The sequence below is a fragment of the Dipodomys spectabilis genome, unplaced genomic scaffold (genome assembly GCF_019054845.1).
Source record: "Dipodomys spectabilis isolate Male_0828 unplaced genomic scaffold, ASM1905484v1 ptg000247l, whole genome shotgun sequence".
Taxonomy (NCBI): domain Eukaryota; kingdom Metazoa; phylum Chordata; class Mammalia; order Rodentia; family Heteromyidae; genus Dipodomys; species Dipodomys spectabilis.
The window spans coordinates 916,323-988,411 of record NW_024870924.1 but is presented as its reverse complement, the minus strand read 5'-3'; the positions used below and the strand labels follow the sequence as shown (position 1 = coordinate 988,411).

Genomic DNA, 72,089 nt, shown 5'->3' with positions numbered 1-72,089 from the left:
GAGCTTATATTCACCTCTTGCATCTACCTCTAGGCATGAGCAGAGCCTGGGTCAATTCTACCTTTAATGCAAGAGGTTAGCCAAAGAATAGCATGCAGTATTCCTGCCTAGGAGTCAGGACAAGTAGTTGAGTACCTGAAAGAAGCAATGCATTCCTGACATGAGAAGGGGTAAGAGAGACAACAGCCTAGAGAGCAAACTGGCAGTCACAATATTTAGCAACTTCTCCTTTGGAGAAACTGACCTCCTGCAAAGTGGCAGTGAGATAACTTACCTAGTGAATTTTCTTATATGAAGGAAGTTGTCATGTCTCACTACACAACTCCCTTGTAGTCAAAGAGAGGGTCATTCTTTTGTTTCCTCCTTAGGCCTAGACTCAGTTTATCTCCATCTTAGACTTTGCTCAGACTCTATTCCTACCAGAAGATCCCTGATGAGGAGGAAAGTGTGATCTCTTGGCTTCTGACTGGCCCTTTGCGAACTGAGGCCACTTTTAGTTTTCAACCTGTTCCTTCTGACAATGGAAAAGCTCATTCTCGGAATTGTGCCCTAGTATCAAATCTGTTCAGAGAAAGTCAAGGAATGACAGATTCTGCCTGAGGGAGTGAGTTTCTCCATTTCCAAAGAGGTCAATTAATATCTGATTCGAGGCCCAGGTGCAAGTCCTTCACCAGATCCTCCAAGCTGGAGTGGATGTTAGCTGATACTCCAGGCCATCCTCATATTTCTCCAGCTCTTTCTCATGAACCAAAAGGTTACAGGAGTTTAGTTCAGAATCAAGGAGAAATGAGAGTAGCAGAAGGACCATTGGTAGGGTGAGGAATTAGAAACTTTGGGTGAAAAATGGGCTCAGAAAATCTAGGATCACTCACATCATTTGGGAATCACATCGTAAGATTAGAGAATAAACATAATAAATTACTACCTAAATTAGTAACTCCACTACTCTACATTACATGTGTTCTGTCAAACGTTAGCTGTCCTAGCTCTATTTTGATCAGGAAAATGGAACACATTCTTTCCTCACTAAATTCTACTGAGTAACTTTATCCATAGCCCAGGTTGTTCTTACTCTCTAATTCTCTGTTACTTTCCTTTGCTGGATTCAATCAATGACACTTGAAAGTGTTAGCATCTTCGGACATGTAATTACACTTTCTTCTAATACATTTGTTATAAAGTAAAACAAATTATGGGGAAACGTATATCTATGATACATTATCTTCCAAGGCATATTTATTTGATGTTATTAAGTATTATTTTAATAGTTTCATCGTTAAAAACTTGAGGAAAATGTTTTACTATTAGCAGTAATTAGTTGCACATTTTTTGTATTTTTCCATGTCTGTGTATTTGTTAAGCTTCTAACATCGTCTTTTCCCCCAACTGTTGCCTTCTTAAAATTGCTTCAAATTATAAACTACATATGATGGTATTCTATGTGTTCATTGATATATTTAAATTTTGATCTAATATCCACATAATTTAGGATATCTTCAACCTATTGTAACTGGTCTGAAAATCGATATGGACATTCCTCATTAAAGCAAAAATACAATGCCACAAAACCCAGTGAAATTAGGATTAGTTATATATTCAAAATATTTAGCAATTATACAGTAGAAACATTCACCTCTCATATACCAGAACATATTTATAGCTATTAATAGCACATTTTCTTCATTCCCTCTTTCTGTTGCATCTAAGTTGATTACACAGCTTGGTTGCTATAGAATATTCCTTCAATATGTATCCAGTTGCTGTAAAGGTCATCAACATATCTGTCTTTTTGGTGTTGTGTAAACTTCCATTAAGATATCCCTATGGGTTGCACTAGTTTACAATGCCACAAAATCAAATATAGTTCCTGATTTATTTCAACCTATCCAGCAGTTTATTTATTTGAGTGGTAATAGCTATTCTGGTGTGTAAGATAGGATCTCAGTGACTTTCCTCTTTATTTTCCTTCGTATTTGCTATGTGGATATGAATCTCAAACATTTCATTTATTTATTAAATATTTACATTTGTACTTCATTCCTGATCAGTGTCTTTTTTTTTTTTGGTATTTGATCAATTTTTAAGATTTATAATATTTTATTTTTTCCCATTACAAATACTCACTTTAGTTAGTAAAAAGATTTTTTTTTCATTACAGGGGTGCACAATTAACTAAAAACAACAGATTGTACATTTATATCACTGGATGTTTTTGTTTTATTTACAACCAGGAAATTGTTTTAATAAAGATGTTGAACTTCTTTCACTGATATTCTGAAAGTATAGTATCACATATTGGCCTAAACTAATCTCTGAATTACCAGTCACAGCATGGGCCACCACAGTCTGGGCTAAGTAAAACCACTATCACAGCACAAACTGGATTTAAAGAGAGGAAAAGGCTTCATAAAAGTTAGAAGAAAGGCATCACCTTCATGAAGCAAATGTTGAAGTTCACAAGCAGACCTTAGGAATCTGAATATCAAGAACATCAAAGGATAAAAATATTTAGAAGGACAACTTTAGAACTCCAGATTGTGGAGGTGGAACAAACAATAGATACCAAAACTCAATGCTGAAGGGTAGGATTGTTTTACTCAAAAGATCAAAGGATAAAAGTATTTAGAAGGACAACTTTAGAACTCCAAATTGGGGAGGTGGGACAAACAATAGATACCCAAACTCAATGCTGAAGGGAAGGAGTGTTTTACTCCAAACCTCATCTGTGTCTGACTCTCTCACACAACACACACACACACACACACACACACACACACACACACACACACACACACACACACACACCTAGTGAGAGGTCTTTGCCAAAGTACAGGCATTCTGGACATAGACTCCGAATAATCAGAAAGTATCCATTGTGAAGACCTTTACTGAAAGTACCCATTGTAAGTAGACTTTTACTGAAAGTTAGAACTCAGGTTCCTGCACATAATGTTCTGCACATAACTCCCCTAGAAATAGCCATCACCGAATGAAAGAATGTACATAAAGCTGCAGATTTTTAAAATTTTTTTTTACTTTTTATTGTGAAAATAATGTACAGAGGGGTTACAATTATATGGGCAAGATAATGAGTACATTTCTTATCAAGCATTGTAGCCTCCTCCTTTGTTTCCCACTCCTGTCCCTTCCCATCCTCCCCTCGTTCCCCCATCGAATTCTCCTCCCCCTCCCCCAGCAAAGTTGTAAATTTTGTTTTTCTCCATAAGAACTTGTACATCTCATTGTTGCAATGGGTCCACCTGTATCCCTATTTAAACGATTTGTGTTTTTTTTTTTCCCTTCTCCTCCACAAATTATTGCTTATTGCTTAGCCTGCACTCGTTAGCCAATAAGATTGTTATAAGATTACCCAGTTAACTGAAGGGTCGGGGCTCTCAACTCTGACCCACTGCAATGGTGACAATTGTGAGTCCAGGCTCGAGCTTGCCATAAATGACTCTAATGTGCTCACATGAGAACTGGCTCCATGGTGGTCTTTGGGGATCCTTATCTAAGCGCAAGACTAGTGTACACAGAGAACCCCAGGGGCAGCTGTATGTGGGACAATGATGCTTTTTTCCTCTTCTTTTTAGATAATCAAACATTATGTTGTAGTTAGCTCCACAGCTGCTCTACACCTGAGCAGGAGGCAGGAAAGGATGCCTTAGACTGCAGGGTGGCCTTGTGTACCCCTGGCTTTCTGTGTAAGAATGCAGTTTGTGGTCCCCTAGGGAGGGGTGGCCAAGCTGAAATGGGGGTATGCTTTGCCTGGAGGATGGCACCCTGTGAGCCCTGCATGCATGGTGAAGCAGCCTGGAAAGACCTGTGAGCATCTCCAGGATAACCTCTCAGTGGCTTGGAGAAGTTGACTCCTGTACTTGGACATGGCAGCAGGCAGGAGGAGAGCAGGAATCCAGAAGATGGGAGAAGCACAGAAGCAAATGCACCTCTCCATTGAGACTCCTCAGCCATTCTAAGGAGGTTCACAACCCACACGTGGCGGCCACTGCACAGGTCTCCAGAGGTCTTACTTCTCTGGGGAGCAGTGCCTGAGCCTGATCCAGTGCAGGAACTTCCCCAGTGGTCCTGAGCTTGGCTGGGCTGGAGCAGAGCCTACCAGCCATGCTTCCTCTGCCTTGCTGTGTATAGCCTTCCAGCAGCTGCCCAGGTTCCAGCACCCACAACAGGCCAGCTCCTTGGGGCAGGGTGAGGCTGTGCTGACAATTCCAGGTGCCGGCGTCAAGGCAAGAGTGAGGCCTAGCCCACAGGAGAGCTGGCCCTCAATTCCAAGGGCATCGAGAGAGGCATGACAACCACAGGCCCATCCTTGCTGCCCTCACTGGCCCTAGAGTTTACCTATAAGTCCCTGCCTTTGTTCTTGAAATTCTTCAGCCACTGGTTGTCTCATTTTTCATTATCTGTTTGGGTGGGACTCGAGACTTCTTCCTCTCCTCACCAAGCAAACAGTCCCTAGCAAATCCACACCAAATTGCACACCTCACAGAAACTCCCCAGAAACCAGCTGCCTTTAGGGCTGCTGCTGCATGAGCTGTTGGCCAACTGCCTCTTCCTCCCTTCACAGCCTCCTTCAGAGCCTGCCCACCATTCTCTCCCCACCGCCCGCAGCCCCAACCAAAGCTCGGCCTCCCCTGTGGCCTCCTCCCTCTCCACACAGCCCCCATCCCCAACCCCAGCAGGGCCAGTGATCTAGGGAAATAAACTGGCGCAGCAGAATCAAAGGTGTCACAGTGTGCAGCCTGCTGAGAATTGGAGGCAGCATAAGTCTCTGATCACTGTCTTTCACATCACTTACACATGCATTCATTGTATTAATTTGGTATTTAATATTGGATCTCATAAATTTTTTTAAGCCTTTGCAGAATAGCTGGTAGAAATATAGTCCCAAATTCGTATTGTCTCTTGTTTAATTCTTTCGAGATTCAGAGATATTTAAGTAGATATAACCATCATAAATTCTCAATTACATAACATAGTGTTATTCAGAAAACATTTGCTTATGCATCTGTCATCAATTATTTACAAAACTAGAAACTTTTAAAGTTTCAACTATTATAGGAAGATCTTTGATTCATGTTGAATGGATATGAGTAGGTTGAGCTGTTGCATACATTCGTGTGTGTGTGTGTGTGTGTGTGTGTGTGTGTGTGTGTGCATGTGCGTGTGAGTGTGTAGGGATTATATGTATCATTGAAATCAAGGACAGGAACTTTTTTCCTTTTTCTGAGATATGCATTATGGTGTTTCTTTGTTGGTGGTAGGCTCTGATTTCTTGTTTTTACCTGATGTGCACATTCCAGCTCAATTTTTCAATTAAACCTTCTTACTTAATATTGAGCATATAGTACTCTGATATTGCTTTGTCTTTAGTTTGCCATCTAGGATCTCTTTTTCCTCTTTAACTATTAACATTCAATATACATTTTACCTCCTGACTGATATTCCCCTTTAATTTGCATCTTGAAATAAGTATTATAAGACCTTTGATCTCTGTATTCATGAAGAAAAACCATTTTGAATTTTCTGTTTAATGTAATAACACCTGGACACATTTATTAGCAACAAGATCTTAAAATTTCTTATGTAGTTTTAGTTTAAAATACCCTCCTCCATGTTTTTAGTATGGGGAGACAAACACTTCCTAGTATCAATGATAACAGTTTTCTTCATTAAAATATCAGATAATTCATAATTTTGAATATGTCTAGTGGCAAATAAATACATTTGCTCAATAGATTTGCTTGATAGACCCATGCACAAACATACCACTCATAGGGGCTCAGAAGGAGGATCAGTTGTAGACAGCTTACCTTGAATGCGTGAGACCCTAGGTTTGATTCCTCAGCACCACCTAAGCAGAAAATGGTAGAAGTGGTACTGTGGCTCAAGTGGTAGAGCACTAGTCTTGAGCTGAAGAGCTGAAGGATGGCAACCATGCCCAGAGTTCATCACCACCGACAAATTAAGTCAATAAATAAAACTCATACTCAAGTACATAAATTTCAAAGGTTAATTAACATTTTAGTTAGTGGCAGGGTGCCAAGATATAGCAGACCTTTGTCACAAAGCTTTAAGAAGGATTCAACACCTGACAAGTACTAAAAACAAAAAGTAAAATTTTTCTGTGACAACATATAGAATCGCCACTCAAAGAGAAAAAGGTACTAAGATTGAAATACTTTTTATAATATTTCTTAAGAGATCCTTGCTCTACATTAATTATCATATAATATGACCTTCAAAAACTCCAGGTGGGCCTGAGTCTTAAGAGCCTCTACAAAAATTGGAGGAGAGAATCATCAACCTGGAGTTTTCAAATTGTTTTTGATAAGGTAGTATACCTAAAGATCACCATTTTATAAACCGCTAATGAGGTCACTTCTTGTTTGACAATCTCATCACTTTGCTCTCTCTCTGATTTTCCCTCCTGTCCCTGTCCACAAGAGGCATAGCTCATTGTGAATATAATCTCTACAGAGTACAACTGCTGCATTTGTTTCCCTGTTCTCCTTGAATTTCTGTGGCTCCTTCAATATCCATAAAAGTATAAACAAGAACAAAAAAATCCCTCGTGTTTAGAATTCCTGGAATTCATTTCAATATAAATACCAGTAGCTTTATAACAGTGTCAGACTCTATCCACAAATCCTGAACACTTACACTTCTTGTACCCAGTCTTAACTCCCACTGGATTCTAAGGTCCACAACGTAATTCTTTTCACTTACCACACAGGAAGAACGAGTGTCAGAAAGTTTAAGTAACTTACTGGAAATACTGGGCTGAGCATAGTGGCTCAGATCTGAAGATCATAGTTTGAAACTAACTCAGATTGACATATCCATTACATGTTTATCTCAAGTTTGAGGCCACCTGGACATCAAAGTAACTCATCTTAGGTACAAGAGTCTGGCTATCCAGAGCCACAGACAGAAGTTGGAAGAGCATCAGCAAATGCTCTTGCCCAATTCTAGGTAGTGGCTTGGTGCCAGCTAAGTAAGGTATTGCTGCACCAGGGAAGGGGTGTAAAACAGGAGTGGTTATAATAAAAGCACTGGTCTGAAGCCTCAAAATAAGGACCCCAGTCTGTATGGACCAAAAAGTCTCTAGCATGAGGTTCTTTTTAAATTAACAAGCACGATTTTAGGTTTTTGCAGAGTGGGATGGTGTATAGTTACAGGCAATGTCTGCTATGTCAGGTAATCCATTCTGCTCTTTCACATGTTACCCAGTAGCCAGGTTTTAACACAAATGACTTCAATGAGATTGTTCAAATTATACTGTGACTTTTACCTCTCATGACTCAAAATTCTGTCAAATGATTTCTGACTTCCAGATGTTTACACAACATTTCTCATGATCTTTTCTACTATTTTGTCTTTATTATTGATGTTCATACTACTTTTTTGTTGTTGTCTTTTGTGTATGCCATTTTTAGGGCTTGAACTCAATGTTGAATGGCCTCTTTTGTACTTTTTGCTCATGGCTGATGACACACTATTCCTTGAGTCACATCCTCACCTTCTGCTTCCTGCTATATAATTGGAGATAAGTTTTCACATTTTTGTCTGTTTGGACTGGTATTGAACTACAATATTCAGGTCTTAGCCTCCTGAGTTTCTATGATTCTACACATGAACAGCTAACACCAAACTTTCCTATTCTGTTATTTTAATTATGTGTTAGATGAAAGTGGAAGTATATTTGTGCTAAGTGTGCAATTTTCAAATACAAGTTTGAATCTACTTGATATAATGGAATTGTTATCAATTTTAAGTTAAATCAATGAATATTACACATTCCAAAGAAATATAATTGAAAAATGCATAATTATTTTCTTTAAATAAGTAATAGAACTATGAATTTCTTTCACGTTACAATTCATGTTTTATATTACTTTAATTAGCAGACTTCCATAACTAAAAGTAAATATATTAATTTTGTACTAAAAGAAGCAAAGTGATTTTAGTTAAGAATATATATTTCATCATAGCCAGAGATAAGTTTTTGAGCATTCTCACTATAAAGAAATGTCACATGCAGAAATTAACAGATATGACATAACTTGATCATTAAAGAACATATAAATGAATGGGATTACCACTCCATACTTCATTTCAAATCCAGCCTAGGCAGGAAAGTCCGTGAGACTCTTATCTCCAATGACCCACCAGAAAAGTGGCTGTGGCTCAAGTGGTAGATCACTAGTCTTGATCTGAAGACCTGACAGACTGTCCAGGTCAATATTTCAAGCTTCATGATCGACAAAAACTAAAAATAAACAGTTACAAATAAACAAATATTTTGGCATAAATGCTAAAATATGTGTTATAAAAATGTTTAAACCCTCACTAGATATAATAGTTTATATAAATGTAGAGAATTGTTTTCTGATATTAGTAGTCATTGAATCAATTGTGTATATCTCACATTTCTCACTCAATTCATATTTGTGTGTTTATATGCTTATGTGCCATAAGTATAATTAACTGATATGTGATAGGCAGTGCTGTTTTAGGAATCTCCCCTTGCTTTCTATCATTAATTCTTCTACCCTAAAATAAATATTCCCTCCAACCTTGTCAGAGGTTTCATCTCATTAAAGCAGAAAAGAATAAACCATAATCATTTTTTGGAACAAGTGTAACATTGTACATGCATTTCACTAAGTTTAAGAAACAAAATGTTCAAGTCATCTTAACCATACCACTAATAACAAAATGTCTTCTGAGCTTTTCAGTCTCTTAAGAGATGAAAACCTTTAATTATACATCTATTTTTTCTGCCTAACATCCTATTCCTTAGTAAGATCTTTTGTGTAACCTTGTGTTCCTGATTAAAAGACAGGAACAAAGGCAATAATGAAAATAGCCTAGGAAATATTTGAAAACCATTATAAAACAATTGCAGACACTCCTGTAATCAACAGTTTCAATGAGAATATATGTTAATTATCACATTTTTGTTATCATTTAAGGAGCAATAATTACACTTTAATTAGCAGTGAAGAAGGAAACAGAAAACTGAAGACAGCTTGACTTTGAACAATCCAGATTAAGCAAAATGGATTTATCTTGTTTTTCTATGTAGTTTCCAAAATAATAGAGAACAACACCCAAAGGCAAGAAAACACCTAAGCCAAAGCAGTAAAAATTTGTCTATAAAATAATGGTTATGGTGAACAATGAGAAATATAAAAATCCTTTATTAAAATTTTACATATCTAGACTAGGACTTCTCATGTGAAGAAGAGGAAAGGTATGAAATATTTCAAGATTGTTTGACTGTTCCCCAAGATTATTCTTCTGTATCAGCTACAGCAATGCAAGTAGCCTTGGTTACTCTTAGTATCATGCATGTTTATATTTAGAAGCATTATTTGTTGCTGTGTTATAAGCTGCAAACACTTGAGTATTAATAAAGAGTCATTTCCTAAGAGAGGAAAGTTGCTGTGTAAACAAACCTAAAATATCAAAGACTTAGCATAGTGGAAATTGTTTTCTAGCTATATCACAATCTGTAGGTATAGATTTTGTTTCACATTGTTCCAGGGGATCCATTTTTGTTAACTTCTTTTTCACAATCAAGTGATCCTATAACATCCTATAGCATCCTTGGATTGTTGTATCTTTCCTGGATTGTCTAATTTCTGTTGGAAAGTTAGGAAAGATAGAAAATTGACTTACTGTTTCTGTTTTACCTTACTTTTTATTACCTTACCAACTGTAAATCAAAGTGACATAAATCATCTTTATAATATTAGAAGACATATTTCATTTCTATATTCTTACCCTAGCCTTCTACATAACTTTGGTACTTAATGATCCCCAAATGTGAAAATGTAGATAGGGAACATCTTATTTAAATATTATTTAGAATTTCAAGACTTCATTAATGCAAGACCCTTAGTAGTATATAGATTATACATGTGCACAAAGCTGGTGGCAAGTTTTTCTCATTCTCAGAAACTAGGACATGTGGTATCCTTGTAGTTGCATCAGAAAAAGGCTGTAGTTGAGTTAGTTTACTAAACCAAATCTGCTGTAAAATATTTCTACAAATTAATTGGCTTGAATAATCCGTATTTATCATTTTACAGTTCTAAAGGAGAGAAATCTAAAATAAGTCTCACTAGATTGAAATTGAGCCACCTACAGAGCTAAAATATTTTTCAGATGATTCTAGTGGAAAAAGGCATTTACTTCCTCTTCCGCTTTCCAGAAACTTCAGAATCTGGATTGTTGTCTTTTCCTTTATCTTCTAATGTAGCATATTTACATCTTTCTGATGGTTCTTACTAATGATGTCACTCTCAAACTACAGCTGGGACTTTTCAGTATACTTTTCCCATCTGATAATTATTCAGATTTGTATTCCTTAGGTAATGAAAGGTGATTATTTTACAAACTTTATAAAATGTAAATCTACATTTGATGGATTAGATATTTCGGGACTATAGATATTTTGGGAAGGTATTTTACTGCCTACCACAATGAGTGTGTAAGCATTCTTTCTACTATAACCTGTTATCCATTCATTAATTTTGAACAACATATTTCTTCAATGAAATATAACTAGAAAAAAGTTAGTTCCTGAAAGCATTTAATCCTGATTAAAACATTGTCATGTACTAGAAATCTTAAATGTCAGAGAGCAGCTCCTGAAGCAGTTTTGGCATTATCACTTTTTGTATATTCTGCTTACAATATTCTCTTTTCAAGAGCATTTGATTGTTATTATTTTAGAATTATGGTTAATAGTTATTTGACTGCTATTTTTAAAGAATGCACCACCAATCCTGGTTCTCTTCTTCTAACTTTTTTATGTCTAATCTATTTCTGAAAGAAACACAGCTATTTGAATTACATGAACTGCTTATTGAAGTGTGGAGAGGAAAAGAAGAAAAAAGATGTCCCTGTGTGTATGTCACGTTGAAAATGTAACTTAAAGCTATTTATCTTAACATCATGTATTTTTTCATTTTGTTTAGATTCAAATAAAATTTATACTCTCAACTCACACAATGTTAATGCAGTCATTTCATGCCTCCCAAAAGCAAACAACAAATTACAACATATTTTAAATTTTTTAATTTTAAAATTATTATTTATTTTATAACATTATATTTTTTAAAAAATTAGCCAAAGCAAATGGTATTAAACATTTAGAGTTGTGTTCAGACTCTATTGTTGAAGCCAGAAAAGGAAAGAAATCATTTTTTTCTTCTTCCTTGAGTCACTCTGATTTACTTCATCTATTTCTGAAAGAATAAAGTTATGGCTTTGAAGCCTTTTGCTTGATATCCACAATGTCTCATTCTCCCTTTATTAATAGGAGAATTTGGAGAAAGGATGAGAATTCTAACTAGAAAAAGAGAAGAGGAAAAGAGAAGTGAGAAATCTACATATTTTGTTGTTGCTCATCTCAATCACAAGGTCTGGATAATGATTGTGGATGTTAGATACAGTGCTCTTGAGTGATTGAACACATTTATAGAGAATGCTTATTTATTAAAAAAAGTAATAGCATCAAACAGGAAGTGTTATCTATTTGTTTAGTACTTGTTTAGTATTTCTTAAATTCTGATGTACTGTAGTCAACTATCATAAAAGTATACAAGAATAGTAAGAAACTAATATCTTAATATCATATCCTAATATTAGCTTAATTCTTGCTGTGTTTGAGTTTTGCCTCAATTTCACATGCTATATTCTTCCAGTATATAAGTTGAAAGAAGATTCCCTCTGGAGATATGCTATTTTTATAGCTAAGGGAAAAGAAGTTAGCTCTTAGACACAGACAATGAGATAGAAATCTTCCCCTAGAAATAACCTTTCACCACTTCTGGTTTTTGTAAGCTGAAGTAAGTCACATGACCCATCTTTACATTGCAGAGTAGAGGTAAATCTCACCTACAGGAAGCTGATGCAGTACAGAATAATATGCCAAGATATGAAACATGAGAAGAAGAGGAAAAAGAAGATAACTACAATACAATCAGTCATACATGCCATCTATTATCTACCTTTGTTTCTAAAACTACTGAGATCTTCAAATCCTGTCTTATGCTTGTATATTATTGGAATTAGAGAACATCTTGATGCTGAGACAGCATAAAATCTCAAAGAAAGCTGGAGAAATCATTTCAATACTGCAATTTGTTCTGTTAGGTCATGAAACAATTTTATACACAACACTTTATACTAGTAACATTTTTTCCAGAACTGGATTCTGTTAATATATATGACTATCCACCAGAATAAATATCTTCATTTATCTGCATCTTGTGCAGACAGCATAGTCAAGTAGATGTGGGCGTTCATCAGTAGCACTTTTTAAAAATGTAAAAAATGTGGACTGGGAGCCAATATACGTATTTTTCCAACATCACCTTCCACATTCTCTTTCTTCCTTCCTAGGAAACACACCCAATCAATAAAAAGACTTAGATTTTTGGCTCTTGAAGTTGAAAGTGGAAGGAGAATGTTATGGATGTCAGAGATGACTGTTAATGCTTTTTTACATAATAATGTAAAATATTATATAATAATGTAAAATAATAATGTCAGATGCAACAGCCCTATGATTCCTGAGGGTCTTAACACTGTACTTCTCTAGTGATGTGATAGGAATGTCAGCCTTACTGGTCTTCGTATTGCTTTCCACTTCCTTTTCTACCACTTAGCCTAAATTATAATACATAGTAATGTAATGAAAAAGTAATGTCATCTTAAGAAAGTCATTTAGGGCTCTGGTAATGTGGCTTCATGGTACAGTGATTGCTTAGAATGCATGAAACCCTGGGTTCAGTTGCTCAGTACCACGTAAACAGAAAAACAAGTGGTGCTATGCCTCAAGTGGTAGAGTGCTAGCCTCAAGCAAAAAAAAAAAAAAAGAAAAATCTCAGGAAGAGTTCCCTGGCCCTGAGTTCAAGCTCCAGGAATGGCAAAAAATTCATTTAACTAGTAAATGCCAAATAAAGAACCTATACTTGGAATATAAAATTGCTCCTACCAAATATGACCTAATAATAGTTCTTAATTCATGTACTTTACCTATATTAGAAGACAGTGTTGAGAAAAATAAACAAAACGTTTTGCTAGTAGGTCACAGAAATTAATGTCAAGAATGTGCTTAGATATCAAGTGAAGATTAATCTAAGTCTAAGTGAGATTTGGAAATCTTTTTGGTCAGTTTTGACACCAAAAAGGCACCAGCTAATTAATAATTGTGATAGAAGTGAAGGAATAAATCCAGATGGAAGAAATATATGATAATAATAACTAAATTATACCAGAAACTGTTCTAGGGAACCATAGATGGTTACTAAAGAACTAGTTATTATTATTCCTCATTGCCTTTAGCATTCTTTTTTTTTTTTGGGTCCGGTTGTGGGGCCTGAACTCTGGGCCTTGGCACTTTCCCACAGTTCTTCAGCTCAAAGCTAGCGCTCTACCACTTGAGCCACAGCGCCACTTCCGGCTTTTTTCTTTTTGCTTATGTGTTACTGAGGAATCGAACCCAGGGCCTTGAGCATGCAAGGCAAGTGCTCTACCACTGAGCCACCTTCCCAGCCCTGCCTTTGCATTCTAAATCACTTAGGCTAGTTCTTAATCTCTGTGAGATAAGTTTTATCTCATTCTGTGTTGTTCTTTCATATCTGATCTTCTTTACTTTCTAAAAATCTCAGTCTTTCACTATTTCTCTACTAACAATTATTTATATTAAGTCCACCGATGCAGACCTCAGAGGATGCTAAGAGTCCAATAGCTCATGAGTCATTAATGTAACAACATGGAAAAGAATGACATATTTATTGCTACCTCAAATTTTCTGAAAATCTGCAAAGTCATCATTTGATTCAAATTTCCATTATTTGTCTATAGTGTCATTAAGTGCACATAAATGCAAATATGAGCCGGGTACTGGTAGCTCATGTCTTTCATCCTAGCTACTCAGGAGGTTGAGACCAGAGGACTGTGGTGCAAAGCTAGCCTGGTCAGGAAGGTACATGAGACACTGATCTTCAATTAGCTACCAGAAACCCGGAAGTGGTGCTGTAACTAAAGTGGCCGAGCACCCAACTTGATCTGAAGAGCTGAGGGACAGTGCCCAGGATCAGAGTTCAATCCCCACGACCAACAAAAATGTGAAATATACTTTAAGTTTCCCCAAAAGGAGCTACGAAGTCAATAGTAATCTTCCCAAGCAGAAAAATTTTTCCAATATGACTCAGTGCACATACTTTTGTTGAGTTATTTAAGTTATGGCTTTTTTGCTGCACATATTCTCTTCTTTTAAAAATTGTCAAATATTGCCTTTTTAATAAACTTCATCTAATATTTCTTGGTTCAAAAGAGAAGTCCATACAGTTGATCTGACTTGACTTTCTTACTGTCTTAGTTCAAAGCCAACTAAGGAAGGAGAGTCTTTCAAACTCTTATCTTTAACTAAACACCAAAAAAGCCAGAAGTGGAGTTTTGGCTCAAGCAGTAGAGTACTACTTTGGGGGCAGTTGGAAGGAAAGACAACCGTTCAGGGACAGGGTCCAGCCTCTGAGTTCAAGCCCCAGAAACAGAACAAACTAAACAAACAAACAAGCAAACAAAAAACCCCACATATTTTTTGGGCCTATCCTTAAAGCACTGCTTGGAAAAGAGGCTCCTTTTGCTGATCATACTCACTGGATCCTGCTTTTTGGAATCCTTATTGATATGGCGAACTCAGGACCAGAATAAAGGAATGGATATGTGGCTTTTGCATCAAGACAATCATCTCAGGGGTTAAATATCCATGCATAAGACATTTTAAAACCTCCATGTCTTTGTTTCTATGTAGTAGTACATTGTAAAACAATGTTATTTCCTTTTTTTTCTATGCTGGCCTTCAAATGGCATATTGTTTCCTTTCGTAATACTCTCAACTAGAAGTTTACAGAAAAATTTTATGACTAAAGTGCACACTCGAAAAAGTTGGGGACAGACTTTGCTTCAAGCCTTGGATTATTTCTTGTACAGTAAAAATGAGAGCACAAATTAACTTGAACTTTGTCATTTCTCTATGTTCAATTTCTCTCCTGGATTGTTTCTACTTCCCGTAAAGGTTCCTTCCACTTACTTCCAGTAACAATCTATGGTATTGCTCCTGGCAAAATGAAGGTTTTCTGGCTTCATTGAAATAACACAAAGACATCTTTGGACACTAGGTAGCACGTGTTTCAGAGACAACTTAGTAATGAGAAAATGTGGAATTTACATGGCTTATAAAATATTATCCACTTACATATGGCGGTATAAGACAATGTGAAATGTAATGAACCCCCAAATACGGACACAACTTGTTTTTTTCTTTCTTAGTATTGTTTCTAATGTATCTACCATGTATTATGTGATTTTTTTGTTTCTCTTCTATTTTCTTCCTCCATGGTATAACCCATTTCCACTGTATTTGAGGTCGGTGAACTGCAACTTGCATATACATTTTTCTAATGTGGGGAGGGGAAGGGAAATAAAATGCTGAAAGAAGTATAGAGTATGACCTGTTGTTACAATGAGATGAACAAGACACTATGTTGAAAATGAACATACAAGTTGGGGATTGGAGGGGAGAGTTGGGTCGGTGGGTAGAAAAGGGATGACAGGGGAAAAACAAAAGAGGAGATAACAATGTTCATTAAATAATGTACTCATTAACTTACTTATGTAACTCTAGCACCTCTGTCCACCATTTTCAAAATAACATAAAAATCATTATCCTGGAGTACATTAAGTTGAAATTTCCTAAGTGCTCTGTAAATTAAGACCAATTTTAAGTGGGAAGAAGGTTCTCAGAATCATTTTTTTGTCAGTGTTTGTGTTGTGCATTATTACCCAAGTGTACATAAGTTAACAGAAGGAGAAACAACAGTAATAGGAGAAAGAGAAGTTCTGTGTTTAAGTATAATGGTTCAATGCACTATAGAAGACTCTGCAAATGAGACAACTTTGAAACAATAAAGCCAAGGCCAGTATGTAGACCTATAGGAGTGATATGGGAGTGATATAGAAAAAGCATTATTCCTAAGTAGAACATGAAGAATGAGGCCACTCTCTTTCTTCTACTAGCTCTAAATCATGGTAGCTAATCATGCAAATTTGTAAAAAGTAGAATGGAAGAATAATTCTGGTTCCAAGCCAGTCAGATATAAGACCATGGACTTAACTGATAAAAAAAAAAGGCCATGTTGAGAGAACAGGAATTATACTAGCAATGAACTGGTGGCTAAGATCACATTTCTTTTTCTTTTTCTTTTTCTTTTTCATTTTTTTTTTTTTTTTTTTTTGATGGTAGTGGGGCCTGAACTCCGGGCCCGGGCACTGTCCCTCTACTCTTCAGCTCAAATCTTGTGCTCTACCTGTTGAGCCACAGCACCACTTCCGGTTTTCTGGTGGGTAATTAGAGATTAGTGCCTCAGAAACTGTACTACTCATGCTGGATTTGAACTGCAATCCTCAGATCTCAGCCTCCTGATTAGCTAGGATTACAGGTGTGAGCCACTGGCACCCTGCTTAGGATCACATTTCAAAGAGTGTACACTCACATATGTAATGTGTATGTTCATCTATCTTTATATGAAATCGAGTCAAAAATCTGGGCCACAGCTACAAAAATGTTTGTAGTTCAAAAGTTTATACTCCTGGAGAAATAAAACTTAAGAATGTAAAGGAGTCTGGGAAGTTCAGTTTGCATCCCGCCTGGGCTGAACAGTCTTGAGACACTATCTATAATTAACCAGCCAAAAGATGCACTGGAAGAATGGCACAAGTGTTGGAATACTAGTTATGAGCAAGACTGCTGAGTAAGAGCTTGAGGTTTTTGCATACATATATACATACAAACACGAACATACACACAGAGGCACTTATGTATTCAAACACACATATGAAAAAATTCTCAGATTGTGTAGTAATGTTAGAAAATAATAGAAAGTATAGATAAGACTACAATCAAGTGATAATTTTAATATTAGAAAGTACTCAAGTGAAATTTCCCCAAAAAAGCTTGAGAATATTACATAGGTGGGAACAGAGATAATAAGAAAGTCAAGTGATCATTAACAAAGGGATTAGATCCAGGGAGGAATAAATCAGAGACCCCTTCAGGTGCATCTGAAAATGTTCATATCCTGTGTCAAATGTTAGAACATCTTTGAAAATGGTACAGGAACAGTCTGAGCCATCAGTCTAGTGGAAAATATTATTGGAGAAGTTTAGAATTACTAGTCTGTATCTAGATTAATTAAAAAACAAACTATATTGGGCTGGGAAGATCGCTCAATGGTAGAGCGCTTTCCTTGCATGCATGAAGCCCTGGGTTCCATTCCCTAGCACCACATAAGCAAAAAGGAAAAAAGCCAGAATTGGCACTGTGGCTCAAATGGTAGAGTGCTAGCCTTGAGCTGAAGAGCTGAGGGACAGCGCCCAGGCCCAGATTTCAGGCCCACGACCGGACAAAAAAAAAAAAAAAAACTATTGTAGGACAGTGTGATACAAACCAGGAATTCTAGCCCTCAGACTAAGACACGTGATTAGAGAGTGCAATTACATAGTGATACATTCACTGGACTAGGTAGTATAATTTTGTCTCAATAAAACAAACCAAGAAAGGAATAAAAAATAAACAAGAAAGGAATACACAGTTGGAAGTTTGGGCTAATTTTGTCATTATGGTTTGAGAAGTCAAGTTTCCTATTGAAGTGCAACTCATATATAATCCTCAGTTGTGTTTTAAATGTTCTCTTCAAAACCGAAGATTACTAGATGCAAAAGAGCTCATGATTCTCAACCAAAATTTTGAAAAAGTATGCATCATTCTGTTAGAGTCCAAGGAAATGATCAAGGATTACAAAAGCTTAAGCCTAGAGAAATAAGAAAGTTCATTTAATGTAGGAATTTGTAGACCTGGCTAAATTAGAATTTAGATTTAAAATATTTGTTTGTATTTTAATATTCTATAGGTTACTACAAAATTCTTTTTAAGTAGAAGATTTAATTTACAAATTCACAAATGAATCTGGCATTCTATTTGCCTAAAATATTCTTTCAAGTGAGGTATAATTAGAACTTAGTTAATAGTTAATTCCAACACTTCATGATAATATGAATAACCTAGACAAAGTTGCCAACAAAGTTACCCCTTTTTTGCCCCTGACACGAGCCTGTTTCAAATACTCATCACTGGTCACCTAGTCCTCAAACAACCATTTACAAAATATGCTTTTTCCCCATAGTCTTTTCATATTGGTCCTCTCCATCACCAAATTATTCTCCTTGTAAGCACACGGAGTGACGTGCTCAGACACAAATTATATCATTATTTACTCACTCTATTGATTGTTGGCCTTACATTTTTCATCTGTAAATGGATGTAACTTACCAGAAATATGGAAGAATATATTTGTTGACTTCTAGAGCAGGAAAAAGGAAAAGTGAAGAGTCCTCACGTTTTCCAAGTTAGCTTTCAAATAAGGAAAGAGTGAATTTCAGTTTGTTGGTATAAAGTTACAAATTGTTTCATGCAGAAATAAAAATAATTATTACCTCCTGGCCCTAAAGCCTGTGTCCTTTTAAGACAACTACAAGTAAGTAAGTGTTATTGTGTAAATTGTGTCATGTGTTCACAGATGTATTGAAGAACATAGTCTTAATATGTCATTGGAAAACATTGGTTATTGAATAGTATCTATATGAGAATGTTATTTGAACTAATCACCATAAGTTGAAAACTATATCTTAGTCCATCAAAATGTGGAAATAAATGATTTTATTTATTAAAAAACAATACCAACAAGCCAGGTGCTGCTGGCTCACACTGAAGTGTCCATCTTTCAGATGCCCCCTCTCAGACACCAAGGTCCATGATCAAAGAAAACAGCAAACAGTTGTCTATTGCAAGTTTGAGCTTGGTTTTCTGTGCACTCAGTAACCGGTGATATTAAGAGGCCCCGAGCTCAAAATTAGCACAGATTTTATAGTTTCAAACAAACAAGTGTAAGGGGTTTCCACACAAGCGAGTTCACAAGTTCAGGGGGTTTCCACACAAGCAAGTTCTCAAGTTCAGGGGTTTTAAGTTTTCCCTGATCACACTTCTCTTTTTCTGCTGGAACACCTGTGCAACTGTTCTCTTCCTTAAGGGTGAACAGGGTTGGTGGAAACCAGTGATTTCTCTGAGAACTATTTTTCTCTTTGTCAGCACAGCTCTTTTTGGGGGTTACTCTGAGGGCAGCACAGCTCAGGGGGATTGATCTTAAAATGGAGTTAGCTCTTCACACACCTGTAATCCTAGCTACTCAGGAAGCTGAGATCTGAGGATTATGGTTCAAATCCAGGCTGGGCAGGAAAGACCATGACAATCCTATCTCCAATCAACCACCAGAAAACAGGAAGTGACGCGAAAGCTCAAGTGGTTGAGCGCTCCCCTTCAGCTGAAGTGCTCAGGGAGAGCACCTAGGCCCAGAGCTCAAGCCCCATGGCAGACTGAAAAAATACCCAAAAAACAACAATAAAAAATACCACCAAGAAAAGTGAGTATACATTAGAGAGACTGCAGGAATAACATTAGGGTTTTTACTGTCTCTACCTGTTTATGTGATTGTATTTCTTGATCTTGAATCTCTCCTCTTGTTATTCTTATTGTGCCACATCTACTCCGGTGGAGTCTGCTTAGCATGGGAAACCTGCTTTCAGACCTGAGAATGGGGCTTCACAGAGACCTATCTCTGAGAATGGGACTTCACCGAAGTCTACCTCAGAGAATGGGGCTTCAAAGAGGCCTACCTCCTGAAAAGGCTGGCAAACCCCTGGGAAAGATGGGTTTCTGTCCCTGCTTTTCTTTTCTTCATTGTATAAGAGTGCCTATTAATCTTTTACTGTTTCTGCTGCTCATTGTACTTTCTCATGCTCAACGTTCCCTTATTCAAAGCTCTTTCTTAAGAGTGTTGATGACTCCAACATCTGATGAGTGTCTTAAAAATATGACTAACTCACCAGAGTTAAGTGCTACCCTGAAAGCCCCTCTTATGGAGGCTAGTAGAAAAGTCATAAGTAAATATAAAAGTATTGGGGATTTCACAACATCACTTCAGCAGAAGGAATTGTTTGTAAGAGATTTACAAGAAGCTGTAGGCCGGCTAGAACAGAAAGAATGTATGGCAATTGCTGGGAGAACTACTTAGGAGAAAGTACTTCCTATTACTCTCTTTTGTTTACTAAGAGACTTGCTAGATCTAAGCCTCCTTGGTGCTTACTATTAAAGAAGGAACAGGAAAGATCTTATGGGACAGTTAAGGCCTCTATAAAAAAAGGTAATGGTTAATTGGTGATAAACATCGAAACCCATTGTATTTCTTAAAAATAGAGATAAGCCGGAAACAAGTGCCTATCAGGTGACCAACTGGTGACTACCCAAGAATGAAGCCCTGCAACAAGATTGTGTAACCTTTTGCCCTTTCTCCTGGAGACTTTTGCCATAAAAGTTTTTTATCCTCTGCATTAAATCACACTCAGCATCCACTCCTCTTGTGTGTGAGTTGTCTGTTTGCCATCTCCCCACCTATTCCAGTTCCTCCACTAGGTGTCCACCGTTGTCCCGACAGAGCCGGTCCGCGGCATTATGGTATGTAATCCAATACCATTTATTACTATGATTTCACTGTGGGAATCTAGCTGCAAAGATGTCTGAAGTTTTTTCCTTTCAATCACAACATTGTCATTATGCTACACTCTGGTCATCATCATCTTCATCAAAATTATTATTAGCATCATATGTGCTAATTATTGAAAGTCTGTTTTGTATCTACGATTTTGTTATTCTTTGTCATTATATTAATAATTTTAATGTTACCACGGTGCATGCATCAATATTAAAATTTTGAATGAAGAAAAACAAAACTAAACCATATCAGATAGCTTGACTATGTGCTTATAACAAATTATGGAATGGATTTTTGAAGCATTGCAAATTCCTAACCAATATGAATTAACTTCCTCTCTCCCTGTCACTACATAGAAATATTTAAGAGTTTGAACAGAACTTTTTCAAGTGATATACTATAAATGTAACTACAATATCATATGCATATCTAAAATTTCCTTGAAAGTAATAAACTCTACTTTCTATTGAAATATTCATTATTTTATTCTAGGAAACTTTTAGAAAAATAGACTATATATCTTTGAAATCAAAAAAGTCAAAAATAGTAGCATAAAAGTCTGTCCTCTCTCTCTCTCTCTCTCTCTCTCTCTCTTTCTCTCTCTCTCTCTCTGTATATATATATATATATATATATATATATATATATATATAGTATAGAAAGATACATTTTTAGGGATTGTCATCAGAAATATATACATATATCAATCTAAATTTATGTGGAGAATGGTATACATTATAGTGAAACAAACATCTTAGAACATAATTACAATTTTTTCAAATTCATCAAACCAAGTGTCAGTAACTCACACTTATAATTCGAGCTATTCTGGGTGCTGATATCTTCGAATTGTGTTTGAAACTGGCGCAGACAGAAAAGTACTTGTTAGGTTCTTATCTCCAATTAATCACTAAAAACAGGAGTTAGCTCTGTGCCTCAAGTTGTAGAGTGCTTTCCTTGAGCATAAAAAGGGATAGGGACAACGCCCAGGCCTTGAAAACAACATCCACAACAACAAAATATATCACATTAATTTCACAAAAGCATCTTTTAACTGCTATGAACATTTCTTAGAAACATGAATACATGCCCTTGGAAAATCTTAGGTAAAAAGTATAGAATATTTACATCTATGTTAAAGAGATGACTGTTTAGATTAAGATATTTAGGTAATGATTAGGAATTAAGAATAATGATAGGTAGGTAAAATATTGGGACTGTGTGGATTATAATGTGACGGTGGGATGTCCTATTCTGGTCTGGTCTATTTGGGGTTCTAAAAGCTTCTTGTATCTGAATAGGCCTATCTTTTTGTATGTTTGGGAAGTTCTCTGCTAGGATCCTGTTAAACAAATTTCCTAGACCATTAACTTCTGTTTCTAGGTGTTCCTCTACACCCATTATCCTTAGATTATGCCTTCTGATGGTGTCTTCCAGGTGTTGGATAGATCTATCATATTTCTTGGACTTGTCTTGGATGGTTGTATGTTCTTTCTCTATAATATCTAGGCTGTCTTCAATCCCTGAGATTCGATCTTCTGCATGGTCTAACCTGTTGTCAAGACTCTCTACTTTGTTTTTTATCTCTTTTCCTTCTAATTGGTCAGCTTTGATGGCTTCAAGTTCTTTGTTGAAGCTCTGATTTAGATCTTGTATGAATTTCTTTACTTCCTTAATTTGGTGTTCAGTGTTTGTTCTCAAATCACTTAGTTCATTGGTTATGGTTTCTTTGGACTCCCATTCCTTCTGTTGGGTTCCATTCAGCATTCCCTTTGTGGAATCCCTGACTTCCTTCAGCTCTTTGTTAATGGATTCCATGAATGCCTTTAGTGATCTTTGTGTATTCTCTACCTGGTCTCTCAATTCCTGTATTACTCTTTGATTAGCTTCCTCCCGTTCATGGGATTCCTGTAGTTCTCTTTCCTCCCGTTTATGGGATTCCTGCAGTTCTCTTTGATTTTTCTCAGCCTGCTCATGCCATTCCTCCCTTTCTCTTTGAGTATTCTCAAGTTGTTCACTCAAATCCTGTATCAGTTTTTGAGTAGCTTCCTCACGCTTATGATATTCCTGTATAAGCTTTTGGGATGCCTCCTCTCTCTCCCTTTCACGCTCATTCAGAGTCCTTTGTAAGTTGTCAAACTTCTCATTTATCATGTTTGCCAGCAGTGTTTGTAGAGCTATTTGGGAAGTCTCCTCTGGATTATTCATTATCTGTTCTGACCCCTGATTATCAAGATTGGGAATTGAGATATCCGGATTTGCCATTTTTCTTGTGTTTTTCCAGCTTACTCTGCCCATTTGAGATGAAAATAGCACCAGTTTTGTGCAAGAACACTGTCTTAAAGCAACCATCAATCAAAGTTTGCATTTGTACAGTCAATTGTCTACAGATACTATCTAGTTCAGCAGATACATCTATTCAACATCAAATAACTATATGTTAATGGGCTTCGAACAGCAGAGAAGAATTTGGAAAACCAGAAATTATCAGGGTTAGGGATTGATGTGGGTAAAAAATAGGAATAGATTGGTGTGGGGAGGCACAGGGAGAGTTAACTATGTCCTAATCCCAATGCAGGAAATAGGTTGGGTAGGATGCAAGTAGAGAGAGAGAGAAAAAGAAGAAAGGGAAAGGGAAATGAAAGGAGACCAGAAAAAAATAGAAACGTAAAAATTAATATTATTATGGAAATTTGAGATACCACCTCACACCAGTTAGAATGGCAAAAATCAAGAACTCTAACAACAACAGATGCTGTAGGGGATGTGGACAGAGGGGAACCTTACTTCATTGTTGGTGGGAATGTAAACTTTTCAATCACTTTGGGAAGCAGTATGGAGGTTCCTCAAAAGACTCCACATAGAACTCTCCTATGACCCAGCAATCCCACTTTTGGGCATTTACCCAAATGTTTACAAACAAGACCACACTAAACTACCAGCACAACTATGTTTATTGCAGCATTATTTACCATAGCTAAGAGATGGAACCAACCCAGATGCCCCTCAGTAGATAAATGGATCAAGAAAATGTGGTATATATACACAATGGAATTCTATGCCTCCATCAGAAAGAATGACATTGCCCCATTTGTTTGGAAATGGAAAAACTTGGAAAAAATTATATTAAGTGAAGTAAGCCAGGCAAAAAGAAACATAGGTCCCATGGTTTCCCTTATTTGCAATATCTAGTATATGTATGAGTCAAGCGGAAAAGGTCAGATAATGTGATGTCAGGAAAATGAACCCTTAGATATGTATTTTAATGTTTTTTTCTTTCATGCATGTGTTTCTAACGCATTTATAAGATTATCTCTTTGTTGTTTGTATGTCCCTGCCCCACAGTATAACCCCTGCTTTCACTATATTTGATGTCAGTATAACTTGTGGAGGAGATGGGGAAAAACCAGTTGTTTAAGGATACAGGTGGACCTGTTGCAACAATGAGAAGTACAAGTTGTCATGTCCAAAATGAGCTTTACAACGTCGGTGCGGGAGGGAGGGGGAAGGGGGGAAAGGAGAAGGATTGGGATTGGGGGGGAGGGGGGAGGCTGGGAAGGGATGTGAAGGGTAAACCAAAGGAGGAGGCTGCAATGCTTGGTAAGAAATGTACGCATTATCCTGCCCATGTAATTGTAACCCCTCTGTACAGTATGTTCACAAATAAAATAAAATTAAATTAAAAAAAATATTGGGACTGGTCTTTTATTCTATTTTATGATATTATTAAAATGATATTTGTAGTGATTATATAAAATTAATCTTGCTTGGTATTTGAATTATAATAAGTGATAAAAAATTTTTAAATGATATCCAAAGCAAAGGAGTATCAATTCTTTTGTAATTTCAGAACAATTAAGAAAGTTCTTGCCAGGCTAGTTCACTCTAAGACTATATTTGTTTTCTTGTTCTAGTTTTTATATGTTTGTAGAAATTCCAAAAATTCAATGGATGATGGCATTCAGGAACAGCTTCATAGATACTAATATTGGAGCCCCTTAAGTGGAATTCTTTTACTTCATTTGTTATTTTCAGAAATAAACCAAGATGATTGTGTACTTTGTTTTTTTCCACTGCTTTTGGCTCTTATCTTGAGAATACTTTTTTTCCTAGCAAAGTAGAGAAAAGCAACTGGATTGAGCAAGTAACGTATGGCTTTCATAAAATTCAGATTCATAGAGTTGTGTCTTCTGTCATTTGCTAAAAGTTTCTTCCAGAAAAGGTTATCAGTTACTTATAAGTGATGCATAATTCCTAGGTATTCCAGTTATCACATAGATTTTTAATTGAGTTATCTCTGTATAAACTCAAAATAACAGAGAAAAAAACCCTCAAAATAAACAGAAATCACATCTTTGTTTTAAACGCTGTAGTCTACAGAGATTTTAAACAACACCAAAAATATCTCTTTAGGTATTCTGCATTTTGTGTGAAGAATTTTTAACAATAGTTTTTTTTTCTGACATGTAATTTTATTGTATACATTTCAGTGCTTTGGAAGTGAATTGTACCTTCATAGGTTTTCAAAGCCTAATTTTCACAAACTTGCATTTCTTCAAATAGATATCTATAAATTTTAGAACAGACATTAAAATAGATATAAAATTCTGTTACAGGAATTTGTCCAGCATGCATCCTCTATAGTGTGTCTTTTCAAAATTTGATTTTGGGGATTTTTTTCCAGGGTCTCATACTATTCACGTACACTGTCAATGAACTACAATTCCCTGTCCAAACACGTTTTTTTTTTTTATTTCTCTTTAATACATTCATCGAATTGTAGTGAATGGATCTTATACAATTCTTTTTGAACTCTAAGACTTGAAAACTTGCTTGCTAAAATGATTGCAGTATTATACAAATCGATCATTATGAGGAATTTATCAATTTTTCCACAAATGCATTACTATATTTTATGTCATTTTCTTATATTAGGGTCATACTATTGAGTTTTCTTTTTCTTTTTTCTTAGATACTAAAGCGGAACTTATATCATATGCTCCTCTTATTGACTATTAATTTACAAATGTTCTTTAAAGAAATATCCTAGTCAGGAAAAAAATTATATAGAATTAGAAGATATAAAAATACTTAACATTCAGAATCATTGTAGCATTTACATTGTAACATTAACAAATATATTCCCTCTATATGTTTGATATGCTTTCACTTCAGTTATAGTGTCCTTTGAATTATGAAAGGCTATCACTTGATATAATCCAGTATATTCTTGCTTTTCTTTAGCCACTAGTGCTTTCCATTTAGAAACCTTTACTGATACAATGTCATGAATTTTTACGTTTATGTCTTATAGGTTTTTACATTTCACATTTAGTTTGATAATCATTTTTTATTTTAAATTTTTGTATAAGGATTGAGATAGGTCACGCCTGTAATCCTAGCTACTCAGGAGTCTGAGATCTGAGGATCACGGTTTAAAGCCAGCCCAGGCAGGAAATTCCATGAGACTCTTATCTCTAATAAACCACTAAAAAGACAGAAGTGGTGCGGTGGTTCAAGTGGTGGGGTGCTCCCATTGAGCTGAAGAGCACACGGACAGCGCCTAAGCCCAGAGTTCAAGCCCCGTGAGTGACAAAAACAAAACAAAACAACAACAAAAAAAAGGATTGCGGTAGTAGTCTAAGATCATTCTTTAAATCTCGAGAGGCAGTACTGCCAATACACCCATTTAAGATATTATTTTTATTTCATAAAGTCATAGGATAGTTTTCAAAATCTATTGACCATAAAACTGAGAATTTATTTTTGACAAATCTGTTACATTCTTCTATGTGTCAGCTTTTTTAGTAGAACCATGTTGTCTTCACTACTAAACATGGTAATAAGATTCAAAGCTAGTATGAAGGCTGGAGCTAAACCATTTTACAAGATTGTTCTGACTGACCTGTATTCCTTGAATTTACATACAAGTTTATTGAGCAGGTGGACCAATATTCTACAGAGATATCTAGATGTTTGATAGTCACTCATATTTTGTACCTTGGAAAAACACAAGACCCAGATGTTATATATAGAAAAATGTATTTAGAGAGTAGTGGACACAACTAAAATTAATTCAGGAATGAGTTAAGATTTAGATAACACTGTAGCATAACAAAACTGAATGATAACAACTTGAGCTGTACAACAGAGGAGAGTGAGAGGGGAAAGAATGATGGACGACATAGGAGGTATATGTCATTGCTATGGTGTTTCAAACAACAAAAAGCGTTCAGATAAGAGAAGGAGAAAAATAAAGTGTCCTGAGACAAGTTTCTTTTTAATCCATCTAATAGTTTGGAATAAAAGTCAGTGAAAATGGGAAAAAATGAAATAGAAAATAAAGCATTGTATATACCTATTACAATGTAAAGAAATTGTAGTAGGAATATGATAATTAATTTCCAAAGAAATAAGAGAAAGAATAGTTAATCTCTAAAGGGAAAAAGAATGAAGAGAGAAAAGAAGAAAAGTAAAACCTTCATCAATAACAAACAGAAGAGATTGGAATTTGAAAGGCAGTGGAAATATTCTAAATAACAATAAAATTTGCTAGTGTGGATAGAATATGGATCACATGTTATCATATATAAGTTTGAAAAAGCATACTAGGAATGAAAGTTTGAAAGTCATTATTTAAAACACTATTTGGATTTTAACTAGACAGTATAGCTCAGTGGTAAACCATTGGCCTAGCATATGTGAAGCAATGGTGTCATCTCCCAAGCATTAAAAAGTACACACACACAAAAACCACATAAACACACACACACACACACACCACATACACACATTTGGAATATTGATATTATCGTATTAAATGGAGGAAATTATCACAAATAGTAAACTATGTTAATATATGAAATCATAATATTACTCATACTATTTAAAAGTTTAGTAGAAATAAAATAATCACAATATACTTGGATTTTAATAGATTAAGTAAATTGAAAATTAATAGAAGGCATGAGAACCTTTGCAAATAAGTTTGAAATAATAAATATTTTGAAACTTGTGTCCTTTTATTTTGACAAAAGATTGATGTTACTGGTGTTTTAACTCAAGATTTAGAATATGTTAGCAAGGTAGTGTATATAACGCTAGGGATGGCTATATCTATAATCGTTTCACTCTGAATAGTTTTATAATAAGGTCTCATAGTTTCCATGCCATAGCTAGAAAATGGATGCAACAGATTACCATGCTGAGCTCAAACTTTATTTTAAATTCAAGTGCAAATATTTCCAAAAAGTGATCAGGTAATGAAGCCTTTCTTAATAAACTATGTGCTTCTTGCAAAAACAATAAGTATTTGTTACCTGGACAAATATGTTTATAACTATAAGAAAATAAATGTATTTAAATTCACTAACCATATAAAAATTAAGAAAATAATTTTTAAATATCCACATGTTAAATATTTTAAAAGCATAATATATGTTTGTGAATAATTTACATGTGTAAAAATCATGCAAAATTAAATTAACTGATCCTACAACTCTGACAAAAGAATTAGCCTAAAGAAACAAAAGGAAACATTTAAGCTCAAAATTTGAAATTTATAAAATAAAATGAAATAGGGTCTGGGAAGGTAGCTCAGTGGTACAGCACTTACCTTGCATGCATGAAGCCCTGGGTTCAATTCCTCAGCACCACATAAGCAAAAAAAAAAAGATAGAAGTGGCGCTGTGGCTCAAGTGGTAGTGCTCTAGCCTTGAGCTGAAGAGCTCAGGGACAGGGCCCAGTCCCACAGATCAGGCCCCACAACCGGACTCCCCCCCCCCCCACAAAAAAAAAAGAAAAGAAAATGAAGTGTACTCTTTAGTTGACTTAAGTAAGTGTAAACGCTCTGTATATCAATTTTATAATAAAAAATGCATGAACAAAGAATGCAAAAGTACCCATTGATCAGTAGCAACAGCAAAAGTGTCAGTAGTTCTTGTTTTGAGTGTACACAAATATCCATGGAAGATATAACAATGTTCCTTCCCTAAGAAATGTAATCATTACCTCATTTACGTAACTGTAACCCCTGTGTACATTACCATTACAATAAAATTAAATTGAAATTAAAAATAAACCAAATAATATACCAATTAAGAATTCATACAAGCCCCACAACCCTCAAAAAATGTTAAAAGAATTCTTAGAAGCCACTGATTAAAAACTTTGTAAAAAACTGCCCTAAATACCCAAGGAATATACTTTGATGATACTATTTAAATACTTCAACTTCAGCAGAAAAGCAAAACGTTTAAAAACTGTTACAAAGTAAAGTAATAAATCAGAATATATTACTATTAATAATAATCATAAGATGAATTAATAATGGTAGTCAAATATGTAAGAAATGAGGCAATTTGCCATTCATTTGCACTTAACAAGTGAGAAAGAATTTTCTAGGTCTTTTTAAATTATCATAAGTTTAATGAAGAAATTATTCTGTCACATCATATGAGAATCAGATAAAGCTGATATTAGAACAAAGAACAGATTGTATTAAGTTGTGGGATGTTAATGTACATACTTATTTTTGTTGTTGGAAAATGTGGGGATTTCAACTTGGGGTATATTGTTCTTGCAGACCGGCGTCATATCAGTGTTTAATTTTAGGATAGGGGTTCCCTTTCCACAAGAACATTCTCCTGATCTGTCCTTTTAGCCTTCTCATCACCAGTGGCATCAGAGTTGCACACCAACTTCTCTAGCTTGCTACCTTGACTGGTCTGGATCCACAGTCCTTCCAATCTTAGTGTCTAGATAGTGCACCATGGTGGAAATTATCCAATTCACCCAGCTACAGATTGAGTAATAAGCCCACTAAACTTTTGGTTTGGGTTCTGTTCTCAAGCCTCCTAAGTAGTTAAGAGTACACATGGGATCCCCTGGTGACAAGCAGTAAGATAATTTTTTAAAGCAACTAGACATATATATGTCTTAGGCTTGTGAATACCTCAGGAAAAGAATAAAAGAGCAGTGAACCATAGAGGACAGGCAGACTTTAACTTGCTACTCAGAGGCTGAATAAGCTTAGCTAGCTACTCGTGAGTCTGAGATCTGAAGACCACTGTTCAAAGCCAGTCCCATCATGAAAATACAAGCCATTATCTAAAAAAAAAAAACTAAATGTAGCAGTTACTGAAGTGGTAGACCACTATCCTTGGGCACAGAAGCTGAGGAATAGTTCCCAGGCACTATCAAGCCTCAAGAATGATGAATGCATGCATGAGCACATGCACATGTGCGTGTGCATACTCGCACATGCATGCACACATACATAAACACAAATAAGTATTTCAATGTGAAGTTCTTTATTTTTTTACCTTGCTGTAATTTATTTCCCTGTATTAGTTCACAAATTAACAAAATCAGCTAAGGACCTATTTACATAAAATTCATCATGTTTCTCTAAAATCTACTCTCTTTTTGGAAGCCTGTTTTTATCTGACCCAAAAGTAAGTTATCCAGGAAGTCAATTCATCACTATTAAGTCTGTAGTATTAGATGATAGTTTAGGTTCCTCCTAGCAATATGATTTTGTCTAATCCTGCATCAAGCAATATATTTCTTTCCCTAGAAGAGAAACCTCTGTCAAACAATTAATAATAGCTTTTTCTCCTCTAGGCATTCATCTGTAGTTTTATTTTCTTCATATATTTCATGATCTGTCTGTGTATGCCACAGGCTGCCGTGAAAATAATAACATCCTTCTCAGTGCTTAGCATGTGTATACCATTCATAGATACCGAAATTGCTTTGGAATAAATAATGCTCACCTTGACTATCTTGAGAAAGAAGAATTTGTTTCTCAGCACTTTAGGTAAGAACTTGAGGGAAAGAAACAAAAGGAAAAGTGAAGAACAACTCAACATATATATTCAAATGAAACAAAACAACCCAAGAAAACACTAATTAATTCAGTACTCAAGAACCTGCAGGAAATGAAAGATTTAAAAAAAAATCAGCTCTGACAAGCTTATGAAATTCGTGACTACATGGGAGTGCACTGTTGTGAGGATAGTGGCTAAAGCCCAGACTGAACAGAAAGTTCTGTACACAATGCCATGCACCTGTTATTCTAAATTCCAGGAAGAATAACATCAAGTAAACTGAGGCTAAGATCATACACAAGTATGAAGTCAGTTTCTAGCTGAAAAATAATCAGGATAACTTAGGGCTGGGGGCATGACAAAGTGGTAAGAACACCCATTTAAGGGGCACAAAACACTCAATTCAAACTCTAATATTAGGGGTAATAAAGAAAAAAAACTATGATTTTAAATAATTGGAACAATTGTAACACTTATGTATTTGAGTGGAGAAAAATCCATGAGAGAGATAGAATGAACCTACGTTCCAATGCTTTCTACATTAGTGATAATGTTTAGTGGTACTTCAGAAAAAACAGAGTTACTTTGCAAATTAGCATGGATGTGCATTTGGGTGATGGAAATACTCTACACAGGTGTAAATTAAATAGATTTTTTTTGGGTAGATTGTAGTTCTTGAACTAAGAGCCTGGGTGATGTCCCTGAGCTTTTTCTCTCAAGGCTACACTCTAATACTTTGAACCACAGTTCCAATTCTGATTTTCTGTTGGTTGTTTGGAGACAAGAGGCTCATGGATTTTCCTGCCCAGGATGGCTTCAAACCATGATCGTCAGATCTCAGCCTCCTGAGTAACCAGGATTCCAGGCATGACCCGTAGATGTTTTTAATAATTTAGTAAATTGTATAGTTACAGAAGTTATAAATTATCATTGTAACCTGTGTAATATAAGTGTGTATGTATAGATTAATGCATAGATAGAAATATTTCAACATATTTTTGCATCTACAGTAGATTTACGAAATCATCCTTCATTATAAAATAAAATGGAAACAAAAGTTAATAAGGAGCAAAACAAAGGGAATTGTTACACATATCTTTTTGTTGAATACAATATTGATTGTGAGAATCAGTTTGGGAAAACCATCTCTACTTTAGCAAAATGGAAAATTGCTATTAATTCCAATCCATCTATTTGCCCATATTTTGCATCCTCACACATGAGTGTCAAAATCAAACCACACTTTTTGACTTTGTATTTAACTCACCTGTTATAATTTAGGCTATAGATGAAGTAATCAAATAAATATTAAAATAATAGTAAGCGAGGGTCTGAGTTAGAGCTGAAAAAGATTTTAAATATGATAATAGCTAATTAAGATGCATATTTCTTACTTTCACTCTGTTGTTATGTCTGTCATTCCCACATTAGGAAAGTACATAGAAGGTTCTCAGTAAATTATATGTACAATTATTAAAAATGTATTGAAAGAATATGGGCACAGTGTGGTTTTAGCTTATTGAGACCTATATGGGGTAGTGTGTTTTTGAGGACTTGCAAAACGTTGTGATGGAGATGATGGGAAGGATGTGCTTATTCTGGAAAACAGGTTAGGGGATTGCTCCCAGAAAGATAGTGATGAATTCTTCCAAATGGATACAGTAAAACACTTTCAAAACCATGTTCACTATTGCACTATTCACCATAGCCAAGTTATGGAAACAGCCCAGATGCCCTTTGGCGGAGTGATGGTTGGCAAAACTGTGTCATATATACATAAGTGTATTGTACCTATCCATTATGAAGACTGTTACATTATTTGCAATGAAACGGATAGATCTAAAAATATGTTAAGTAAACTAAGTCAGAGCCAGACACACAAAGGACCCATGTTCTGTCTCATATTTGGAAGCTAAAACTTTATACAAGTTTTCACAGCAATATTAACCAAATCATGCTATTTGCAGAGGAGTATTTAAATGATGTCATATTTTTTATAAAATTGAACTTTTAATCCAACAAAATTAATACCAGGGAACTATAACTTGGAAGATGTGAGGGGAAGTCAAAGGAAGGAATAAAGAGAGTTATGGAGGAAGAAAGTGAAGACATAACATTCAATGCAGATAATATGAAACTAGAAAAAATTAAAGTGTGATGAGGTTTTGAAGGGTAGAGAAAAGTTATATAAAGATCTATTATACATAAAAACATGATTTATTGAATGAAAATTCCCTTGTACAACTAGTTAAGATAATAAAAATATAATTTAAAACAATAGAGACATCTGATCTTAAACTGTGTTCTCTTAAGCCATGAAACAATATAATAGTTTCCTCCTCAGAAATTTTCTTTGCAGGTATTTTCCTTATAGTGACAGAAAAATGATCAATGCAATGAATATCAATATATCACATTGCACATCATAAAGAGACAATATAAAATCAGAGTAAAAATGTTAGATTTCATCACATGATAAAATAACAGGTAGAATTTGCCAAATGCTAATTGATTGTTTTTCCAATACTTTCCCTATGGTATCTAATTTAATCCTCACAATAATTGCATAAAGGGGAACTACTTACATTTTTAATTCTCAGATGATGATATTGAAGTCTTCAGAGTTGTAATTACTAGTACAACATTACACACATGGTAAATGTTAGCCTGAGGTCCATCTCCAAATGTATCAATTAACCTCATTCTAATTTATGACTAAAATACCAGCCCTTTGTCTACAAATTCTAGGAAAAATTCCCAGAATTATTGTGTACACTCATAATATTTCACTTTATCTTTGTTAGAAAATAGGTAACTGTAATATGAAAACTCAAAGTTCATAATCAATACATACCTCCCTGCTGAAAGGAACTGCTGAAGTATAACATTCTTGATTTCTAGGTCAAAATAGCAGAAATCATATTCTATCCCTTTACTCAACACTGCCTGGGGACCCTATCTCTGTTTAACACTGTCTTACTGAAAGAATGTCCTCCCCAATTCCTCATGGAAACAGACTGCAGGTCTTATACACCAATCATTTCCACAGTGTAGCTCACCTAGGTTGTTTACTATTAGAAGTTTTTTGACTGCTTTTTATACCCAACATTTTGAGAGAAAGGTACTACTTTAAAATGCTATTAAAGCAAGACTGATATAAAAATCACCTTTGACCCCAGATAAATATTTTACCTTTCATGTACCCAAAAATGCAGACTGACCTATCATTAATGTTAGGAATGAGAGGATAAAAATCATAGACAACAAGACCTAAGCATGAATTAAAGCCTTTCCAACTTCTGAATACAATTGGTTTAAAAAGACATAAAGGGCTGGATGGTGTCTCAGTGGTAGAGCGCTTGCCATGCATGCATGAGGCACTGGGTTTGATTCCTCAGCACCACATAAGCAGAAAGAAAAATGCTGGAAGTGACGCTGTGGCTCAAGTGGAAGAGTGCTAGCCTTGAGCTGAAGAGCTGAGGGACAGTGACCAGGCCCAGAGTTCAGGCCCCACTACCAGACTCCATTCCCTAAAAAAGGCATCAATACTACTACATTTTTTCAAAATTTCTTTTTTTTAAATATTTATTTATTTATTCATTGTATTTTCCCAGGAAAAGAAAGGGAAGGGAATAGTCAGTATGTGTTAAAAAAAAATGATTAGAAAGGGGTAAAGGAAGTACTCGGGTACAGCACAAATCAATCATGAAATAAAACACCCCAGGACTGGTATCATAAAAGCCCAAGGGAGCTTTAGTCTGCAGGGATCAGAGAAAGGACAGACAGGTACACACTTTCCCACCCTCCTCCCCATAAATTCAAGATTTCTCACCAAGCTTTGGTTTCTAGCAGTAAACATGGCGTTACATTCGTCCGTCTCCCATTAAACAATCTTGTGGCCACTTTGACATGACTTTTCTTGCACCTGTGTACAAGTTCCTGAGTGACTTGAACACACATTAATATTCCCTTTCCTGGTCTCCTGACCCCACTTTCTACATGGAAAGCCACAATTGATTTCCTCTAGTATTACAGAACAAACAGGTTTGGTCACAAATGTCATATTTGATGAAAATTACGTTTAAAAAACATGGACTCAGGGCTGGGAAGGTGGCTCAGTGGTAGAGCGCTTTCCTTGCATGCCTGAGGCCCTTGGTTCGATTCCTCAGCACCACATAAGCAAAAAGAAATAACCCGGAAGTGGCACTGTGACTCAAGTGGTCGAGCGCTAGCCTTGAGCTGAAGAGCTGAGGGACAGCGCCCAAGCCCAGAGTTCAGGCCCCACGACCGGACCCCCCAAAAAAAAAAAAAACATGGACTCCGGTTGGGAACAAGGTGTGTGTGTGGGGTGTGGAGAGGTTGGAGCCCTAGCGTCTTCAGAATCTTTGTATAAGTCACGTAAACGATGAAGAGACATTCCAAGAGTCATCTGTGTATGGGCATGTAGCTTTTCTTTTGAGGGAGAAAAGGGTAAAGGATAGGGACTTATTATTATTATTTTTACCAACGAAGATCTAGTCCAAAATGGGAAATAGGGGAAGTGAGGGAACAAAAGAAAAACTAGTTCAAGATCCTCACTTTAGAAGGTCCCCCAACTTAGCTTCAGATCCTTTTGTCTAGTGCATAACCTTCTGTCAAAGATGGTTTGGCTATTTTTCTCAATTCTAAAAGAAGTTTGTAAACAATAAAACCTCAAAAAGAACATGGAGAAAAGACCCACACATTATTATTTACACAAACTAGGCCACCTAGCAAATGACCAACTCAGAAACTCAGTAAAGTCCTACAGAGCCTAGACAAATACAATTAACTAGAGGGGGGCAGCATTTGTGAGGAGACAAGAAACTAGGATCAGACACACATCACCCAATGCATTCTATTGCATTTGTCCTGTTTCAACACAGTAAGGTAGGTTTGCGGTGATCTCACAGCATGTAAACAAAACTCCCTTTTTCTCCTTTAGCTAACACAACACTATGAACAATTCTGCAGCAGGGCAGGACACGGCTCCAGAGAGAGGCCTTCACTTATGGATTTCCCTGGAAGCTGAGACTGAGGATTTTGGTCCTTGCTTTTTATAGAGCCATCCCTGCGTGGCTAGTACAAGGTGGACACAAATCTGTGGTCTTAAAATCCAAACATATCAATTCCCATTCCTTAGAGGAAAAAAAAATACATATACAGTTACTTGCACAGTAATCCCAGGCTAACCTAGTAAAGGATAGATGTGGTATATGGAAAGAAAACAAGTTCCAGAGCCATAGGATTAGACAATCATTACTAACCTTGGCTTCCTCTTTGGGCCTCTTCTACCTTGTCTGCACCACCATTTCCTGTTTAGACTAATTTCCATTCTTCCAGCAGAAGGAGAACAAGTCATGGGCCAACCCAATTAAAAACCTAGTCTCCCATGAAACATTTCCAAGGGTTGAGGGGGTTTCAAGAGGACCCTATGGCAGAAAAGCCAGCTCTAATTGGCAAAAATGAATTAGTTCAATAGGCTATGCACTCCAAATGGTTGCTCTCCATGGTGATAAAAACAACAAACTCTTCCTGCTGTGCCGACCTGGATCTGTTGCCCACTTATCCCTGAGATTGCTAATGTACCTGAGAACACAGTGCAGGAAGAAGGGTCTTAAGATTAAAATATATAAAAATACAAAACCAGAATATTTATAATAAGAAAAAAATTTTAAATGCACAAGATACGTCATTCGCACAGATAGTGCAGTTTGGCATCCTGGAGAAAGCGGGGACCCAAGGTGCAGTTATCCAAGGGAAAAAATAAATTACAATCACATTGGCCCAGAATGGGGGCGGGGGCAGGGGTGGGGAGAAGCACAGAGCAGCAGGTTTGCAGGCATTCCCTAGTAACCCATGTTGCCTGTCATCACAACCCAATGCCTGGACCAGCTCTCCCAGCACTACGGCTAAAGATAGGGTGATGAGGAAACAAGATGTGGAGGAGAGGAGGTGGTGGAGAGACAAAAAGCAAAACAAAACAAAACAACCGTGCCTTGCTCCTGACAGGCCCTCCTACCCGAGGAACTACACCTTGGGGATTTGGGCCCATGGATCTGCTGGTCTGATGCTTATTTGTTTCACACCCTGGCAAGAGAAATAGGACACATCCTTCTTTAAAGGAACAACTTGCCAATCTGGGTCATTTTTAGAAGCTGGAGGCTGGGGGGGGGGGGGCGGGAGGGAAGGGAAGCATGTAGGGCAGGTGAAGGTTATCATATAAAGTATGCAGGTTTCAAAATGGTTCCCCCAAAGCCCCTCACTTGAATTGGGATGGGATTCCTATGCATCACCCCTTCCCCTCATCAAAAGAGAAGATGGGGTGATGCTGGGACATCCCAGGCTGAGACATATGGCAGTGCCAGCTACTCTCCAACCCATCCCATATCCCCACTTTCTCCACTTTGCCGATTGATGCCTGCTCCTTGAAACTTCCTGTTGGCAAGAGTAGCCCCCCTGATTCTGGTGGCTCAATTTTGGGCCTCGGGGAGCAGGGCAGGTCTGTGATCTCTTCTTCTTATGCTTCCCTAAAGTAGGCAGGCTTTCACTGGGAACTGGGAACCTGCTGAGCCTTCAGTGGACAGGAGGCCACCATGTGGTTGATGCTTTGGCAGAAGTGGCACTTCTTGGGCTGTGGTGGCAGCTTGCATTCCTTGGCATGATGGTCTAGACCACCACAGTTGTAGCACCTGTCTCCTTCTGCATGTTTTTCAACTTTGGCCGCCTCTCACTCCCAAAGAGAACACCCCACTGGGCCCAGTGAATCCAATGGATTCTAGGCCTTTGGCAGACTTCTTAAAGGTAAACTCCACAGCCTCTCCCACCCTCAGGCTCCAGAAGCCCTCCATGTGCAGCTTACACTGGTGCACAAAGACGTCCACCAGGGGGTCCAGCGTGACCATGGTGCGGGCGGACATGGATAGGAAGCTGAACCCCATGATCACGTTGAACCACTTAAAGATGCCGGCCCTGTGCAGCAGCTGTGGCTCCTCGGCCACCTGAGCCGCATCCGCCGGCGCTTACTCCGGCACCTTCTCCACCGCCTTGGCACAGCCACCTGCAAACTGCTAGTTGGACACCAAGCCCATGGTCATTGGCTGAGCCCTGGGTCCCGGGCCCCTGGTCGGGCTGCTGCTGGCCCCTGAGAAGTCCGGAGGCAAAGGTGAGGTGCGGAGAAGAGGCGGCTACATCTTTTTTTTTTTTTAAATTTATTTTACTTTATTTGTGAAAATACTGTACAGAGGGGTTACAATTACATGGGCAGGATAATGCATACATTTCTTACCAAGAATTGCAGCCTCCTCCTTTGTTTACCCTTCACATCCCTTCCCAGTCTCCCCCTCCTCCCCAGTCCCAATCCTTCTCCCGCCCCCCCCCCCCTCCTCGCCACCGACGTTGTAAAGCTCGTTTTGGACATAACAACTTGTACTTCTCATTGTTACAACAGGTCCACCTGTATCCTTAAACGACTTGTTTTTCCCCATCTCCTCCACAAGTTATACTGACATCAAATATAGTGAAAGCAGGGGTTATACTGTGGGGGAGGGACATACAAAGCAACAAAGAAATAATCTTATAAATGCGTTAGAAACACATGCATGAAAGAAAAAAACATTAAAACACATATCTAAGGGTTCATTTTCCTAATACCACATTATCTGACCTTTTCCGCTTGACTCATACATGTACTAGATATTACAATTAAGGGAAACCATGGGACCTATGTTTCTTTGGTCCTGGCTTACTTCGCTTAATATAATTTTTTCCAAGTCTTTCCATTTCCTAACAAATGGGGCAATGTCATTCTTTCTGATGGAGGCATGGAATCCATTGTGTATATATACCACATTTTCTTGATCCATTTATCTACTGAGGGGCATCTGGGTTGGTTCCATCTCTTAGCTATGGTAAATAATGCTGCAATAAACATAGTTGTGCTGGTAGCTTTAGTGTGGTCTTGTTTGTAAACATTTGGGTAAATGCCCAAAAGTGGGATTGCTGGGTCATAGGGGAGTTCTATGTGGAGTCTTTTGAGGAACCTCTATACTGCTTCACAAAGTGGTTGAAAAGTTTACATTCCCACCAACAATGAAATAAGGTTCCCCTCTGTCCACATCCCCTCCAGCATCTGTTGTTGTTAGAGTTCTTGATTTTTGCCATTCTAACTGGAGTGAGGTGGTATCTCAATGTTGTTTTGATTTGCATTTGGGTGCAGTTTCTTGACCTTTATTGTGTTTTTGCTGGTTTTCTACTTGTAGGACATTTTAAGAATCTTTTGTAGGGCTGGTTTGGTGGAGATGAATTGTTTCAATTTTTCTTTGCTATGGAAGGTTTTTATTTGGCCTTCAGTTATGAAGGAGAGTTTAGCTGGAGTCTAAGTAAGCTCTCGCATAGAAAGCAGTTTTAGAGTTCCAGTGAACAGTCCTAAGTCAGAGAATTACACCACGTGTGCCATGACAGGACAGAGAGTTAGGCCAGAGACGGAAACCCAGGCAAGGAGACACTTCTGAGCACTTGCCAGCAGCCGCTGCGGTGGCGGCAGCTGTGGCGGTGGCGGGCAAGCACAGGTGCCATACCTGAGCAACAGAGAGTCCAGGACAAAGGAGCCAGACGCAGCAGGCGAGCGGATTCTACTCAACACCAGCAAGAACCGACAAGGAGCAGACATCTTCATCCTGCAGTTCCCAGACCAGAGATGACCCAGGAACTAAGACTCGGCGTGAGTAGAAGCCTGACCTCCTCACTCCTTCTCAGGGAGCAGAGGAAGGAAGGCCACCCCTCCCCCCCCAGCACCGGTGATCTCCATCTTGGATACCGACAAAGCTCGGCAGAGCTGCTAGCTCCAACTCAGGCCTTGGAATAAAACGAGTCATTTAGCAGGTCACAAGAACTTAACGGCGGTGTGACTTGCCAGACTCAGCTCCACCCAGGGAAAAGTCACCCAGCTCGGGCGCCAGCCCGAGGAGTGGGTTTCTTCACTGGGTAATCAGAGCCAGAGGCTGCCCCTCCCTCTAGCAGCCTGGACAAGCAATTGAAAATCAGTAAACAGAAACCCTGAGAATGGCTCCAGGCTGGGCTCTGTGAGGTTTTCACAAACCAGCCCGGGAAAAGCTACCAGAACCTAGCCTCATCACTGCATCCCCATCTTTTGTAATACTCAAAGCAGATCTGTCTCCCAATGAACTAGCCTGGGAGGAGGGAGGAGGATCGCCAAATCCTGGGTAAAACAGCATTTTACTGCCTGTTTGAACAAACTGACTTAAGAAACCAACCAAGCCACAGGACCACAAGCAGACCAGAGACTCCAACAAGAGACTGGTTACGGACACAAGGGAGATACAGGATTTTTCCCACTCCTCCCAAAAAAAATCAAAGAAGTTTTTTGTGTTTATTTTGTGTTTACTTTTTTCTTTTTTCTCTTCTTCGTCTTCTTTTTTTTATTTTTTATTTTTGGTACCTTATATAAAAATTTTTTTTCTTTTCTAAATCTTTTTTCAATCTTTAATCTTTGCCTTTTTTGATAAAATAATTGTTTTCCAGAAACATTCTTTTCCTCTTACAATTTTTGTTTTGGGGATACGGGAGTGAGCGTTTTTGCTTTCTTTTTCTGTCTTCTTTCTCTTTTTTTTTTCTTTTTAAATATCTTTTTGTTTTTTGTTTAGCTCTACTGAACTTGTCATCTTTTTCTTCTTCCTTTCTTATCCTTTTCACCTTCTCCTCTCTTTCGTTCTTCTTTATGTGACTTAATTCTTGTCCTGCACATCCTCAGATAAACCCGTAGTTGACTATGAGACCCTATCCCCCATTGTGTACACACTTAATCCACAAATTTATTACTCAAGTCAAAACCTCTAAGACTTAAATTCCTTAATAGCAGTACTACCTCTTTATACCTATATAATATTTTAAGCATTTTTATTTTTAAGTTTTTCACATCTCCTTTATATCCCTCCCCTTCTCTCAATAAATTCACGTTCTTATCTAAATAGATTGTTATCGACTCTACATAATTTTATTAATTTCTTCCTTTCTATTTTTTCTGGTCTCTTTTCTTTTCCCGTTCCCTTTCTTTTTTTCTCTCTCTCTCTACTTTCATCCTACCCAACCTATTTCCTGATTTGAGATTAAGACTTAGTTAACTCTCCCTGAGCCTCCCCACATAAATCTATTGCTATTTTTTTACCCACATCTCTCCCTAACCCTAATAATTTCTGGTATTCCAAATTCTTTGCGGTTTCTAGCCCATTAACGTATAGTTGTTTGATGTTGAATAGATGTATCTGTTGAACTAGATTGTATCTGTAGACTATTGACTGTGCAAATTCAGACTTGGGTTGAAGCTTGCCTTAAGATAGTGTTCTAGCACAAAACTGGTGCTATTTTCATCTCAAATGGGCAGAGTAAGCCGGAAAAACACAAGAAAAATAGCAAATCTGGGTATCTCAATTCCCAATCCTGAGAATCAGGGGACAGAACAGACAATGAATAATCCAGAGGAGAATTCCCAAATAGCTCTACAAATGCTGCTGGCAAACATGATAAATCAAAAGACTGAAAGCATACAAAGGTCTCTGTATGAGCGTGATAGGGAGAGAGAGGAAGCATTCCAAATGTTTATACAGGAATATCATAAGCGTGAGGAAGCTACTCAAAAGCTGATACAGGATTTGCATGAGCAGCTTGAGAATACTCAAAGAGAAAGGCAGGAATGGTGTGAACAGGCTGAGAACACTCAAAGAGAACTACAGGAACCCCATGAATGGGAGGAAGCTAATCAAAGAGTAATACAGGAATTGAGAGAGGAGGAAGAGAATACACAAAGATCACTAAAGGCATTCATGGAATCCATTAACAAAGAGCTGAAGGAAGTCAGGGAGACCACAAAGGGAATGCTGAATGGAACCCAACAGAAGGAAGGGGAGTCTAAGGAAACCATAACCAATCAACTAAGTGATCTGAGAATAAACACTTAACATCAAATTAAGGAAGTAAAGAAGTTCATACAAGATCTAAAACAAAACTTCAACAAAGAACTTGAAGCCATCAAAGCTGACCAATTAGATGGAAAAGAGTTAAAAAACAATGTAGAAAGTCTTGACAGCAGGTTAGACCATGCAGAAGATCGAATCTCAGGGATTGAAGACAGCCTAGATATTATAGAGAAAGAACATACAACCATCCAAGACAAGTCCAAGAAATATGATAGATCTATCCAACACTTGGAAGGCACCATCAGAAGGCCTAATCTAAGGATAATGGGTGTAGAGGAGCACCTAGAAACAGAAGTTAATGGTCTAGGAAATTTAACAGGATCCTAGCAGAGAACTTCCCAAACATGCAAAAAGATAGGCCTATTCAGATACAAGAAGCTTATAGAGGCGGCTACATCTTGCCCCACACAATCCATTTTTTCAAAATTTCTTATGATACTGAAGATTCAATTATAAACTATTAACACTTGAAAAGAACTCATTTTGGGGGGAGTAGGACACAAAACACAAGATTATTCCTAATCATTTTCAAAGACATTAATTTGTACTACAAATTCACTCTTATAACTACAAAGATTCTAACAATAACAAGCGTAGTGTCACAAAGGACATAATTTAACTTCATCATGTACATTCAAAAGACTGTGCTAATAGAAAACAAAGTTATACTAATAATTAGCTCACCCAATTCACTTCCATTCTTTTATTCTATATCTTTTAGTTTCATAAAAATTGGCTTTTCATAAAATGCGGCATAAAAAGGCTATATACACATTTACATTTTCAGATTTTAACAATGTTTATTTCAGAAATGTTTTTAGCTGTATAGTCAATGAACTGAAAACCACGATCCTCAGATTTCAGCCTCAATAGCTAGGATTACAGGTGTGAGCCACCAGCACCCGGCTGCTTTATTAATTTATTTATTTATTTTCAGTTGTAGGGCTTGAACTCTGGGCCTTAGCTTTGTACCCAAGCTCTTCAGCTCAAGGCTAGTCTGCTGTTACTTTGAGCCACAGTGCCCCTTCTGGTTTCTGGTGGTTAATTGGAGATAAGAGTCTCACGGCCTAGCTTTGAACTGTGATCCTCCGATCTCAGTCTCCTGAGTAGTTAGGATCATAAAATATTCAAAGGGTTTTCAGAAATTGCATGACTTGCTCTGGGATTTTATTTATATTGGAAAAGATATTCAAAAATCTTTATTTGTTAAAGTTGTGATAGTTACTCCCACAAAAGAACAATAAATGAAGAAACATTTGTATGTACAAAACAACATCAAATACATCCACAATCTGGAGGTGACACATGCTTTTTGTTTGTTTTTGCAATGTATATCTAACAAACATATCCACAATACTGATTTTCAGTCAATATGATGGGATATTCAAACCTAAAAATACGGGGTTTATTATCTTAGTGTGAATAGATATGATCTTACAAAGAAAGTTATTTTCAACAGAAATCTGGAAAGTGTTTATCCACCTTGAGTTTCACAGGAATAACCAGAGTAATACCTGTTTGGTCGAGTTGGTCAAAATCACTCTATGAGTATATCTTAAAAGTATATCCAATTTAAGAGGTCAAATACATATTTTGTACTGACAGTCATCTTACAGCAATAACTCACTATGTAATTATATGTGTATCTTCTTGCCTAACATATACTAAGAACTGAAAGTGATCTCTTTTATCTAACTTAATGGTGTAAATGCTTTGATTATGAGGATGTTATTATTTGACAAATAAAATGTACAGAAGGGTGGTTCCACTCAAATGACAGGATGGAACACTGATAAATAACATTTCAATACAGCTCTTTTCAGCCTCACTCTGTCCACATTGGCAAGCAACACTGCAACCGCACACACACACACATACACACACATGTGCGCACATGTACACACACATATACATGCATGCCAAACTCAGGGTTTATTGTATAAAAAAGTTCAGATAAAATATTAATGATTAGGAAAAATGATAATTTGCCTTATTACAAAATAATACATAATCCAGTCTCCACGATTGTTATATTTTACCTGCCTGTCCACATGTGACCACTTAATTTATTTTTAGTTAATTAATTCATTCATTCATTCGTTTGGTGCTAATACTAGAGCTTGAACTCAGGGCCTCACTCTGTTCCAGAATTTGTTATTCTTTTGTTTTAGTTTTCTCAAAGCTAGCATTTTAATGCTTATACTACAGCTCCATTTCAAGCTTTGGTAGTTACTTTCAAATCAGAATCTAATGGATTTTTTTTTTCTTGGTCTGGTTTCAAAGCACAATCATCAGATTTCATCTTTCTGATTAGCTAGGATTAAAGACCTGAGCCACCGGTGTGGCTCCTACTTTTTCCTATACTTATGTAATGCACATACTTAGATATTAATTTAAACCTGAGAGCATACAACCAAGATGTACAGTGATATTTTTCTGTCAGAAATTCAATTTAGTAATGTAAATTTATTCTTAAGAGCATATGCAAAAAATACTTAAGAAGAAATCTGATGATGTGTATGTGTATGTGTGTTTATGTGTGTGTGTGTGGGCTGTTGCAATATGTTCCACATATAAGCACTGTACAGGGGTGTCCAGCCATTCACAGCTATTGCATGAATATCTGCCTTGAGCTACCAACTCATGCACAATGTCTAATTGTCCACTCTAGGCTTCCCAATGAAGAGGGGTTTACTCATCTTCATCCCTATTATTCATATGTCTGGCCTTTTTGGAAATAGTCTCCGCTGTAGTAAGCTGCAAGGCAAGCTCTCTACCATTGATCCACCATCCCAGCCCAAGTTTTAAGATTCTTGTTTGTAATTTGGTCAAAGCTCTGACTCTTTATGTAGGCTACTAAAAATGTATTTACTAATTTCAAGTAAATACATATATTCTATTTCCATCTCTTTTAAAAAATAAAAAAATTGTTTGCTCTGTAAATTGATTAGAAGCATGGATTTTGTGGCTAGCTAGGTCATTGCACATCTGTATCTATTTTCCTCTCTCTCTTTCATGGTTCTCATGGACAATATGATTGCTCCATAATTATCCTAATTTATTTTGTTTTTATAATTTTGGTTGCATCAATTCACTTTCTGCTCTGCCATTTCCCAAATCAGCACCACATAAACAGAACCATCCAGAAGTGTTGCTGTGCCTCAAGTGGTAGAGCACTTGCCTTGATTTGAAGAGCTCAAGGACAGTGCCCTGGCCCAGAGTTCAGGCCCCACAACTAATTTAAAAAAAAATCTAAATACTTGATAATTCTACTAACAGATCTGACTAAAATCAGTTGAATCACACTTTTCCTGAACAATGAAGGAATAGGCCCAGGCTAGGAAAGCAGCTAGAGAAGGCAGGCTGATTGTATCTATGACAAATCTTTGTGGATAATGGTATCGAGGATTACTTACTGGTGATTCACTTGCACTGCAAGCATGATTCTGAACGATTGCTTGCTGATTCTGAATTATTGCTTTGATCATTATATCCTCCAAGAAGAAAAAGTGAAATTTCATTGATAGAAAAGGACTACTAATACATTTTGACTTCTCATTAAGCATCTTCAATCATCAAAATCACCTGAAGACAATAGACAGGCCTATTTTTTAGATGAAAATAAATGTCTTTAAAAAAACAAGAATTTAGGTAGTCATACAAAGGACTTCAATTTTACTACTGCATAATACATTTTTTCTAATGTTGAATACCAATATTAGGAAGCTATTAGAAAGCTCTTTAAGCCCATAAGTTGAATAGTGAGTTCTCTTACACTATAACATGGTATTTCCCAAATCATGTACATTGCAGGCATTGTTTCCTATTTTCTCATTCCTAGAATAAGCTGCACATGAAGACACCACTGGTCCTCATTTTCAGTCTGTACCTTTGAATATTGAGGAAAATCTTTCCTCTGCTCTCTATACATTCCCTACTCTCCAGTTAGAATAATTTAGAGTAGGTAAAATGGAAAAAAGATAAAATAAATCATGGTGAATAAATATATGCAGAAAATTCACCAGATTTTTCTGACCAGTTCAACCAATGTGAAATATTGGAGAAAAACATGGACATCTCATTCTCACTGGCACTCAAAGTCTTTGGTTAGGCAATTCTGACGAAGACAGGAAGTAAGATGAAAAAGTGAGGAATGGTATCATTTGCAAGAAAAAAATTGAGGAAGATCCAAGCAAATTTCTTCTTTTGGATCCCGAAAACTGCATTTGATATTTCCAAAACGATAAGTAAGTATTACTACCTCTTTGAAGTTGTGGAAGACTGTACAAATTTTTCTCCTAAGTTGTAATGGTTTGGTTGAGTTTCTTAAATTTCAAAAATGCCAGTCCATCCTTTGTTTCTCTACAATTTTTTTCAGAATACAAAGCAACAGCAATATCTTACTTTAAAAATTCATGGATTCCATGTATTCATCCAGGTGAATTGCCTGACTTTGATGTCAAAATGTATTCAAGAGTTGTTTGTATACATCTATAATGATTTCTGCAGAGTTTGTGATTTTTTTAAATCAGAAATAATTTTAACTTATCTTTTGAAATAAATAGTATAGAAACTAAAGATGTTCATGATGCTTTTCTGAAAAAAGTATATCTGTTTGTATAATGTCCATAATCTATTTAATTCACTCCTAGATATAATACTTTGAATTCTACATTTTTATATAATGTATATGTTCATTAATAACTGTGTCCTTTCAGATTGCATTCCATATAGAAAAAGTTTAAGATTCTTTTTTTCCTAGGTACTTGTATTATTTTATTTCTTTGGAATAAAATGACAATGTTAAATAATTTCAAGTTTTGTAAAGGTTATGCTATGTAAAGACCTTTCTCAGGTGAAGATTTAATATACTGATGTCAAACTAACCTTTAATTCTATGAATTACAAGTATTGTTACACTTGTATTTTTGTAATGAACTTTTTAATAACTGTTTTTAACTGTTTTTCATTTCTTGCATCAGAAGAATGAAAAATATGGAATACTTCACAAATTTTCATATCATCCTTGGGCAAGTGCCATGTTAATCTCTGTATTGTTGTAATTTGGGTAGGCCTGCTGCTGAAACATGTAGTATCATCTAAATTTATGTACTTAATGATGCAATTTTTATACAGGCATATATCCATGGTTGACTATTTATAACAAGGAACCCTTATTGTTCCTAAAAATGCTATTGATCTTATTTCTCTAAAATTCTGTGTATAATGGGAAAAAACATATTGTTTGGTCGATTGCTCACATTTGAAATTTTTTGTCAATGACTATTTTGTCTTTTTCATTTTAAATTTTATCATACTTTGAAGCCTTTACAGCTAAGTCCAAAGGTGATTGCTTTTCAAGTATTTTTTTATCAATTGAGATAGCTTTGTGGAGCTAATGGATTCAAAGAAAGCCTTGCTTAAGAACTACTTCTTAACTTGTGCAACTTAAAATTTCCCAAATGAGGTCTTGCTGGGACAAATGTATAGCTGACCCTTTGCCCTTCTTGATGTAGGAACAGACCAATCAGAATATCTTACCCTGACAGCAAAGACTGTCCACTGGAACAAAACTAACCTTAGTTACAAGAGATCATAGAGAGATGAACAGTTCAGACAGAATTGTTTAGAATGGAAGCCATTTTATCAAAATATAATTGTTTATTATACTTATCATTTCAAAAGTAGCTAAAGCCAAGAAGGTGAAAAACTTATTCATATGCATGATTACCTATTGTCCTTGCCTGTCTATCATCCAACCAGGCAGGAACTTACTCTACTGACTTTCTATCACCAAATATTTCCGTAGCTCCTGGAGAAGTCCATAAGTTTCTCCTCGATATTAGGCCTTAAATTGGTAATGTTTTAATCACAGTGTTTCCTCTTGCCTCTAGGCTCTCAATCAACAAATGGTAAAGCTTTAAGTCTAACTATACCAAAAACTGAGGTAGAGATAATGGAATAATACTTTAAAACAGTGTTGCCTTTTTATATTATATATACTTATATATTTTATATTTATATGTGCTGATTTTAAATTTCACACAGTGAATCTTACTAGAATTGATAGTTTGACAAATATATTGACATTTATTCTCATAAATAGATTGGAATATAAATAATTAGGTTTAGAATATATATTAGAATATAAAAAGTATCAATGCAATGTCTTCTGTATAAACTTGTGATACCTTCTATATGTTCGTGGTCTTCTGAATTCACATGGTAAAATAACAGTATTGTTTTCCACTAATGTATAAGGGATTTTACTCTGATGCTCTGTTTAATGTTTTAACTTGCTGGTCCCAAAGTGTTTTTCTCCATATTTCTGAAGAATTCTTACAGATTATACCCAAATTTTGCTGAGATGATGTCTAAAAGCTATTATTCTTCTGCAGGACCCACGGGTCCTAGGATACCAGGTTCAAGTTATCTGCATCATCAGATAACAAGGGCAAGACTTCTCACTTCGGCTCATGAAACATGCCAACAGAAAGTAATTGAAGACTAATCTCAATTTCTCATGTCCTATAATATTTCAGGTCCCCAATTCCTTACAGGAATTAGCAGTAATCAACTGTGAAATGCAAGGAAATTTGAAATGAAAGATGAGATCACAAAATATGAGAGAAAGTACTGTAGTTCAAACTTTTAATTTACAAATGACCAGCCCATATGAGTGAACAAAATCACAAATGAACAAGATTATTTTTAATACCCCTCTCCTAATGATTAATGAAAGATTTCAGTGCAGCATAAGTTTGCCAAAAATAGTTTCTGGAATGATAGATCCATAATTGGTCTACCAAGGCTAGGAAAACTTGATTTAGAGGTCAAATATAATTTAGAAAAACATTAACTAAGAAGATCCTTAGTGCTTCAAAACATCAAGTGTTGTTTTATGTTTTCCCTATCTGTCTAACATAGTAAGAAATATGACTTTAAGTCTTGCATTTGGGTACTGATCAGAGATATGACAAACATAAAATATGTCTTCTATTTCTATCATATTCCTCTACACTAGTAAATTTTAGTTTTCTTCTTTTTCCAAAACTTATAGGTAGTAGAAAATATTATCTTTGTAAAATAAAATAATCACACACCATTGTACAAAGCCATTTATAAAAACTGGTAGTTAGGAATACATTCTAAGTCATTTTTAAACTTTCTTGCTGACTAAAGATTAATCTTCCAAATGAATGAGAATAAAATCATGTCTAAGTGATTCACATCTTCAGTCTTGGGAATTGTTATTGCAGATAAATGAATTATGGAAATATAAGCTGACATCAGTTCAAGTATATGTGGGATTGAAACTCCATGGAATGTATATAAACCTTTCAAAGTATTAACAGGCAGTTTATCAGAATGACTATCCAGAAATTGAAAACAGAGAGGAGCAATAGTAAAGAAATAGAATGAATGAAAAATAGAACAAGGGGCAAGTACAGCTAGAATACTCAATGTACACATGTAATAAAGGAAGTGGTAAATCTGAAATAAATCTTGGAGAAAGGGTTGGTTCAGATTGATAGAAGGAGTGACTCTGATCCAGGAGCATTAGACAATTAGATGGACATATTTAATTGTAACACACTTGCACAACCTTTTGATATTCAGTTAAAAACACAACAACAAACAAAAACATACAAAAATTGCAACCAAACAGCAATCTCTAGAGAGTATGAATATGACCTCTCAACATTTTAAATAGTTAATGAAGGTCAGTCTTTGGAAAAGCAAACAAAGCTGTGCAAAGAGGGCAGTTTGGAGTGTGGGGAGAATTTTAAACAGATTTAAATAGATTGTCTAAGGTTATAAGTCACTTATATCTACTGCAAATATTTTCTTCTGCGAATGTTCTTTGTCTGAACTGGATACTCCTGTCCTGAGGCACACTTGATAGCTTGTGAAGACAGAATGGAAGAAACAAAAACAAGAACCTATTACTCCACTGGAGAGAAAGCAATTCTCTTTGTTTTCTCTCAATCTCTTCACTACTCTATTTTCATACTTTTAATAAAGTCAAGAGATTTGGAATTTTATCTTTCCTTCTTTGTTGTCACAAAGTAATTTTTCAAAATAATTCATTAAATATTATTTGCCATTATTTTCTATCATGCTGTTTACTTGTCCAAACGAGTCCATTAAACTTGCCTTTTTCATTTGGTTGCCACGAAAACCCAACAACTATGTTAACGAAGACCAACACTAATGCAAATCTTTGTCTCCAAAAAACCAGTCCAAGAACCTGTAATCACAAATATTTAGCTATATTTTTTTTTTCTTTTTTCTTTTACCTTGAAATCTTCTTGTGTCTAATGTGCCCACAAAAATAAGTAATCCACCCCTTTTTGGTTCAGTCACTTCTAACCTCAAAGATATATTTTGCTAACAAAATGCTTAGAGGAAACTGAAGAATAATCCGTTTTTATCTTCTCTCTTACAACTTTTATCTTCTCTCTTAAGACTTTCCTTAGATACCATATTATGAACAGTGAAATTATTCTTTGCAAAATTATTTCAATAGATTATTTTTCTCTTGGTCTTGCTTTTGCTCAACAAGATGTATGGAGAAGAAGAGATTTAAATCACCCATTCCTTGGATTACATTGTCTGTTACAAAGGACAATACTTCTATGTCCTACTTCTATTTCCCTTCTTAGCTCTTGCCTGATTTCCAATTAATCACAGCTTCTTGGCTTCAAGTCTAGTGAAGGTGAAGGACTATACTGCATCCGCCACTGCTACATCTTCAGGTTTCTCTTTTAAAACTCTTTTATTTGGAGGTGGAATTTATTTTCATGTCTTCATTCAATTTGTTCTGCATTATACTGAGGTAAATAGGCTCTGTAAAATCACTTTAGGTAGCAAAAACATTAAGACAATCTATATCAAAAAGTTTTGGCCCCCTCCACGGCTGAAGCCAGTACCCTTAGCAAGGGCTTCTAAGTAAGCGTTTTCTTACCTTTGCAATTTGCTCAATTCTTTTCTGATCCCCAAACATTTTGGCTTATGTAATAAGAGAAGTCTTCACTATCTCATGTTAATGAGGATATTATATTTTTGAGCTACTTAGAAATGTGAAGTATCCAATCAGATTTTTTTCTGTGTTTCAGTGCTTCAAGTGCAAAGACATTGTGGAACATATTACAAACAGAAAAGTGTAAACTCAATACGTTCTTTCATTTTGAAGGGCACTTTCGCCCTAAATATTTTGACCAAAATTATCTTTTTAAGAAAATTACTATTTAGTTTAAATTCCACTACAACCTTGTTTCTCACAGTAAGACTATATTTCCTGGGTAAGGACAATTCTCATTTTAACCTGCAGGATTTACAGCACGGTTTGTGAGGCTTGTTTGTTTATTGTAAAAATGAGCCATCTTACCCACATTGCTCCCTCTCAGCTAAGTCTCCTTGGATTTCTTTGCATGAAAGCCTATTTTCCCAGGAAATTTAAATTTTAATAGGCTAAGTTAAAAAGTTTGATCAATTAAAATTTACCTGTCATAATTTTAAAACTCTTTTGAAATTCCTTTATTAGAATTGTGTATTTACCAATCCTAATTCCACCTTTACCATCAGAAACAGTTAACATGTTGTTTTCATGATATATTATCCATGAAACTATTATTTTCCAGTTTCTTTGTTATGCATATATATGAACATATAAACTGATGCTGAGCAAAATGAACTCCAGGATATCGAGAGAGATATTTATTTGCAGTTGTTGTTTTTAATGTACTATGTGATTTCTATTTTCCTGGGGTTTTTCCCCTATGGGTTATCTCCTATTGTGTTTGATTTTGGTACCCTGTGTATTGTTTATACATTTACCTTAATTAGGGAAGGGAAGAGAAACAACAAATTGGCTACACAAAGAACAAAGTCAAACCAATGCAATAGCAATACTCATAAGAAATTATGTTGGAAATGTACATTACAACTTGTGAGGGGTTTGGGGCTGAAGGAAAACTGAGAAAAATGAGAGAGGGGATAACAAGTTTGAACAGTTATGTATTCACTGCCTTACAATTGCTAACCCACTGCACATCACTTTCACATTAAAATTAAATTTAAAAAATAAGCTGCATGAAATAAAATTTCACTGTATTGGTATAGTAAATATTATTCTTCATGTAGTAACTTTTTTAAAAATCCGTAATATTTGGCATCTAATTTGAATTAATTACCCCTTCTTTATCAGAGGGCCATCACCTTGAATGTTATATAACTTGACAATTTTTTCACAATATAATTGCCAATATTTTCATAAAAGAATAAATTAGTACTTTTTCATACTAAAACTGAAAACTGTTTAATTCTATAGAAACCCATAACTTTTAAAAGTAAATAAGTTGTTAAGAGGACAGAATATGTGTGTTCCTCAAAATAAGAACTACGAATAACTACTCACTTTCAAATTCTGAACATTCCATAACTGAGAGATTCAAAATAGTACCTATTTGCATGTTATGTAATTCTGCAATAGTTGCATTTTCCAATGGGGTGTTACACATTGAGAAGTGAACAGAAAAATAGCCACATTCTGGTATAGGATAAAACTATGAAGCATGCTATAATTAATTCTTCAAGAGTAAGCAATTGTTTATGAGATTAAGCTATTATTTCTATGACCATCAATCCCAAAATTTATGCCATAAAGTCATCCTAGACCAACAGTTTCCAACTTGCAGGGTGCACCTCAAAATTCCCTTAATTCACATCACAAATAATTATTTCTATGGGAAAAAATACTACACCTATGCTAATGTGATGCCCTCCGTGTTCTGGAAAGACCACCACAATAAACCGGGTTGCATCATTTTTCCTCCACTTGCATTCTTGAAAATATTATATATATTTATGCTATTTATACTTTTTAACTATCATAGATATTCAGGATGCTAAGATCGGAAGATTGCACTTCAAAGCCCACCCAGCAGGAAGGTTCCCTGGATTCTTATTTCCAATAAACTTCTCAGCAAAAGCCAGACACAAGTGGTACTGAGCTTGAAGTGGTAGGCACAAGCCTTGAGCTTAACAGGCTCAGAGACAGTGTCCAAGCCCAGAGTTCAACCCCTAGGACAAACCAATAAAACAAAAACAAAAATAAAAACAAACTCCAAACCCAGCATTTTTCTTATTGTATACAGAGGCATGAAATTAAGGAAATTGCTTCCTGTGTTACATACAGGTAGAAGAAAGAAGAAGTCACACAATTATTCTCTTCATAACATGTTATACCAAAGCCTCAAAAAATTGCCCTTTCTAAATTTATAAATTAATATCCATTTCTTGGCAACTCGGTCTACATTATTTACATTATCATTTTATACAGGAACTGTTGGAATTATCTATTAACTGAGTTCTAATTATAACTCTCTTGAAACAATATGCTAGGCAAATTGAATGCAAGAAACATTTGTAAATTTGTCAATTAAACACGCTACTTAAAAAGAATTTTGTAGTATCTTATAGAATATGAAATTACAAACAACACCAAAATATTTATTTGAAGTCTAAACTCTAATATATGAACTTTGCTATTCCTCCAGGCTTAAGCTTTTGTAATCCTTCATCCTTTCCTTGAAATCTAAAAGAATGATGATTACTTACTTTTTCTAATTTTGCATGGGAATCATGAGCCATTTTGCATCTAGGAATGTTCTATAATGAAGAGAGCATTTAAAAGCAGAATTGAGGATTATATATGAGTTGCATTTCAATAGGAAACGACTTCTAAAAACATATTGACAAAATTAGCCCAAACTTCCAATTGCGTATTCCTTTCTTGTTTGGTATCTTTTATTAAGACAAAATTATACTACCTGGTCCAGGAAGGTATCACTATGTAATTCCAGTCTCTAATCTCCTGTCAGTCTGTGTGCTAGAATTGAATGCTTGTATCACATTGCCCCACCATAGTTTCTTGGTTTATTTATATATATATATATATATTTATTTATTTACTTATTCGTTTATTTATTTATCTATTTATTTTTGGGTCCGGTCATGGAGCCTGAACTCTGGGACTGGGTGCTGTCCCTCAGCTCTTCAGCTCAAGGCTAGGTCTCTACCACTTGAACCACAGAGCCACTTCTGACTTTTTTCTTTTTGCTTATGTAGTGTTGAGGAATGGAACCCAGGGCTTCATGTATACAACGCAAGCACTCTACCACTGAGCCACCTTCCCAGGCTCTTCTTGTTTTATTTAATCTAGATATAGAATAGCAATTCTGAACTTCTTCAGTTATATTATCCACTAAACTTCTCAGATTGTTCATGTACTATTTTCGAAGATGTTCTAACATTTGACACAGGATATGAACATTTTCAAATGCACCTGCGGGGTCTCTGATTCATTCCTCCATGGATCTAATCCCTTTAATATAGATTACTTGAATCTCTTACTATCCCGATCCCTATATATGTAATTTTCTCACACTTTTTTGAAGAAAGTTCGCTTGAGGATTTTTTAATTTTACAAATTATCACTTGATTCTAGTCTTACTCAGGACATATTTTCTATTGTTTTCTAACTTTTTTACATATTCTGAGAGTTGCTTCATATTTGTATTTGTGTGTGCACATATAAGTGTCTCTGTATATATGTGTATGATTGTATGTATGTATGCAAAAGTATCAAGATCTTATTCAGCAATCTTGCTCATGACTGGTATTCCAATACTTGAGCCATGCTTCCAATCCAATTTTTGGCTGGTTAATTATAGTTTCTCAAAGACTGTTCTGCCCAGGCTGGATGCAACCTGAACTTCCCAGACTCCTTTACATTCTTAGGTTTTATTTATCCAGTGGAATCAACTTTTAAACTACAAAGATTTTTGTGAATGTAAAGTCTAAGCTGTAGCCCAGATTTTTAACTCAAGAATTCATATAAAGATAAATGAACATACACATTACATATGCTGAGAATTCATATAAAGATAAATGAACATACACATTACATATGCTGAGTGTACAGTGTTAGAAATGTGATCCTAAGCTGGGTGGTGGTGAGATCTGAGGATTGGAGTTCAAACCCAGGCCAGGTAGGAAAGTCCCGGAGACTCTTTTCTCCAATTTACTGCAAGAAAACTGGAAGCGGCAATGAGACTCAAGTGGTAGAGCGCTAGCCTTGAGCTGAACAGCAGAGAGACAGTGCCCAGGCCCCGAGTTAAGTTCCAAGACCACCACCAACAAACAATATATAAGTAAAGGAAAGAAAAAATGTGATCTTATCCACCAGTTCATAGCTAGTATAATCCCTGCTCTCACAAGATGGACTTTTTCCAATTAAGTCCATGCTCTTATATCTGACTTGCATTGAAAACAGAATTATTCTTCCATTCTACTTTCAACAAAGTTGTGTCATTAGCAAGCATGATTTAGAAAGGGAGTGGCCTCATACTTCCTGTTCCATGTAGGAGTAATGCTTTCTCTATATCACTCTCATAAATCTACATACTGGACTTGGCTTTATTGTTTCAACGTGGTCTTATTCGTAGAGTCTTCTATAGTGTATTGAACCCTTATACTTAAACACAGAATTTCTCTTTCTCTTATTATTGCTATAGTTTACATGAGTTAACAAATTCATGTACACTTGGGAAATAATGCACAGCACATACACTCACAAAAAAAAATGATCTGAGAAACTTCTAACCCTTTAAAATTCGCCTTAATTTACAGAGAATTTACAAAGTTTGAACTCAATATACTCATGGATAATGTATTTATAAGCAATATAAATTTCATATTTTCCCTTTACTAAGTTGTCTCTGAAACTTGTGTTACTTCAGGTCCAAAGGTGTCCTTGTGTTATTTCGTTGAAGCCAGAAATCATTCACTATACCTCAAGCAGCACCATAGATTGTTCCCGGAAGTAACTGTTACTGGATGTGGAAACTGATCCCAGGAGAGGAATTGAACATAGAGGATTTACAAAGTTCAAGTTAACTTGTGCTTTTCTTTTTACTGTAAAAGAAGAGAATCCGAGGTCTTGAAGAAAACTCTGTCCTTGACTTTGTCTAGTGTGTTTTTACTCATATATAATTTTCCTGTAAACTTCTAGTTGAGAGAATTACAAAAAGAAATAATGTGCCATTTGATGGCCAGCATAGAACAAAAAGAAATAACGTTGTTTTAAATATGTTCTACTGCAGGGGCTGGGAAGGTGGCTCAGTGGTAGAGAATTTACCTTGCATGCCTGAGGCCCTAGGTTCGATTCCTCAGCACCACATAAGCAAAAATAAGCCAGAAGTGGTGCTGTGGCTCAAGTGGTAGAGCACTAGCCTTGAGTTGAAGACCTGAGGTAAAGCGCCTAGGCCCAGAGTTCAGGCCCACGCCTGGACCCCCCAAAAAATTCTACTGCAAAGAAACAAAGACATGGAGGGTTTAAAGTGTTTTATGGATGGATATTTCACTCATGACATGATTCTGTTATTGTAAGAGTCAGTTATCAATTCTTTTATTTTGGTCCTGAGTTCTCCAGAGCGATAAGGATTCCAAAAGAGCATCCAGTGCATATGATCAGCAAAAGGAGCCATTTCTCACACAAAAATATCTGTTTTTTTTGTTTTCTTTTTTTGTTTAGTTTATGTTGGTTCTGGGGCTTGAACCCTGAGGCTGGACCCTGTCCCTGAACAATTTTTCTTCCTGCCCACCAGCCCCCAAATCTAGTACTCTACTGCTTGAACCAAAACTCCACTTCTCGATTTTTTGCTGTGTAATTACAGATAAGAGTTTGACAGACTCTCCTGCCTGGGTTAGCTTTGAACTAAGATAGTAAGAAAGCCAAGATCATCAACTGTACAGTCTTCTCTTTTCAAATGAGAAATATTAGATGAAGTTTATTGTAAAGCTAATATTTGACCATTTCTTCTTTCTTTTTTGTGAGCATACCATACAGAGGAGTTACAATTACTTGGGCAAGATAACGAGTACATTTCTTATCAATCATTGTTGCCTCCTCTTTGTTTCCCCTTCTCATCCCTTCACATATACCCCCCTCCGCCATCCGGTCCTCCCCCCCGACCAAAGTTGTAAAGTTCGTTTTTCGACATAACGACTTGTTACAATCTGTCCACCTGTATCCCTAGTTAAACGATTTGTTTTTAGAGAATATATCCAGCAAAGAATCCATAACATAACTCAGAAAAAGTAGGTGCACTGAATCATTTTGGAATTATTTTTTTTTTGGGTTGGGAAGATTATTGATCTTGCCGTTCCTTTTGGAAAACTTAAAGTCATATTTCACCACTTCTGTTCTTGTGGGGTTTGAATTCTGATCCTGGGTTATTAACTGCAGCACTACATCCTGGTTTCTGGTGATTAATTGAAGGTTAGGGTCTCATGTACTTTCCTGACAAGGTTGGCTTTGAACCACAATCTTCTGGTCACAACCTCCTTAGTAGCTAGGATTACAGGTGTAGACCACCAGCACCTGGCTCACATTTGCATTTATGTGCACTGAATGACCCTGTGTAGAAAAAGAATGGAAATTTTAACCAAATGATGACATTGCAGCATTTCAGAAAAATTGAAGTAGCAAGAAATATATCCTCCTTTTCCATTTTGTTACATTAATGACTGATGAGCTTTGGGACCCTTACATTAGCATCCTCTGCCATCTGTGTAGATGTATTTAGTATCAGGAAATGTTCATAGAGAAATATAGAAAGAATGAGATTTTTATTAAACAAAAGAGATAAGGCATGAAAGAATAGCATAGAAGGAGATACATTTATCACACAGAGACTAAGAGCTAGCCTAAGAGATTTAGAATGCTAAAGGCAATGATGAAAAGCCTAGTTGGCAACAAGTTCTACAATAACCAAAAATGATTCTCTAGAACAGTTTCTGGTATACTTTAATTACTATCATTTATTCCTTCTATCAGGATTTATTCTTTATTTTCTTTCACAACTATTAATTAGCCTCTGCCTTTTTGGTGCCATAACTCACCAAAAAGATTTCAAAATCACACTTAGCCTACCCTTCTCTTTGTGATTAGCAGTGACGACATATATCCTGGAATCATTGAATTTCCAGAATTAAACTTTACCTGACATCTAAGCACATTCCTGGCATTAATTGCTGTGACTTAATGAACAAAACTTTTTTAACACTGTATCCTAACATAAGTAAAGTACATAAATTAGGGACTGTTGTCAGGTGTCAGTATGGAAGAAGCAATAATATATTCCAAGTATGGGGTCTTTATTTTGCATTTACTAACTAAATGTTTTTTGTTTTGTTTTGTTTTTGTTCTTTTTGCCAGTCGAAGGGCTTAAACTCAGGGATAGGGAATTTTCCTGAGCTTTTATTTCTAGCTCAAGGCTACCACTCTACCGGTTGAGGCACAGCACCACTTCCAGTGTTATTTTTTTTTATGTGTTACTAAGGAATGAACCCAGGGCTTCATGGCTGCTAGGCAATCACCGTACCATGAAGCCAAATTCCCAGAGCCCTTAATAACTTTCTTAAGATGGCATTACATTTTCATTCCGTAACTATATATCATAACTTTGACCAGGTTCTAGAAAATGATGTAGAAAGCAATACAATACAATAAGTCTAGTAAGGCTGGATGGACAATGAATAACTGTCACGGTCTAGCCAGGGAACAGAAGGACTTATCTCATGAATCTCTTTCAACAAGCTACGGAGACAGCTACTGACCCACAGCCCACCTCCAGAATGAGAGGGGAACCTTGAGTTCCATCCACATGGGGATGCTGGGCCCCCTCTTCTAGCACCCATTCAACCAGGTCTTGGGAAAGAGAGAGAAAAAAGTCAGAATTATAATTAAATTGGGTGCCGGTAACTCAGAATTCTAATCCTAACTACACAGGAGGCTGAGATATGAGTATCATGGTTCATAACCAGCCCAGGCAGGAACGTCTGTGAGACTCTTATCTCCAAAGAACCACCAGAAAATCAGAAGTAGTGCTGTGGACTCAAGTGGTAGAGCACTAGCCTTTTGCTGAGGCTCTTGGGAACAGCACCCAGGCCTAGAGTTCCAGCCCCAAGACTGACAGGAAGTGAAATTCCTAACACAAGAAGTGGACTGAATAGCACCGATTGTCCTAGGGAGCATGGTAGTGAAGTCAGGCAGAGCTTCCTGTGAAGCTGAAGTCATAAATAGGTCACCTGGCTTCTCTGTGCCTTGGTTTTGCCAGCTGCAAAACTCAACACAGTGAAGGATCCTCTTCATCATGGGGATAGGGTAATGATGAAAGAGAGCCATGTTTTGTTTGATAATCCCACATCGGTTGCACGATTAATAACAGGGCCAACCTGAGCCATTTCCGGGTATCTTCCTGTCATTTGCTCACAGAATTGCCGAGAACCTTCTCTGAAAGCTGCTCCCTCTGTGCCTAGCCATGCTCCAGAGATCCCTTTTTTCCTCACAACTGTCCTGTGAGGAGAATGAGGTTCGATGGTTGCGACCCTACCCAGAGCTTCCCCTGTGGTCAAGAATCATCTGCTGTGATTTTTCTGCCTGCTCAAACTGACTTAAGAAACCATTCAAGCCACAGGAAAATCAAAAACCACAAGCAGACCAGAGACTCCAACAAGAGACAGGTTAAGGACACAGGGAGATACAGGATCTTCCTACCCCCCCCCCCCCGACAAAAAAAAATCTAAGAACTCTTTTTTTGTACCTTTTATAAAAATTTTTTTTCTAAAAGTTTTTTTTTAATTTTTAATTTTTAACTTTTTATTTTAGGGGTATATGTGTGTGTACTTTTTTTCTTTTAAAAAATTTTTGTTTCGCTCTACTGACCATTTGATCCTTTTTCCTTTCCTTCTCATTCTTTTTAATTTTTCTTCTTTTTCATTCTGTGACATAATTGTTGTTCTGCTCATCCTCAGATATGCCAACACTTGATTATTAGACCTTACCCCCATTGTGTACACGCTTAATCCAGAAATTTATTACTTAATTTAAAAACTATTAGACTTAAATTCCTTAAGAGCAATACTACCTCTTTATACCTATATAATATTTTAAGCATTTTTACTTTTAAGTTTTTCACATCTCCTTTTTATCCATCCCCTTCTCTTATTCTATCCAAGTTCTTTTCTGAATATTACGTTTTAAAATTTGCATAATTTTTAAGTGTTGCTTTTCTTAATTTTTAATTTTTGTTTTTCTATTTTTTCTTGTCTTTTTTCTTTCTCTTTCTACTTATTTTCTGTCTCTCTACTATCATTCTATCCAACCTATTTACTGCTTTGAGATTAGGATTGAGTTAAGTTAATTCTCCCACAGCCTTTCCACATCCCTATATGCTTATCTTTACCCATATCTCTCCTTAACTTAATAATTTCTGTTCGCCAAATTCTCCTTTGTGGTTCGTAGCCCATTAATACATAGTTGTTTCGTGTTGAATAAGTATATCTGTTGAACTAGATTTTTGCAGATTTTTGACTTTGCAACTACGGACTTTGGTTGATACTTGCCTTAAAATACTGTGCTAGCACAAAACTGGTGTTACTTTCATCTCAAATGGGCAGAGCAACTGGGAAAAACACAAGAAAAACAGCAAGTCCGGGTATCTCAAATCCCACTCATGATAATCAGGGGACAGAAAAGATAATGAATAATCCAGAGGAGAGTTCCCAAAAAGCTCTACAAACACTACTGCTAAACATGGTAAATGAAAATATTGAAAACCTGCGAAGGACTCTGAATGAGAGTGATAGGGAGAGAGGAGGCAAAACAAAGTTTAATACAAGAATATCATGAGTGTGAGGAAGCTACTCAACGATTGATACAGGAATTGCATGAGCAGATTGAGAACACTCAAAGAGAAATAAAGGAATGTCATGAGAAGACTGAGATCAGTCAATGAGAACTACAGGAACTGCATGAATGTGAAGAAGCTAAGCAAAGGGTAACACAGGAATTGAGAGAGCTGGATTAGAATGCAGAAAGATCACTAAAGGCATTCATGGAATCCATAAACAGAGAACTGAAAGAAGTCAGGGAGACCACAAAGGGAATGCTGGATGGAACCTAACAGAAGGAATGGGAATAAGCAATCAACTAAGTGATTTGAGAATAAACACTGAAAACCAAATTAAGGAATTAAAGAAGTTCATACAAGATATAAAACAATGCTCCAACAAAGAATTTGAAGCCATGAAAGCTGACCAACTAGAAGAAAAAGAAATAAAAACAAAGTATAAAGTCTTGATAGTAGGTTACACCATGCTGAAGATCGAATCTCAGGGATTGAACACAGCCTAGATATTATAGAGAAAGAAAATACAACCATCCAAGACAAATCCAAGAAATATGATAGATATATTCAACACTTGGAAGACACCATCAGAAGGGCTAATCTGAGGATAATGGCTGTAGAGGAGAACCCAGAGACAGAAGTTAATGGTCTATGAAATTTGTTTAACAGGATCATAGCAGAGAACTTCCCAAACATGTAAAAAGATAGGCCTATTCGGATACAAGAAGCTATTTGAACTCCAAATAGAGTGGGCCAGAAGAGGACATCCCACTGTCACATTAAAATCCACACAGGATCAATTCAGACCAAGGAAAAGATCCTTAAAGCTGTCAAGGAGAAAAGATCAATCACCTATAAAGGGAAACCAATTAGAATCACCTCAGATTTCTCAGCGGAGACAATCATAGCAAAAAGAGCCTAGAATGATGTTTGCCATGCCTTAAAGACAAACAACTATCAACCAAGAATTCTGTACCCAGATAAACTCTCCATAACTGAAGGTCAAATAAAAGCCTCCATAGGAAAGAACACTTGAAACACTATATCTCCACCAAACCAGACCTACAAAACATTCTTAAAGGCGTCCTACACATAGCAAACCAACAAGACCACAATAAAGGCCAAGAAATTGCACTCAAACTGAGAATCCAATAACCTCAGGAAGAACCCAATTGCCTCAGCCCCCAAGAAGGTGGATAACATGGCAGGAACTCCCAAATACCTCTCAGTCCTATCTCTCAACATTAATGGACTTAACTCTCCAATTAAGCGACATAGACTATCTAGTTGGATTAAAAAGCAAGATCCTTCTATCTGTTGCCTTCAGGAGTCACACCTTGCCAATAAAAACAAACATTTTCAATGTGAAAGGTTAGAACAAAATCTACCATGCAAACTGCCCCTGTAAACAGGTGGGAGTTGCAATCCTAATATCAGATAAAATAGACTTCAAATTAAAATTCTTGAGAAGAGGTAAAGAAGGTCGCTCCTTACTAATTAAGGGATCTCTCCTTCAGGAGGATATTACAAATCTAAGTATCTATTCGCCAAATAACAGATGACCCACATTAGTCCAAGAAACACTAATTTCCCTCAAATCCCACAGAGATCCAAAGACATTAATTGTTGGGGCTTTTAACACACCATTTTCCCCACTAGATAGATCAAATAGACAAAATCTCAACAGAGAAAGCACAGATCTAAACAACTGCATAGCTCATCAAGGTTTCACAGACATTTACCGAATATTTCAACCATTAGCATCAGAATTCATGTTCTTGTCAGCAGCACATGGAATGTTTTCTGAAATAGACCACATTATAGGTCACATAGCAAACTTGTCCAAATTCAGAAACATTGAAGTTATACCTTGCATTCATTCAGACCACAAGGGAATAAAATTAGATCTCAACACCAAAAGCCACCAAAGAATGTCCTGTAACTCATGGAGGAAATTCAAAGGTTCATGATATTCAACAAAAATGAACAAAGGAATTACCGGCTCCTCTGGGAAACAGCAAAGCCAGTATTCAGGGAGAAGTTTATAGCTCTGAGTTCCTACATCTACAAATTAGAGAGATCTGAAACCAACCATTTGATAAGACATCTGAGCCTCATTGAAAAAGAGCAGCAACATAATCCCCAATCCAGTAGATGGTAAGAAATAATTAAAATTAAATCAGAATTAAATTAGAATCCAAAAAAATATATAGAAAGAATCAACAAAACAAAGAGTTGTTACTTCGAAAAAATTAGCAAAATGGACAATCTTAGCAAATATTATCAGAAAAAGAAGAGAACAAGCCCAAATAAATAAACTGAGAGATGAGAATGGAAACATCACCACAGAAACATCCAAGATTCAAAACATTATAAGGGAATACTTCTCAAAACTTTATGCTAATAAGTTTGAGAACTTGGCAGAAATGGACCTTTTCCTAGCAAATATTGACATGACGAAACTAAACCAGGATGAGTTAAACCATCTTAACAGGCCCATATCAAGCATTGAAATAGAAACAGCAATAACACACCTCCCATCTAAGAAAAGCCGAGGACCAGAAGGCTTTACAGCAGAATTCTATAAGGCCTTCAAAACACAGCTCACACCAATACTACTTCAACTCTTCAATTAAATTGAAAGAGAAAGTTCACTACCGAATTCATTCTATGAAGCCATAATAACCCTCCTCCCCAAACCAGACATGGACTCATCACAGAAAGAGAACTATAGACCCATTTCTTTGATGAACATTGATGCAAAACTTCTCAACAAAATTTTGGCCAATTGACTTCACAAATTCATTCAAGCAATTCATCATCTAACAGGATACATTTCAGGGATGCAAAGCTGAGTCAATATATGCAAATCAATTAATATTATTCATCACATCAACAGGAGCAAGGATAAAAACCACATGGTTATCTCAATAGATGCCGAAAAGGCATGTGACAAGATCCAATGCCCCTTTATGATGAAGGTTCTGGAAAAATTAGGAATCCATGTAACATTCCTCAATACAATAAAGGCTGTATATGATAAAGTTACAGCCAGCATTATACTTAATGGTGAAACACTAAAGCCATTTCCTCTTAACTCAGGAACGAGACATGAATGTCCAAGCTCTTTACTTCTCTTCAATCTAGTATTAGAATGCCTAGCTACAGGAATAAGACAAGATGAAAACCTAAAGGGGATGCAAATAGGGAAAGAAGAAGTAAAACTCTCCCTCTTTGCAGATGTCATGATCTTGTAGTTAGAGAATCCCATAAACTCCACTCCCAAATTACTCAAGGTGATTCAAAACTTTGGCAAAGTAGCAGGGTATAAAATTAACCCTCAAAAATCAATGGCTTTTCTGTATGCCAAAAATTAAAAAAGTGTGGCTGAAATTAGAAAAACAACTCCATTCGTAATATCCCTACAAAAAAATAAAATAACTTAACCAAAAAACTGAAGGACCTCTATGATGAAAACTTTAAAAACATGAAAAATGAAATCACAACAGATCTTAGAAAATGGCAAAAACTCCCATCTTCCTGGAATGGAAAAATCAACATCTTGAAAATGGCAATACTTCCCAAGGCTATCTACAAATTCAATGCAATACCTATCAATATTCCAACCTCATTCTTCAAGGAAATAGAAGAGGAGGCAATCCAATAATTCATAGGGAACAATAAATACCCCAAATAGCAAAAACAATCCTCAATAGAAGGAACAGTGCTGGAGGAATATCAATGCCAAATTTCAAACGCTACTACAAAGTAATAGTAATCAAAATAGCTTGGTACTGGCACAAGAACAGACCTCAGGACAAATGGAACAGAATTGAAAACCCAGAAATGAACCTACAGACCTATAGCCTTCTAATATTCGATAAGGGAGCTAACAAAATACAGTGGAAGAAAGACAGCTTCTTCAGTAAATGATGCTGGCAAAATTGGTTAACTACTTGTAGAAAACTAAAGCTAGATCCTTATATATCACACTGAACCTGAATCAACTCCAAATGGATCAAAGACCTGGATGACAAAGCAGACAATCTGAAAACATTACAGGATGGAATAGGAGAAATCCTAGGTCTCTTTGGCACAGGCTGAAATTTTCTTAATAGAGACCCAGAAACACAACAAATCAAAAAAAGTTTGGACAAATGTCACTTCATGAAATTGCAGAGATTCTGTATGGTAAAGGACCTAGCTAGCCAGATCAATAGAAAGCCCACGGATTGGGAGAAAATCTTCATTAGCCATACAACAGACAAGGTTCTCATATCTACAATATACCTGGAACTCAAAAAAATTAAATCTACCAACAACAAATCTTCAAAGAAACAACTGCCCAATAAATAAGTGGGCTAAAAGCTTAAAGAGAATCTTCTCTAAAGAGGAAAGAAGGATGGCCAATAGACACATGAAGAAATGGTCAACCTCTCTAGCCATAAAAGAAATGCAAATCAAAACAACATTGATATACCACCTCACTCCAGTTAGAATGACTATACTCAAGAACTCTAATAACAGCAGACGCTGGATGGGATGTGGACAGAAGGGAACCTTACTGCATTGTTGGTGGGAGTGTAAACTTGTTCAAACACTTTGGAAAGTAGTATGGAGGTTTCTCAAAAGACTAGACATAGAACTCCTTTATGACCTAGCAATCGCACTCTTGGACATTTACCCAAATGTTCACAAACAAGACCACACTAAAGCTACCAGTACAACTATGTTTATTGTAGCCTTATTTACCATAGCTAAGATATGGAACCAACCCAGATGCCCCTCAGTAGATGAATGGATCAAGAAAATGTGGTATATATACACAATGGAATTCTATTCCTCCATCAGAAAGAATGACATTGCTTCCATTTCTTAGGAAAAGGAAAGACTTGGAAAAAATTATATTAAGTGAAGTAAGCCAGGCCCAAAGAAACATAGGTCCCATGGTTTACCTTATTTTCAATAACTAGTATATGTCTGACTCAAGCAGAAATGGTCAGATAAGTTGGTGTTAGGGAAATGAACCCTAAGATATGTATTCAAACATTTTTACTTGCATTCCATTTTTTCTAGTACATTTATAAGTTTATTTCTTTGTTGCTTTTTATGTCCCTCCCTCACGGTATAATCCCTGCTTTCACTGTATTTTATGTTGTTATAATTTATGGAGGGGAAGGGAAAGAAAATCTTTTAGGGATTACAGGTGGACCCATTGGAACAATGAGATGTACAAGTCCTATGTCGAAAATGAACTTTACAACTTTGTTAGGGGGAGGTGGAGGGTCGGGTATGGGATGGGGAGAGGATGGGATGGGAAGGGGAATCAAAGGAGGAGGCTACAATGCTTGATAAGATATGTACTCATTATCTTGTCCATGTAATTTTAACCCCTCTGTACAGTATTTTCACTATAAAAAATATGAAGAAAAAAGAATCAGCTGCTGTGGACTAAAAGTTTGCGATAATCCATCTAAATCGATAACTGCACATGTAGTTACATATCTACCATCCCAACTCCAGAGGACTAGGTCTGGTGAAGCATACCTCTCATAGATAGGAGGACCTCGATCCAGCCCAGCCAGAGCATATCTTGAGTCTCTGTTTCAGAAATGCCCAAGACAGAAAGGTGGCTCCTCAGACCCAGGGAGAGGACACAAGTAGGGGGTCATGGTGTCCCCAGAGGGGTGTCTTACCAGGGGTAGGTGTGGTTTGGGGGCAGCCACTCACTTGGGCTGTTGGAAGAACTTGCTGTAGGCTGCTCCAGGTGGGGCGAGCAGCGATGGCAGTGGCATTGAAGACACATGGCCTCAGAGCAAAGAACCAGGGCCAGGGAGCAGGTTGGGGCTTTATGCGGCCTGGCAGGGTATCATTGCCTGATGTTTGAAATTCCACAACTTGGGAAGGGGGGAAGGAAGCCAGGGTGCAGGCAGGCATCTCAATTTCCTTCTATATTCCAAAGTTGCCTGGAGTCTCTTCCTCACCACTCAGAAATCTCTACATTCCTCAATTCCTCATAGTGGTGTAAACTAACAGAGGGAATCCTGGTGCTACCAGGCAGCATGTAATGTGGGCGTGGCCACCATTCTTGTATCTCATTGGTCAGAAAGAACTATGAATGAATGGGGTGTGGCCAGAATCCTGTGATGCAAGCAGCATGGGTGGAGTCAAGAAGATAGCGGCTCCCCCAGCCCTTTTCCCAGGGAACAATGGGTCCAATTCTGTTGGAAACCAGGGGGTGACCTCATTTAGCTGGATGGCTTTACAGATTGTTCTGTATGTGTGTTTGTTCCCAGTCCCAGACCTTGTACTCAGGATATGAGCACAGTCTGTGAGCTGCTTTTGATCAAGGCTGGCCTTCCACAGTAGAGCCACAGGGATTCTGGCTTTGTCGGCACTGAACTTGGACTTTCTTGCCTAGGGTGACTTCGACTATGATCCTCTCATCACAGCCTTGTAAGTATCAAGGAGGACTGCTGAGAGCCACTGGTGCCTGCCTAATAATTGGTCTTGTTGATGTTCTTTGACAGACTGGTGAATTCCCTGTCCTCGGGTTTAAGTGGTGGGAGCTGTAGTCCAAAGTTGGAATCTTGGTCCTGCCACCTCCAAATGGAAGGAGATCCTAAGAAACGTATTCCTGTCCATATGATGTATGTCATGATTGAAAGAGCAGTACTTGAATGATTCTAGGATAAAATTATAAACAATTATGTTATAGGACACTGATCGATGTTAGTTAATATTTTATGAGGCATTTAAACAATCACATTAATAAAATAGAGGTATAATGAAATACCTTAGAATTACTATACTATTACACACTATAAAGGTGCCATTTTTCTGCCAAGACCGGGATTGGAACCCGTGGTCTTGGTAACTCTGTTGCACTGTGTGGGAAGGGGAAACTGGCCTCCTAGAAGTCAAGATATTCATGTCTATTGCTTAGGCCTGAAATAGATCCCCACCATTAGAAAACATCCTATTCATGTACAATTTACATATATGATTTACATTTATATACATATGTTGACTCCATATTGCATTCAGTGCAGTTATTTTATTTTTTGTTTTATTCATGTATTGACCATTTATTTTGAATATTATGGCACATAAAACATTGATTACATAAGATAGAGGTCTGCATATGTATTCCACCTCATACCTGACACCCAGGACTTTCACAGAAAAGGAAAACATGTGTCACCATCAACTTCTTACTACACAATTCATTTTTGGGGAGTGCTGGCATCTGAACTCACGGCCTACAAGCCTACGAGGCCCAATTCATGAATGGTTGAATGTCAGCACGCCATCCTGGGGCAAATTGAGCTGACAGGCTGTTCCAGGACCTGAGCTCAAGCCCCAGGGGTTAACAAAATAAGAAAAGATTGACATGCAGATGGAAGTGTGCTAATAAATATGTGCTTTTACAGAGTATCAGAGATGTCTATACATTATTCAGTTATATAGACTACATTACTACTAATTCCTGGGTATTAATCATGTGTCCATGTAATTAATGTTATTGTTTTCATCCTTATAATATTAATGAAATCAATCAGTGTCCTGAAATTATTGCATTCCTGTAAGTAATAATAATCTTTTTATCCTTCATAAATATTAAAATCAATTAGCTTCCTGAAATGCTGCTGTCTAATTTTATAGGAGCATCATTCATGATCAACTCATTGAACCTTGACATTGATAATATTCCATTGTTCTTCCTATGGATGAGTACCATTTTCTTAGTCTCTCCTGCCATTCGTTGGTGTTAGGAGGGGGATTCGAAATCAGGGCCTATGTTGCCATGTGGGCCTATGGCTTCCCAGATAGTCTGCCAGCCTTCAGCATTGCAAGGTGAAGTACCCTTTGCAACAGTGTCATTCAAACCCATGAGGGTCACCGAGCAAAGGAAGAAAACATAAAAAGGCCACATGTTTTTCTGTGAATTGCTTTCCCTGCAAGACCTGGGGGTCTAGGATCCCAGAAGCAGCTGTAGATCTAGTGTCTGCACCCCGGCCTAGGGTGATCGAAGCTGAGGCAGAGTTGCCACAACCTGACTTCAAGCCCCGTACTGAGAAAAACAACATAAAAAATTTAGCTCCCTGGCTTGCAATTCACACAGTTTATTCTTACAGGCTTTGGATTTGAACTCAGGATCTGGGTAAATCTGCAGCAATGTGGATGAAGGGGAAGATCACTGTACTTGAAGATAAGAAAGTCAGGCCTGTTCACTAGCCCTGAATTCAAGCCCCAGCCCTGGAAACATAGTATTTATATATATTGTAAAGATAAGATTGATACTTATCTATAGATGTTCAGTCCATATAAGTTTGGAATGGTTGTTCCTTGAATTTTTTCTTTTATTCGTTTATTTACCATTGATTGTACTATGATGAAATCCATTCCGTTTATTACATTGATGACATCCTATCACAGAGCATATAGATTTGTATAAATGTTCTCCACAATGCCAGGATTCTCAGGATCACCCAGGATATTCAGAGAAAAGAAAAACAAGTTTCACACTTGGCTTCTTACTCTACAACACACTTGTTGGTAGTGCTGGGATCTGAACTCAGGGTCTAGTAGGACCAATTGTCCAATAAGTCAAGGTGAACACACCAACCTGTGAACTAAGGAGCTCGGCCATTCCCAGGATCTGACATTGATCCCCAAGGTGGTCCACTATAGTCATAAATTCATAATTTAAACATACAATCTATATTGACATTCATGCATCAACAGCATCTTGTGTTTAGTGAACTTCTCCTTATTTTGTCTCTTTTTCATGGAGGTATTGTGTATTTTACTAAATATGGTGACAGGTATAACTTTGCTGACATGGATGACAACCTGTTCCTATGGTTATAGGGTTGCCTATGAATTCCCCTTCTTGGTTGAGACTCAGGACTTTCACAGGAGAGGAAAATGTGTGCAACAACTGGCTTCTGACATCAGGATGAATTTTTTGTCAGTGCTGGGATTTGAACTCAAGGCTGGGTATCTCTGTTGCACTGTGGGGGAAGGGGAAGCTCACCATCTTTGAAGACTAGAATTTCCGGCCTGATCTAGGACCTGATTTGAAGCCCCAACACTGGACAAAATCACAAGACCACCTTTTTTAAACATAGGCTCTCTCTTTACCTATAGGAGTGGTATGCGTATTACATTCAGTGTCATCCATGTCTTATTCATTGATGTATTGTGCATTTTATTGAATATGGTGACAGATATAACTGTGCTGACATGGATGACAACCTATTCCCATGGCTATAGATTTGCTTATATAGCATTCTCCATCCTCGATGAGACCCAGGATATTCACAGAACAGGAAAACATATACAACCTTAGTTTTCTCACATCAGAATGAATCATTTGGCAGTGCTGGAATTTGAACTCAATGCCTATAAGGCCCAATTGGTGAATGGGTCATGTTAAGCACAGCAGCCTCTGAGCCTCTAAGGAGCCAGGCCATTCCTGGGGCCAGAGATTGAGCCCTGGTGTGAGGCCAATGTAGTCATAAATTCATAATTAAACAAAGGATCTATATTTCCAACATGGGTGGGCTGCATCTTGCGTTTGGTGTAGTCATCCAGGCTGAGACCCAGAAGTTGTACAGCAAAGGAAAACAGGTACAATGACTGGCTCCTCTCATCAGGGTGAATTTTTGGCAGTGCTGGGATTCGAACTTGGGGCCTAGGTGGCCCCACTGCCCATTCGGTCCACGTGATTAAACCAGACTGTGAGCCACTAAGGAGATGGGCTCTTCCCAGGAACTGACATAAAGCCAAAGGGAGGCCAAAATAGTGCTCAATGCGTCATTGAAACATGGGATGTATATTCACATCCGTGTGTGGACTGCATCCTGCATTGAGTGTACTTATTGTGTTTATTTTGTATGCTATTCATGGATGTATTATGTATTTTCTTATGTATATGATGAGAGGTATAACTGGACTGACATGGATAACAACTTATTCCCATGACCACAGGGTCGCCCATGCATTCTGCATCCTAGCTGAGACTCAAACTTGCACAGGAAAGGAAAATAGATGCAACAATTGACTTCTGACACCAAGATGAATCTTTTGGCAGAGGTGGGAACTAAACTCGTGGCCTAGCATGCAAAATTGGTGAATGGGTCCACATGAGCACACCAGCCTGTGAGGGACAAAGGAGGTAGGCATTCCCAGTACCTGAATTTGAGCCCCCCTGGGGAGAGAGTGGCGAGCACAATAGTCACCCATTCATAAGCTGAAGGTAGAATGCAAATAAGTACATATTTGTATAGAGTAGGATTGTGGTGACCTGTGATGGAATCCAATCTGTAAATACCTATATTTGCATCTTTTGTGATGCATCCATTTCATTTATATGATGATTATTGTCATGCTTCATCAACTCTGACTTACAAATAATCTATACCCCATGAGTCTTATGTATCATTTCCTACTCACATCATGCAGGAACTACTCATTCAAGGATGAGATCTTTCGCATGCTATGGCTCTTCCTAGGTCCAGAAATGAGTATCTCAGGATCTCCGGCCATTCCCTCCTCCTAGGGGGAATGAATTCAAGCCTTAGTCCTGGAAAAGATACTTCTTATATACATTTTAATGATAGGATTTATACTTCCGTTCAGATGTTCAGTCCATATTGTATTTGGTAAGTTTATAAATTTTATTTCTCGTTTTATTCATTTATTTACCATTTATTTTATTGACTCTGATGACACCTCTACAATTTATTATATTGTTTACATCCTATCACATAGAATCTAGATTTTAGATGTGTTCTCCATCATGCCTGGCAATGTGAGGATCTGAACTCAGTGCCTAGCAGGGCCAATTCATGAATGGGTGAGTTTGAGCATGGGAGCCTCTAGACAATGAAGCTGTCAAGTGGTTCCCAGGCACTGAGATCGACCCCCATGTTTGGCCAAAACAGCGATACATGGATAGGCAGACGGTGGTATACAAAAAAATATATATTATTAAAGAGTGCCAGAGCCGTCTATCTATGATTGAATGATACCTACTACATTCCTACCAACTCTTAGGTATTTATTATACCACCATTGAAGGAATATTATTCTCTTCATGCTTAATAAACTATACGTTAAGATCAATCAGCATTCTAGGACTATTGCATCCAAATTTAGATTAGACGGATGCATGAACTACTCATTCAATTGGTATTCCCATGCATAGGAATGAGTCTCTTGTGATCTCCTGCCATTGGTGTCAGGACTTGGATTTGAACCCAGGGCTTATGTTGACAGGTTGGCCTATGGCTTCACTGAGAGCTAACCAGAATCAGCAATGGCAGGTCAGGTCCACTTTGCAGCCATATCATTGAGACGAGGATGGTCACCATGCCCCCCAAAATCGTAAAATGCCAGCCCTCTGCAGCTCATCACTTTTTGTGCTTTCCAGCTTTTTTTTTCTTCCTGCAAGCCCTCTGGACTAGGATCTCAGGATCAGCTATGGGTCTGGAGACTGCACCCCAGCCTAAGGAGATTCAAGCTGAAGAAGTGTTTCCACGACCTGAGTTCAAGTCCCATAGATGGCTAATAAATAATTAAATAAATAAAAATATTAATAATTTAACTAAATAAAAAATAAAGCTCTCTGGTTTGGAATTTCTGGCAGTTTTCTTTCCTAGCCTGGGATTTGAACTCAGGGTGTTGGTAAATTTGTAGCAATGTGAGGGAAGAGTTGCCACTACTTGAGTTCAAACCCTATGCCAACCACAAAATAAAAACTAAGTCACTGACCTC

At 36.8% G+C, this 72,089-nt stretch overlaps 2 pseudogenes; both read right to left on the bottom strand.

Annotated features, from left to right (window-relative positions):
* Positions 1–37,026: 37,026 nt before the first annotated feature.
* Positions 37,027–37,644, bottom strand: LOC122124793 (annotated as a pseudogene).
* Positions 37,645–46,536: 8,892 nt separating this feature from the next.
* On the bottom strand, positions 46,537–46,636 carry LOC122124798 (annotated as a pseudogene).
* Between the last annotated feature and the right edge of the window lie 25,453 nt (positions 46,637–72,089).